Source organism: Denticeps clupeoides, chromosome 19 (assembly GCF_900700375.1).
Source record: "Denticeps clupeoides chromosome 19, fDenClu1.1, whole genome shotgun sequence".
Lineage (NCBI taxonomy): Eukaryota > Metazoa > Chordata > Actinopteri > Clupeiformes > Denticipitidae > Denticeps > Denticeps clupeoides.
This window is the reverse complement of record NC_041725.1, coordinates 13,348,046-13,408,993: the sequence shown is the minus strand read 5'-3', so window position 1 is coordinate 13,408,993 and position 60,948 is coordinate 13,348,046. Positions and strand designations below refer to the sequence as shown.

At 44.7% G+C, this 60,948-nt stretch overlaps 4 protein-coding genes across 7 annotated transcripts; 3 read left to right on the top strand and 1 right to left on the bottom strand.

Moving 5' to 3' along the window:
- Nucleotides 1-838: 838 nt before the first annotated feature.
- On the bottom strand, nucleotides 839-7,081 carry slc13a5b (solute carrier family 13 member 5b). Its single transcript, XM_028961732.1, has 12 exons — nucleotides 6,936-7,081; nucleotides 6,080-6,208; nucleotides 5,627-5,763; nucleotides 5,278-5,489; nucleotides 5,022-5,196; nucleotides 4,634-4,756; nucleotides 4,325-4,537; nucleotides 4,059-4,165; nucleotides 3,777-3,889; nucleotides 3,511-3,672; nucleotides 2,294-2,431; nucleotides 839-2,023 (listed from the first exon to the last, which is right to left on the bottom strand). Exons 1-12 carry the CDS (start codon nucleotides 7,035-7,037, stop codon nucleotides 1,898-1,900), a joined length of 1,737 nt encoding a protein of 578 aa, XP_028817565.1. The 5' UTR covers nucleotides 7,038-7,081; the 3' UTR covers nucleotides 839-1,897.
- A 2,504-nt stretch (nucleotides 7,082-9,585) lies between these two features.
- Nucleotides 9,586-21,687, top strand: wdr81 (WD repeat domain 81). Of its 3 annotated transcripts, none has more exons than XM_028962584.1 (12): nucleotides 9,586-9,763; nucleotides 10,493-10,975; nucleotides 12,220-15,785; nucleotides 15,974-16,081; nucleotides 16,161-16,354; nucleotides 16,438-16,619; nucleotides 16,809-16,974; nucleotides 17,050-17,215; nucleotides 17,318-18,157; nucleotides 18,243-18,388; nucleotides 18,723-18,905; nucleotides 19,730-21,687. In XM_028962584.1, the coding sequence occupies exons 2-12, from the start codon at nucleotides 10,617-10,619 to the stop codon at nucleotides 20,054-20,056; spliced, it is 6,237 nt and encodes a 2,078-aa protein (XP_028818417.1). In that variant the 5' UTR covers nucleotides 9,586-9,763; nucleotides 10,493-10,616; the 3' UTR covers nucleotides 20,057-21,687. The 3 variants fall into 3 exon arrangements, with proteins under 3 accessions (XP_028818417.1, XP_028818418.1, XP_028818419.1); XM_028962585.1 differs by lacking the exon at nucleotides 9,586-9,763 and adding an exon at nucleotides 10,216-10,342; XM_028962586.1 differs by lacking the exons at nucleotides 9,586-9,763; nucleotides 10,493-10,975 and adding an exon at nucleotides 11,400-11,596.
- A 1,172-nt stretch (nucleotides 21,688-22,859) lies between these two features.
- Nucleotides 22,860-25,226, top strand: serpinf2b (serpin peptidase inhibitor, clade F (alpha-2 antiplasmin, pigment epithelium derived factor), member 2b). Its single transcript, XM_028962827.1, has 7 exons — nucleotides 22,860-22,916; nucleotides 23,480-23,732; nucleotides 23,824-23,967; nucleotides 24,061-24,249; nucleotides 24,367-24,509; nucleotides 24,578-24,782; nucleotides 24,874-25,226. The coding sequence occupies exons 1-7, from the start codon at nucleotides 22,860-22,862 to the stop codon at nucleotides 25,224-25,226; spliced, it is 1,344 nt and encodes a 447-aa protein (XP_028818660.1).
- A 583-nt stretch (nucleotides 25,227-25,809) lies between these two features.
- Nucleotides 25,810-45,924, top strand: rpa1 (replication protein A1). 2 transcript variants are annotated; one of them, XM_028963061.1, is made up of 18 exons: nucleotides 25,810-25,968; nucleotides 26,291-26,338; nucleotides 26,444-26,522; nucleotides 26,652-26,760; nucleotides 26,850-26,938; nucleotides 27,613-27,690; nucleotides 27,937-28,051; nucleotides 28,191-28,293; nucleotides 28,388-28,456; nucleotides 28,695-28,887; nucleotides 29,642-29,778; nucleotides 30,233-30,381; nucleotides 36,028-36,160; nucleotides 40,077-40,253; nucleotides 40,759-40,866; nucleotides 41,153-41,239; nucleotides 41,702-41,753; nucleotides 45,170-45,275. In XM_028963061.1, the coding sequence occupies exons 1-17, from the start codon at nucleotides 25,936-25,938 to the stop codon at nucleotides 41,750-41,752; spliced, it is 1,758 nt and encodes a 585-aa protein (XP_028818894.1). In that variant the 5' UTR covers nucleotides 25,810-25,935; the 3' UTR covers nucleotide 41,753; nucleotides 45,170-45,275. The 2 variants fall into 2 exon arrangements, with proteins under 2 accessions (XP_028818894.1, XP_028818893.1); XM_028963060.1 differs by lacking the exon at nucleotides 41,702-41,753 and having other exon boundaries at nucleotides 45,170-45,924.
- Nucleotides 45,925-60,948: the final 15,024 nt, after the last annotated feature.

The following is a 60,948-nucleotide window of genomic DNA, read 5'->3' as shown; positions in this document are numbered from 1 at the left end:
ATAATGCTGCTTCAACAGATGTTGGAGTTAAGGCCTCTTTTTAGTACAAGTGTAGACTTTTTTCCACTGGCAAGGGAGAGCATATAATTTTACAGTTCAAATTATGTAATTCACATATGTAAATTAAATGTAAGTTCAAGGGATGACTGCTGAGCTAAACGGAAAATCCAAAAAATTCCAAATGTAATGTATTATACACAAAAATGATTATGGTTACTGAACAAAGGTTCATAGTGTAAATAATATTTGTAGTAATATGTGATGCAACATTATGTTTAATTCTGTGTTTTTGAGTCTTAGATAGAGCAGTGGTGGTCTAGCAGCTAAGGAAACAGACTCGTAACACAAATGTTGTGGGATCTATTACTGAATTGTTAAGGCGCCACTGAGATCCCCTTGAGCACGGTACGGTCCCCACACACAGCTTCGCGGGCGCCTTTCATGGCTGCTCACTGCTCACTAAGGGTGATGGGTTAAAAGTGCAGGACATGTTTCATTGTGATACACCATGCTGTGTATCACAATGACAAAAACAATTCACGTTCACTTTCTTGATGTACTGGTGTGTGTGTGTGTGTGTATTTGTGTGAGACCTGAGTCTGTTGCAGTTTTTACCCCAGATATCCCATGAAACTGTAGGAAATGGTGGCGACATACTGTCACCTAAAACATTAAATCAGGAAACAAAAATTCAGGTAATCGATGTGTGGACAGACTATATATCAACAGCATGTTTGTGATGAAAGGCGTGAAAACAGGCCATGCTGGAGATGTATGATGAAATTCTTTATTAGTTTGTTAAGGTCTTGGAAATGTCAGCATTTGCAGACGAGCACCTTCAAATATGTCAGTTTCAGTATTGTAGGCTTTGTCACACTGAAAAAAAAGCCAAATCTACATACAAAACTTAAGAACTATAATTATACAAAGAACAAAAAAAGACATTTGGTTTAATAATTCACTAAGAAAATATGAATGCTGGCCTGTTTCAAGTGCAGATCATTAACAATATTATCATTGAATGACAGTACATGAATGTTACAGTACAAAATACACTTTCATCATTAGCAATCTATTCTAATGCAGTGCAAATATGTAATGACACACCATTAAATCTGTAGTGAGAGGGCATACATTGTAATTTTATTATGGAAAAGGGCTATCCTGAGTCAGTGCTATAACTACAATTGTTAACAGTTTATGATTGGGAAAAGTGTCAAGTTGCCCAATAGTGCAGGTGTAGCTAGGGAATACAAATCCCAGCCGTGGCTATATCTGCCATCACTGGCCAGGCACTCATGGCTGTTGGGCTCATGATGATTGAGTAAAGTTCCTATCATCAATACAGTGATTTATGGATTCACTGAGACACTTCTGGAGTCCTGAGATAACATAAATAGCGCTGCCATCCTCAACAATGCTCATGATTGTAGGGGAGAAGAAGCGGCCATAAAAATTCTCATCAAAGGATGAAAATGCTAGGTAACTGAAAGAGGGAATGTATCTTATATTTTCATACTTGCTTATAATACTTAATTCTCAAAATATGACAACCGTCCCCTGGAGTTAGTAAAATAATGACGTTTTGGTAAATGTGAATGGCTTTGTATTTGTCTAAGTGATCACCTCTGAACCTCTCAAAATCATCAACATGTATGGGATACAACATAAAGGGGAAAGTAAGATCAATTGAAACAAAACCTTACAAAAAAAATTTAAACGCACACATTTATATATTATTCCCTTGCATCTAAATGCATTGCAGCAGTAACATGGAGGCCATTGCACCAATAGACAGCATGCCGTGGTTCAGTTCCGCATCACTCCCCCCGAGGTCTGGGCCACTGGGAAGGGCAGCAGCTCATCCTTGCTTTTCCCATGGGCCTTCAGTGGCTCCTCACACTCCAGTTGCATTGGCCCAGGCTGGAAACGAGTCCAGGTCGAACATGCCTCTTCCCCAGCTGTTGATAGCCAGCGTGATGCTCAATATACCTATGATATTCATAACTATACCGGTTTTGGCCTGTGACATAAGGAAAAGTATATTAGAAATGGTTGATGTGTTCCTGTCAAGGCGATGTTTTTGCAAATGTGAAAATACTGTAAATACTGTGAATTAGACAGTGAAAAAAGACAACAACCAACAACACTCTACCAAATGAAACTAAAGCAAAGAATTGTTTATGCATTCTTCGGACTGAAACCCGCTTGTTTCCACTTGCTTTGACAATTAAAAATGTGGCCACACTGTGCAGACAGTGCAAAGCAATGAAATATCTCAGTAATAGCTCACCATGTCTGAAACCTTGAGGTAGCCATGGGAGAAGACAATTGCGTTGGGAGGCGTGGCAACGGGCAGCATGAACGCGAACGAGGCGCTGAGAGTACATGGCACCATGACATACAGTGGGTTCATTCCAATGGACTGGGACTGTGATTAAAAGACACACATTAAACAAACACTGGGCTTTTGAATGCTTTTTTCATTTTTGTGCTCCTTTTCTCCTCGGAATAATGACCAACTTGTAATTCAAACGTAGGTGCTTATTTTCTGGGCCGAACACCTTCATTACGTGGCTGCAGATAACATGTACTTCGTAATGCGACCGAACTTGACTCATGTCTTTAGAAATGGTTTGGTTCCCTAGATGTGACCCCCACACAGCTGCGAAACCGAATGCCCGACAGAAAGCGCTGAATCATTATAATACATTTCCCTTAAGGTCCTGCTTGAGATGAAGCGTAATGACTGCAGTTAAGAATCACTCGTCTGTTATAATCATACTCATTACAGCCTGGGCTATTTCCTTCTGTTGTTGACGTGCCAGTGCAATAAAGCAGCACTCTTGCACCACAAGGAGTCCCACAATAGCATGAATTAACTTGTGACACAAAGGTTTTACATGTAAAAAGCACTTAATTATGTCAGAAATTAAAAACTTTGACATTTGTGAAAACACAAAGTAATACAATAGAGCAACATTCCCATTGAATGCCTCACATTTTATGTAAGGGTATCCAAATAAATCCTACTCTGGAGTCCACTCTCTCTCGGCCATTTTCCAGACTTAGTGGTTCTTATTGAATTCCCAAACGGCGAGTGCAGTGACGAAACCGGTGGAAAGGAGGGACTTTGGTGCAGATTCACACACCACAAGGGAGCTCCTGTGGTGTGTTTGCAAGTGTGTTTGATGGCTGGAGAGGCTCGCTGAAAGGAGCTGGCAGGCCAGAACGGGCAATCGAGCATTTCAATCCAGGTCAGTTGTCTCCTGGGCATCGTGTCAGCGCTGGCCAGCTATTGGCAAGTATCCTCACAGCGCACACAAGTTCGTAGACACTCACATAACTGAGCTACCATTGTCAGTCCACAAAAGTGAACTGAATGTGTTTACTGGGCCACTATCTGTGAGTTAGCATTTGAAAGGTGTTGCTGCTTGGTGCCATGTACTACAAATGTAACCATGGGGTAAAATGTTGTGCCTGGAGCACACTTTGGTTCAGAATAGTTACCATGGAGGCTAGGACAGGTAGGAACAGCGTGGCTGTGGCCACGTTACTGGTGCACTCTGTGAACAAGGCGATCAGGAGACACAGGATGACGGCAATGGCCCATGGAGGGACGGAGTGCAGTGGAGTCAGCTGGTTTCCCAGCCATCTAGACAGCCCAGATTCCTGGAAAAATTGGACATACATAACAGACAAATCTTGACAAATCTTGATTGTGTTGGAGAATCTGGCTAGTAAGGCGTAACATGTATTGATCTCTTCACACTCACCTCGCTGCCTCTTGCCAAAGCAAAGCCTCCACCCAAGAGCAGCACAATGTTCCAAGGGAGTTTCTTCTGGGCAACCTTCCAGGTGAGTAGAGATGTTCCAGCGGCCGGGGTACCTGAAACGTGGGCCATCAGAGCTTACTTTTTGGCATCAAATGGACATCTTCGGATGCTAGTGTTTTGTAGATATATTGAATGTTCTCTGGTCAAGGATAATGGGCAAAGGCACCCCATTAAGTCAAAGCCTGAGGAGTAATGTGTTCTGTGTAATGCTGGTTTTAATACCTGAATCTGGGTAACAAGGCGACCAGAACCTCAGCCGTGGGGCATTTGATGGTAAGATGAACAAGAGCACAGCAATGAAGACAGCCACAGTCGCATCAGTTACATACCTAAATGAATGAAAAGTTCATGCAAATAAGCCTGCGTACCAGCACTCGCATCGTTGCGGCTGGATGTTCATACTTTCTCAGCACATTGCAGCTATGCCAGGTTCTGTGTAAGTCACACCCACACAACGACACCCACACAAAATCCATGTCAGGTCTTACTCTGCGTCTGAGTTGAAAAGGTGTGTGGCCCAGCCGTCCACAAATCCTGGGTCCCGGGTGAACCACAACACCACAAGCAGAGTGAAGAGGGCCAGGACGCTAATCTCCCCGAAGGACATTGGCCCCAGCAGGCTGTGCTCCTCACGGATCACGTTGTACGCCGCGATCTCCTTCTCCGACTTTGCTGCTCCACAGCCCCACGTTTTCTTGAAACTAACAAAAGGGAAGGCCCCGTAAAAATTATATCTTTTCAGTATGTAGTCTAGCGTGGCATATAATTTGAACTCATGAAAGGCTTATCATACTCACTTGAATCCCATGAAGACAATCTGGAGCCAGAGCCAAGCGAAGGTCAACATGAGGATCATGTTGGGAAATGCAAAGCCGAACCAGGAGGCAAAATTGATGACATCGCCATTTCGGGGAAACAGCCTGTGGAGACAGTCAGACCCCTAAGATGTGTATCCTTGGGCCAGCTACACTTACGCCCTTAACCAAAGCGACTTACAATCAGTAGTGAGAGGGACAACTCAGGGTTATGTGTCTTGCTTAGGGACACAATGGTTATAAGTGGGGGTTAAACCTGTGACTTTGTGGTTGAGAAGCAAGTGTGCAACCCAGTAAGCTGCCATCACCCTGCTATTGTATATTCCTGGTTCTGGACAGCTTACATTGTGTGAGGGGTGGGGGGACTTACTGGTTCATCTGTCCTTTAAGCACCAGGTTGGGACCGGTTCCCGTGAGAGTGGCCGTACCCCCAATGCTGGCGGCATAGCACACACACAGGGTCATGCCTTTACACATCTTTCTCCTCTCCAAAGCCTCCTTCTCTCTGACTGCTTCCGTGCACACGCCCAGTCCATTCACCGCCACTGCAGAAAAAAAGATGCCAAGAGTTACCCTGAAGTTTTTCACAGAGCAGTCAGTGAGGTGTCTGGTCACCTTCTGATCACCTTGTCCGTCCAAGGGCTTCCCAGACTGCCTATATTCGGCCTCTTCTGAGTGGGCCTGCTCTTCAGAGGAAAGGATCTGGGCCATTTCAGCATCACGGTTGTTGAGCTGATCCAGTACGGCCTGCACGATGGGCACCATCATGGCTGTAGTAGCCGTGTTACTTATCCACATGGACAGGAAGGCTGTCACTCCCATGAAGCCCAGCATTAGCCTGCAGGAAGATCGAAGAGAGATTTCAGCTCGGGCACAATTCCAGCCTGAGGACAACACACCAGCATAATATTATTTTAGAGTCTGGCTGTTTAGTTTTATTTAAAACCTCCAGACATTTGTGCTGCTGATACTCACAGTGCTGGTCGAACGCCAACCATCAGAAGAACACGGAGAGCAATGCGCTTGTGAAGGTTCCAGTGCTCCACGGCCACTGCTACCAGCAGCCCACCCACAAAAAGCATGTTGGTATCCTTCAGGTACTGCATGCACACCTGTCAGACATGCCAAAGGGGGTCGACCAAGTCAAATCTTAAACTATACGGTGTTGGAGCATTATCTGGCAACACAAACTCACACTCAGCAGCACAGAGAGATTAAACAACAGCAATAGATCTCCAGGAGAAATATAGCATAAACCATAGAAAAAAGGGTAGAATAACATTTACATTTAAAGCATAAACCAGACTTATCCAGAGTGACTTACAATCCATTCAGGGTTAAGTGTCTTGCTCACAGCCACTATGGTGGGACTGTGACTTCTGGTGACTTGTTACCCACCAGGCTACTACTAATGTATAAAATACCTACCTCTTTCGACTTCATGATACCAAACGCAGGGAAGAGCACCGCAGGCAGAAGCGCAGTGACAGCCAGTGGCAGAGCCTCGGTGCACCAGTACACTGCCATCAGCACAATCACATAGGCACAGCTGGCCTCCTGTTGTAGCGGCAAGCAACAAACCATCAGAACAGCACACGGCAGCAAATAAAGCTTCATTTACGCAATTGCACTCACACGTCCCATTACAACTCGTAAAATGGTGCCATGATACCTATACTTGACTATATTGAGAAAATATACAAATAAAATGCATTTTCAGTCACTGAATTCACTGGTGACCTTGGTTCAGTGCAGTATTTGCCCTTAAGTGACTCCATATCAAATTCCACAAGTAAATGTCACATGGTGATCAGTTATATGATTGAGTTATGATGTTTACACTCAATGTGTGTGCTGGAGAATCATCCTTTCAGTTGAAATCATCACTTATTTTGTCCAGTGCAATAACTGTAGTAATCCTGTGAAATACCACAGTATACCACAACATTGGTTTAATATATCAGGCATTTTTGTTCCACAATACCCATGTAAACCAATTTCTTTAACCTTTTGGAAATGTAAAGTTTGCTATTTAATTGCTTCTTTTCTTTGTTCATTTGTCCCGTACCTGGTACATATCACACAACATAGTTCAAGACTGGAAAAACATTAATATTACTCTTTTTAACACTTGGATACATACTTCAACTTTTTATTAACTAATATCACAAAATAGCCCTTTAATTGTTTAGTGAACAAAGATTTGCTATACATTGAATGATTAAAATGTACAAATATTTTTGAAGTGAAAGGTCACCATAATAGACAGATATGGCATACATACCCTAGTTCCTACAAGTAAAGGTAAAGGAATGAGTAGAAATGGAGTCAACCAAAGGATTATTCCATTTCTCAGGTCCCACAGGTCTTTCAGTGATGGAGCCATTCTGGAGTTCAGATCTACAGCACGGAGAAGCCGGGTCCTGTGGAAGACCTCTTTTTACTGTGTGTGAAACACACACACACACACACACAATAAGACTGAGAGAGCGAAAGAGATTGTGATCTGTGCCAAGTTTGAGAGAGAGAGGGAGACTGTGTGATTGAGTGTGTGTTTGGGGGTGGTTAGAAGAACAATAATTGCAGGGTAAACGTATGAAACAGTCTAAATGTAGACTTTAATAACCTACAAAGTTACTCAGGTTTGTTGAATTTTTTCTGTCCTGATGAAACTTTGATTGGAAAAGTCTCAACTTCAGTTTCGAGAGAGAGAGAGAGAGAGAGAGACAGAGAGAGAGAGATAATTTACAGTTATATATAGTTTCGATATATATATATATATATATATATTTTTTTTTTTTTTTTTTTTTTTTTAATTTTGTGCGTAAAAATATGTGTGTGTCAATTTTTACACCACAAAATTAAAATTGTGTGCAATTTTTAAATTACAGGTAGAAAATTCTGCTACTATGATGTTCAGAAATTTAATTTCATGTGTTCAGACAGTTATGAGAATTAAAAATACTCAAATCTAGGATGTCCAGAATGCGGTTTTGAGTACCAGAATGCTGACCGCTCTGTGTCTGTCATCGCAAGCACACATGGCAACCACGAAAAATGCTGAGGTTAAATTAATGTCTATCTATATATCTATCTATCTACACCGTGACTTTCAGTATTTTATGGTGCCAACTGTTCATTTTTGGTTTCATAGGAATTTGTGTCACTGCAAATTGAATTCTTGCAAACATTGTGGAAGATATCGCCCTCTTGTGGGCACCATTTGGAACGGCAGTTTTACGGATCTTGTATTCTAGTTTCAGGCAGTGTTGGGAAGAGTACAAGCTACCTTATTTCAAATGTAAAAATAATGTTACTATTTCAAATACTATATGATTACTTTTGTAAATTATGAATAGTTGAACATTTTGAAAGTTTCTTGCGGTCCCAAGTGAAATGACACCCTGATGCTTCTCACAGAGTTACGTCGTGACAAGGTTCTCCTGGGCAGAGTCTCTCTCTCTCTCTCTCTCTCTCTCTCTCTATGTGTGTGTGTGTGTTGTTCTCCGTCCAGTCGGTGCTGATTCAACGGGGGAGTGGTGGCCTAGTGGTTAAGAAAGCGGCCCTGTAATCAGAAGGTTGCTGGTTCGAATCCCGATCTGCCAAGGTACCACTGAGGTGCCACTGAGCAAAGCACCGTCCCCACACACTGCTCCCCGGGCACCTGCCATGGCTGCCCACTGCTCACTCAGGGTGATGGGTTAAATGCAGAGGACAAATTTCACTGTGTGCACCGTGTGCTGTGCTGCTGTGTATCACATGTGACAATCACTTCACTTTCACTTACCTGGCAGTGTTTACCTTTACAGCCTTACTAAATAGTGCCTCATTGCACTGTAAGATCATACAGTATAAACCACTGCTAAAAAAATATTTAACATTCAAGATCATTGAATAATTGAGCATTGGGGTAGTTTGTGGTTGGTCATCACCTCCGTTCCAATTTACCAGCAGCCGTTCACTGTCAAAACTCATCCGGCAGGCCTGTAGCATCCGACATTTTTCTCCAGCAGACCACCTTCCTTGCTACTGTATAGTGATTATAAATCACTATAATCAACTTATAATCATTGCTCTTCTCTTCAGAACTGCCAATGCAATGTCAATAGATTTTCTTTTTCTTTTCTTTTCATCTCTTTACGTTCTAATGGCAGTTGCTGACTTTAGTGATGTCAGGGCTCGTCCACTTCGGGGATTTTTTATAAGCACTGAGCACTAATTTCACTCCCATGATTCCCACCACACCACCACTATTAAACGTGTCATCAAGGTTTTGCGTACAATATTACGATCATGAATCTTTCGACGAGTAACTGTAATTCAATTGCGCCTTTTTCTCCAGTAACTATAATGGATTATATTTACAACTTATTGTTATTAAATTATGCAACTCGTTACTCCCCAACGCTGGTTTCAGCACACCCAAGAAGAAAGAATTGGACTAAATAAAGTCCACGGGGGCGGTTAGTTGCTAGGAACATTCATAGGAAATATTCAGGAAATAACAAACCTGGCGTTTCATTTCCAATCCTAGTAAAGAGCAAAATGCACAATAAACAGAAAAGATACGTGGGGAGTTTGCAAAGTGTACCGTTGGTGTCATTGGTGCTGATTTGGCCTCACAGATGACAGAGAGTCTGATTGTGGACACAAATGCAGTCGTTGCAGAATAATTCACATGCAATTATTCTGTGATGGCTGGTTAGAGAGGGACCCTGCTTTCATTCATTTGGTGCAAAATAGCATTGAGCAGAACTAATGGCCTTGCTGCAGAGCAATAGTGAGGTCATGTCAAACACTCATTAATAAACTAAAAAAAAAAAAAAAAAGAGAGATTTATTTCTTGTCGCTGCAGAGTCCCGGCTGCACGCCGTCCAATGGCTGGCGTTCGCGAACGCGCCCCGGCGTTGTGCCTTTCACGTGACCTCCCGACGCAACAGCATGGCTGCCGTCAGCAACGAAACAGTGTCGGCCGGCTAAGTCGCGGAGAATAAACCCGAACGGAACGAAGAGCGTCCCGGTGCGAGGGATCGCTGCACGCCTCGGGGACGTGATAGGCGGGTCAACGCAGCCGATCGCATATTTGCCGTCACATGACATGCATCGCGGCAGGTAGGCGAGTCTGCGGCGAATGCAAACTCGAGCTGCGTTTCCTTTTCCAAACGGTCACTTATTTCGATGGAAAACGTTGTTCTCGTGGAGGAGAAAGAAAAAGTAAAGGCCGCCGAGGTCGTGTTTTGTCGTATTTATTTAACCGCGTCGATGCGCATCGTGGTGCAGATTCGCTACTTTTGAGCCGGGAAAGTGTTTAATTCTCCTTCTTCGCCGCGGACAGGAAGGCAACACATTTGCTTCACAGTTCCTCGTCCCCCCCCCCTCACACACTCTCTCTCTTTCCCCCCCCCCCTCACACACTCTCTCTCTCTCACACCCTCTCTCACACTTTCTCTCTCTATCTCACCCCTCTCTCTCTCTTACACACCCCCCCATCTCTCACCCTCTCTCTCTCTCACACCCTCTCTCACACTTTCTCTCTCACCCTCTCTCTCTCTCTCTCTCTAACCCTCTCTCTCCCACCCTCTCTCTCTCTCCTCGGTGGGTGACGCCAGTTTCCCTGACAGGCTGCGGTTGGGTGAAATCATGTGAGCAGGGCGTTCGAGTTAAGTTAATTGGCGACTGATGGGTGAGCAGGTATCTCTCGTGGCCAAAAGCAAATAAGAATTCATCAGCCGAATGTAAATTTTTATTGTGCCTTTGTTTTTTTTTTTTATTTTATTTTCTTCAACTGTATGTGTCGTATTTGATTTAGAAAATGGCCAATTTTTGACGTTTGTTTTTCAGGCAAACCGGTCGAGCTGCCACTGTTCCAGCTTCCTGATTCCTGCCTAGGTGGCGGAAGGGTCTGAGAGGGACGCTTCGTAGAAACAGACCATGTGCTAAGCCCGTGGAGCCCCAAGAACCCGACATGGATTGGCTGGTGGCAGCGGTGGAGAGGGACCTCGGGGTGGACCGCCGGCAGATGGGTCCAGGGCCGCGGCCTCACGAGGTGGCCGCCCTCGTTCCGAGCCGCTGGCTGGCCGGCCTGCGAGAGAGACGGGTCACGCGCTGCGCCGAGCTCGACCCCAACTCTGATGGGGAGGCGCACGCGCTGCTTCAGCGCTCCCAGGCCAAATTGCCTCCCGGCTGGACTCGCGTCTGCATCCAGGGCCTTCGGAAGAGCAGGCTGGGCTACCAGTTGTCCAAACACCCGCGCTGTCACGGGGGAGACTTTTCCCAGCAGTCCTTCATGAAGGTGATGCAAGAGGTGTCCCGCAGCAACGTCAGGTATCATTTCTGTCACGTTTCGTTAAGCACGGGGATCAGTAGGTACCGACCTGTGTCGACTCCTAGATGTCTTTCCAGCGACAACACATGCGATTAGGGGCAGTAAAGTTGACCACAATGTGAATAATAACAGCGTTAAAGGTTCCATATGATGAAAATATGACTTTGCGAGAATATTTAAGGTTACTACAAGGTCCCCTGGCCTGTCTATGGTCCTGCAGTGGCTGGAAATGGTGATGGGGGTAAAGAGTGATTTTCCCCGTTCAGAGAGCTAATGTTGTGACCGGATGTCGTCACAGGGGGAATTTTAAAAAAAATTTTATCCTGGAAAATGGCGACATGACTTCCTGTCTGGTTGGCGAATGGTGTTGATGACGTAATTTCCGCAAATGCCTGCGCAGTTAAGCATTTAAAGCTACAGACACCGACACGGCGTGTCCTGGGGAAGTCTCATTGTGGGACTGGCTCAAAGTGGCTGTAACTTTGCACCACGGCTGCATTTCGGAAAGAGACTTCAGGTGCTGTATTAGAGGACTACTGAAACCCTATATAAAAGCAAAAACATCAGATTGAAAAGTCTGTTTTTTAATATGACTGAGAGCGATACTAGAAACGACACTAGTAAGCAGACTTTTTCGTATTCTCAGCCTCTCGGCGATGTCAGATTGTTCTCGGGACCATTAGAGGACAGTTATGGGCGGAGTCTGTTTATGTAATTGCACACGTCGGGTCACGTCGGCTGGTGATGTTTAAAGCCAGAGGTAGCGAGTGGGTGATGGGAGGAAACCATACTTATGCTATGAAGAGTTAACTGGCAGAAAAGGACGACTACTGTTTCAGGATTGAGCACGTGGGGTAGGGCCACTTCCCCAATTCAGCCGCAAGGGGAAAGCAGGCGACTGCATGAGTCGCCCAATGGCCGTTTATTCCTTTTTTTGGGGGGAGGGTTGAGAAATCGAGATTTTGTAAATGTGTTTAGAGGTGTGGAGAAGTGCATGAACAGAAGAACAGGAACCATTCGCGCGGTTCTCCCCAGACGTTGCACGTGTCTGCAATGTAGCGTATTGTCTGCCATCAAATTTGGCTGCCACTATTTTAATTATCGTTTTTGTTGACAATGTTGCCAAATTGCCTAAATCTACAGCACTTTGAAATGGCCCATTATAAAGAAATGACACACAGAATAGATAATGAAAGGCGGAAGATTGCAAATTATGACTCTAACATTTATTTCCTTTTCACAGAAACCTGTGGCATGAGGCTCATGATCAGTGTGTCCAGCCATATGCTGGTGCCATGGTGCAGACGCAAGTGCAGGCCGTTGATGCGGTGCGCCAAGCCTTACAGAAGCTTTTCTCCTGCGCGTTTGTTTCCACAGACCGGGTCTCCCCGTCCCTCTCCCCCGCCAGAGAGAAAGAACGCGAGCATCCCTTCCAGTCTGGTCCCGCCGCGCCCAGACAGAGCTCTGACAACGCGTGCCCGAACGTGCTCCCTGCCGAATGCCTGCTAGAGTCGGCAGAGGTGCTGTACGTGGTTCTGCCGTACACGCAGTACTCTCTCCACGACATTATTACGTATAGCCCCGCAAAGCTCGCCAACAGCCACGCCAAGGTGCTGTTCATTCTGTACCAGCTGCTCACTGCTATGCGTGCGTGTCACGTCTCAGGGTTGTCGAGCGGCGAGCTTTCAATGCTGGATATTGCCATCGACGAACGGCTCTGCAGTCGCCTCAAGGTCACCCTGGCGCATTATGAGGAACTGGCGGAGGACCTGGACAAACTCTGTCCCGGTAGTGGAGGTCAAATGCCAAAAATGATTCAAATGAGAGAGAATGCACTTGTTCTTAGTGACGCCCACAAGAAACTTTGCAGGAACTGTTGCGATGAGCTCAAATCCCTAGTCTTAGACTGGGTCCATGGACGAGTAAGCAACTTTCGTTATCTGATGGAGCTAAACAGACTCGCGGGGAGGAGGGAAGGTGACCCAAATTACCACCCCGTCTTGCCCTGGGTTGTGGACTTCACCGTGCCATTTGGCAGGTTCCGTGATCTCAAGAGGTCGAAATTTCGGCTCAACAAGGGGGACAAGCAGCTGGACTTCACTTACGAAATGACCAAAGAAGCTTTGGCAGCAGCATCTGCTAATGGGGGAGGAGGAAGTAGTTTTCTCGGAGACCTTGGTGGTTCTGTTGGCCCAGGAGGCCCTGGGCAGTCTGATCACCTCCACGTGCCCCACCACATCTCTGATGTGTTATCTGACATTACTTATTATGTCTACAAGGCAAGGCAGACCCCTAAATCTGTGCTCTGTAGCCACGTCCGGTCCCAGTGGGAGCCGAATGAATATCCTGCCAGCATGGAACGCATGCAGAGCTGGACCCCAGATGAGTGCATCCCAGAATTCTACAAGGACCCATCCATTTTCCGCTCTATCCACCCTGATATGCCAGACCTGGATGTGCCTCCATGGTGTAACTCATGTGAAGAGTTTGTAGAGGTGCATAGGCAGTTGCTAGAGAGCCGTGAGGTGTCCCAAGATCTACACCACTGGATTGACCTTACTTTTGGTTTCAAATTATCAGGAAAAGAAGCCATCAAGGCTAAGAATGTTTGCCTCCACTTAGTTGATAACCACACATATTTGTCCAGCTATGGAGTGGTTCAGCTCTTTGATCAGCCACATCCACCCCGCCTTGCTCCTAACCAGTATGCCCCACCTGAACCCCCCCATCTGGGTCCCTCAAATGTGCCCTCTTGGCAGGTCCCGACCTCTGCACCCATGATGGATGGTGTTGATGGATCTGTTCCAGAGGCTACAGGGTGTGAGTCCAGTGCCTGGACACTGGTTGACCGTGATGAGGAACTCGAGCAAGGAATGGAAGCCCTTGACTCTCTGGGAGCATCATCTGCTGTTCTCACAACATCAGCCTCCTCTGCTCCTGTGCCGCTGGTCAGCTCAGTTGTAGGAAAGACCAGTGCAGAACATGCTGTGACTTCCTCTCCATCTCCAAGTTCCTTCCCTAATGAGAGCTCTGTAAATGTCTTGGGACCTGGGAATCGAAGTTCCGTTCTGCAGCGAGGAAGCTCAAGTGTTAGAAAGCATGGAGAGACTAGTCTCAGTGCTTCCAACACAGAAGACTTTAAAATTGCATTGCCTGAAGGATTCAGCCCAATACAACCTCTAGAAGAGTTAGAGAAGCTCAGCAACTTTCTTGTGAAAGGCTTACACACCCAAGTTTATGACATCACAAATGCTAAAAAGGATAGAGGTCAGCTAGGGTCCCAACTGGTGTCACTTTCAGAGCTCTTCCAGAGAGACATGCAAGCCCTGGGTGTTCTCATTGCGGAGATTTTTCATTCCCCCAAGTTGCGTGGCATGAAACCAAACTCTTCCCTCAGCGACCGATTTCAGGCTGTGATGAAGCTCTGTTTGGCCAACTTTCGAGATATACCACTTCCCCTGCACCATGCACTGGAGACCCTTCTGTACATCAACAAAGGGTCCACAAACCACAGCCCAGAGACACCAGACTGGCCTTTATTGTTCAGATATGACCCAGTCTGTGGTGGCCTTCCTCCACCAAACCCATGGCAGCTTCTCAGCCCTGTGCTCTCACCACTCCCATTTCCTGGGTACTTCCCTGCATTGCATGACTTCATCTTCTCCTACCACTCCAAGATGGAGGCTGCGAGTGGCATTCAAGGTCGGGACGTTGTGTTCCAGCTGTGGCAGCAGCTAGAATCGTTGCTGCAGGGCAGCATTACGGCCGAGGGCCTGGAGATTCTCTTGCCGTTTGTCCTCACATTGATGATGGAGGAGTCCACTGCTGTGTATGCCGCATGGTATCTCTTTGAACCGATCTCTAGGGTCCTGGGACCCCGCAATGCCACAAAGTATCTGCTGAAGCCGCTGGTCGGTGTGTATGAGCATCCTCGCTGCCTGCGCGGCCGCTTCTATCTGTACACCGACTGCTTCGTGCTCCAGCTAATTGTTCGGCTCGGCCTGCAGGCCTTCCTGTCCTGCTTGCTCCCTCATGTTTTACAGATCATCACAGGCTTCGAGGTGTGCAGCAGTAGTAGCGGCTCTGCCTGGGAGGGCTGCAAAGTCCTTCGAGGCAGTGCTGGCGGTCTGGGTTTGGAGGAGGAGGAGGATTACGTCTGTGGAGATCGCCGCGCGTCTGCAGTAAACTCCGCCGGCAAGGCCAGTGCGGGTGGAGCGGCTGGCAGCGTAGGCGCAAGTGACGCCGGGCTGGTGGACTACTCCTCTGGCATTAGCCTCAATGACCAAGTTTTCTTGACTGAGGGAGAGGACTTCCAAAATGGCTTCTATGTAAACAGCGGGGCTTCTGGAACTCCGGGTGCAGTTAGTCTGGCAGGAAAACCGCAAAATGCCCAGAGTGGCACAGGTAAAGAGGCAGACCAGGAGTCCATCAGTGTGGGCAAACTTAGTGACAAAAGCAGTGCAAGTGAAGGCTCCCCCGGCGATGGAGACTCCAACAGGGACCGGGCAAGTCTGAGGTCTGCTGACAGCAGCCAGGACCTGAAGCAGGCCAGCGATTGTGAGGAGGGTGCAGACCTCGAGGAGGATGACTGCAATGTCGACTGCAAAGACAAAACCATGCAGAGAGCGTCCAGCCTGGAGCTCACGTTGTCAGGCTGCACGGAGGAGTCCGGGGCTACGGTGGCTACCCTAGACGCAGAGTTCCTGAATGGCGTTGAACACTGTGATGCAGATAAGCGTTCGGTGGGTGAGGATGAGGACCAGGACCCTTCAGAGGACTCTGAGGAGAAGGAACATAAAATACTTCTTGGTAAGTTGTTGCGCATTAGAACAATTTTTGTGAGGCTAAAACCCTTTTGCAAAATCCCTTCCATATTCAACATTCTTAATTAACTGCCTATAGCTCTACTTTCTTTATTATCATTGCGAACATGTAAATCTATGCAGATTTAATAAAGATATTCTAATTCTTAAAATTTCCTCTTTTTTTTTTTCCAGATACTGTTTGTAAAACAGTCAGATGGTTGTCTGCCAAGCTCGGACCAACTGTCACATCTCGATACGTCACAAGAAATCTCTTGCGGTTACTTACTACATGTTACATTGGTAAGCACTTTATTCATTTATTTATTCTCACATTTATTTATTCTCACTTATTCTACAAATTGTCTCTTTCTCTTCCCAGGTCCTGACAAACACCAGTTTGTCCCATCTGCTTCAGAAGAAAGCAGTCTGGAGAGTATAGGCAGTGTCTATGAAAAGAAACCTGTGGCTGGAGACCAGACAGCTCTGCCAGTTCTGGAGTGTCTCCTCTACATTGCACACCTCTATGGTGAACCTGTTCTGACATACCAGTATCTGCCCTACATTGGCTACCTGGTAAGATTTTTTTAAAAATCTTTTCAGGAGGTTGGCTACTGGAAGTATTCTGAATATGAGCGTGTTCCTGAACTTTTTTTTAGGTGTCCCCGCCATCATCCTGCCGCCTTAACACAAGGAAAGAGGCCAGTTTGCTTGGAGCTGTGGTGCTCACTCAGAAGATCATCATCTTCCTCTCAGACACGACTCTGATGGACATACTGATGAAGATCAACCAGGATGTTCTCTTGCCACTGTTGGATGTGCTGACCTGCACTAAGATGGGGTGAGGGTTTGGAACTTGTATAAATCTGTTTGATTCGTTTAGTAACTTCTGCTATATTGTGCTATAGATCCATAAAATGTTCTTAAAATAAAAAAAAGAAATGTCACCAGATAACAATATAAATCATAATATCTGGGTGTATGAATGTGATTTATGTAAAATGAATGGAGAAACATTTTATCATTTAAGCTTTCCCAGTGGAGTGCAGACCCGCTCAGTCCTGTGTCTGAAGACCCTAAGCCTCATGGCCTTAATATGCCTGCGCATTGGCAGGGAGATGGTGCAGCAGCACATGGCAGACACTCTCTGCCGCTTCTTCCAAGTCTTCTCTCTGCTGCAGAGCCTGCAGGAGCAGGTACGTTCACCTGCCAAAATCATAAAGCCTGTGCTTATTTTATGGAACTATAACAAAGTGGTTGTTGGCTGGCAGCTGGAGACCGCGCCGCGCACGGAGGCGGGAGAGTCTACGTATGTGGACCTTCATATGCCGGAAGGAACGGAAGTTAGCTGCGAGATCAGCGTGCTGGAGGAACTGCAGGCGGTTTTTGATCCCGAGATGGCCTACACGTCGTACATCCCTTTCTATTGCCTCGTTGGTAAGATGTTTCCCCCATGAACAGTCGCTTTGGTGGGTTGAGCACAAGCATGCCAACGTTGACATTTTTTTGTGGCGCTTATTCCTATGCGTTCTGTGTCAGGTGATGCAGCCATCCGAAAACTTGTCCCCAACCATGAGCTGGTTTGGCGTCTAGGCCAGTCGTTCCATGACAAGGTTAGCCCTGGCAGCCCTGACCCCAGTGCAGGGCAGAGAGTTGAGATGCCCCCTTCCTCTTCCTTGGGTCTGTCTCCCAACATTGGACAGCGGTTCGGTCGTAGTCCCTTTCCAGCCCCTTCTTCCACCTCCACGCCATTAGGCGGAGACACCCTCCCAGAGTCGGGCACATTTGGTAGCCATCTTGTTGGCAACAGGATTCAGGTAGCAAGAGACTCTGAACCAGGAGGAAGCCCAAATTTGTCCTTGATGGACAACTGGCAGAGGACTTACCCGAGTCACGCGCAAACGGCTGCCATGGCATCATCGACGTACATCACGTCATCTGCCATCCCCTCCATTTCCCTCTCTTCCTCATCGTGGGTTTTGGGGCCGACTCCAGAGGACAGCGCGCTGAAGCAGGAGCTGCCCCCCAGCAGCCGCTCCCTTCAGGGCAACTGGCTCGCTTACTGGCAGTACGAGATTGGCCTCAACCAGCAGGACCATTTCCACTTCCACCAGATCCGGCTCCAGAGCTTCCTGGGCCACTCCAGCACAGTGAAGTGCCTGGCGCCGCTGGCCGGGGAGGACTACTTCCTGTCAGGAAGCAAAGACAAGACAGTGAAGCTCTGGCCCCTCTATAACCATGGCGATGGCACACGGGAGATGGAGCCGCGACTCACGTACTCGGAGCACCGGAAGTCGGTGTTCTATGTGGGCCAGCTGGAGGCCTTGCAGGAGGTTGTGAGCTGTGACGGCGCAGTGCACCTCTGGGACCATTTCACAGGTTGGAAGCCAGGCATTTTTCAAATGTACTAGTTTTAATGTAAAACATGGGTTTTTATGTTCATCGATTCCATTTGTGTCTTCAGCTAAGCAGCTCCGCACCTATGATGCCCTGGATGGGAAGAACCCCATCACAGCAGTAACCACCATGCCCGCCCCACACTGCAGCGTGGTGTTCGGCAGCGCAGACTCGGTCCTTCGCTTCATAGACCCTCGGAAACCCGGCCTTCAGGTACAGTCGGTCCTGCCAGGATGCTGATTACATTTACATTTACAGTATTTATCAGACGCCCTTATCCAGAGCGACTTACAATCAGTAGTTACAGGGACAGTCCCCATGGAGCAACTTAGGGTTAAGTGTCTTGCTCAGGGACACAATGGTAGTAAGCGGGACTTGAACCCGGGTCTTCTGGTTCATAGGCGAGTGTGTTACCCCTAGGCTACTACCACCCTAGATGATTAGTCATCATCTCATCTCACTGGTGTTGACCAGTTCATACCAGACGATGGGTTTACTTGGGGTCGCGTTTCTCTAATGGGATTCCTGATGGACCTCTTGCTTCCAGCACGAGTTCCGGCTGTCCTACACCAACATGAGTGCCGGGCTGATCCGCTGTCTGGCAGTGAGCCCTGGGGGCCGCACTGTGGCGGTCGGCTTTTCCTCTGGCTTCATAGTGCTGCTGGACGCTCGTACCGGCCTGGTACTGCGAGGGTGGCCAGCACACGAGGGGGATATTCTGCAGCTGAAGGTCAGTGAGGATATCTGCATAAAATAGCTCTAATTTATTCCCTACTGCTTTTAAAATGCCTTATTGGACAATCTTTAAAGACCAAAAAAAAGTGCAAATGTGCAACCTGTGACGGATCATTAATGAACAGATAATCTCTCAAGTGAATCATTACTGAGTCATTTCTGACATTTCACTTCTCTAACAAAACGTTGACCTGATTTAAACATTGAGTGACTTGACTGATGATTCATGTCTGTGTGAAATGTGTTGTGTGTAGTGTGTTGAATAGAAAGTGCACTTTTAATAATAGCATTGTAACAATAAATGTGCTAGAAATATTTTTTTATCTGATTCTACTGAACTGAAACATTGAAATATTTGTAATGTAATGGAGGGGGGATTATGTGAACTGAGTAGAGCATGGTGTCAATTAGCATGTGATCAGTTCAATTCAGGAAAAATATGCTGCTAATGCAGGCAAGGTTTCCAATGTTTCTGTTCAGTTTAGCCTCAGATTGCACTGTTTGATATTTGTTGTCACTCTTTAAAATTCTGTTTGTTCATTGGTGTCAAATCTTAAGTCTGATTGAGATGTGTCTGTAAGACACGTAAAAGCTAATTTATTATTTTCCATGAGACGAGTGTATATGTGTACCCTGTTGGTTTGTTTAAAAAGCTGTAAACTTGATTTAACCCCGCATGACAGGGTCAAGGTTTTGGCTCAGGTTCAGCCAAACATGGATATGAGTTAGTTATTAGGGGCATTTCATGTCCTTAATTAATCCAATTAATGTCTGAAGGTAATCGTGTGTCTTCTGCTGTGTATGTGTACTTATTTGCAGGCAGCGGAGGGGAACCTTGTCATCAGTTCTTCCTCTGATCACACTCTGACCGTCTGGAAGGATCTGGAGCCAAAGCCCCTCCACCAGTATAAGTCTCCATCCGAACCGGTGCACGCTTTTGACCTTTACTCCTCCGAGATCGTGACTGGCACTATGTCCAACAAGATCGGGGTCTACTCCATGACTGACATCTCAGCGGGCCCTGCCAGCATGACCAAACTGAGCTCTGAGAACTTCCGCGGCACCCTCACCAGTTTAGCCGTGTTGCCCACCAAGAGGCTTCTTCTGCTGGGCTCAGAAAACGGAGCCATCCGCCTGCTGGCTTAACCAGTCCCAAAGCTTTGGGCTCCCGAATCCACCGAGCCAGGCTCTCTCGTACTGAACAAGCAATGTAGTCATACAAGCCTCATGCAAAAAGGACTTTAGTCATTCTGTTGACACTGACCAAAATACAATGTTGCAAGACACAACACACGATCAAAGCTCTGCAGGCAACATTTAGCTTATATTAAAACGATTTGTTTCTTTTTTCCCTTCTCTGTTCTTAATGACTGCAATTTGCTGCCATTGATTAAGATAAAGATAGAAATATCACAAAAGGTGTAGATAAGATGGCAGAACAGAAGAATGTTTGTAGCATTTACACCTTCCAAATAGACAAACAACACCAATTATATATATATATATATATGTGTGTGTGTGTGTGTGTGTGTGTGTGTGTATTTACACACACACACACACACACACACACCAGTAACAACACAGGAAAGATTGACGTGGACACTGTGAGTGACAGACCTTATCGTAAACTCACCGATGCTACGTGTTGAGATGCACTGAGTAACTATGCAGTATTCCCTTTTTATTGTTCACCCATCCAGCACATTTTTAAAGAATTTCTGATGTCCCCATGTGAGTGATTATTTCTGTCAGTAGGTGGCGGTCATGGTAACTGTGCCCTTCAGTCCAGGACCTACTTTGTCTTTGCTGCAGACTTTGAAATGTGGTGCCAAGGTCCCTTGTGTAGAGTTACGATTTAAACTCTAGTCTGCCATTATCTATGTCGTCTAAAAATCTGACTTTGGCCAATGGCTGGGTTCTGGGCATTGTTGGGTTTTAAGCTCAGTATGGACATCTTCGCCTGGAAAAAATCTACTTTTAATATTGATTTTATATGTTTCCCATGACTTATCTGATGCAGAATCTGTGGTTTAAGTGTGCTAACACCACACTGCTTACTGCTGTTCAAAACACTTTTTTTATACAATGACAAGCATCTGAAATCATGTTATGTTAGCACAAATTAATCATTAAATGTGTTAAGATAGTTTAGTTTACCTTGCCTTCCATTTTTCCCCTCTTTCTTGGTTGTATAAGACATGATTCTTAAAAATAAAGGGAACCTAGACTTAGGCTCCTGTAGTAACACACATGTAGTAAGGAGCTGTTACAAGGGTAGGAAAGATTTTTTTTCTTGCTGTTCCCATCCACTAATGCACTGCAGTCATGCATTAAGATGTTCTTGCCTATAGTTGGTGGTGACCCCAAAAGTTGCACTTGCAGTGTCTGGCCCTTATATTAAACAAAATTGTCAAAACAAAGTGAAAACACACATACAGGAGAATAACCCACATTTATTCACATGAATAAAAAGTGACATTTCAATTTTTGTTTCATTTTTGGTAACACGTATCAGCCTTAAAAATTGTTAATTGTAATGTTTCACTCCCAGCTTTTTACTTTGAACCTCTGTGATTTTTATTCCCTTTTTTGTAAGACAATGCCAATATCAGATGAACTTGAACTTTTATTAACTTACAGTTAAAAAAAATCTGATTATCAAAAATGTGTTTTACATGTCTAAATATTCCTTTTTGGAAGTACCTATAAAATGAAAATAAATGCTTATTTTATTTATTAACACTGTTTAATAAAGTGTTGCTGCTGCAATAACCGAGCACCATTGAGTTTGTCCATGTTTGCGTCTATATTAATAATGATAATAATAATCACCATAATATTGTGACCAACAGTCTAATGTGACAATTTCCTCTAAAATACAATTAAATCAGCTAATACTGACCAAATGGAAAATGGTTCCCATTTAGTCCCCGGGCACTTTAGTAACATATCTCTTAATGAAGGATCATTACGTTGATGGCATTCTGCTCAATTGCTAAAGAGTGTTACAAGACACAAGTCCTGGAACTGCACTGACGTAGTTTCCAGTAAATCAACTAAATCAACAATAAGAATATTTCACCCTCATTTAAAATCCTCATCTGCCCACATTCTGTACATTCAGACAATCGTTCAGGTTTGGGGTTTGAACCCACAGTCTCAATATTTGCACTTTCAAATCAGTAGTGACTTGTATATTAAGCACGGATCAATTCAGGTTGAACTTTAACTGCTTACTGAGCACCTGCCAAACCCGAGCTTTTCCCAACTTACCACTTTGGTGGATCTCCCTCTCAATTTGGGACCGGATTACAAACTCAAATTGACGAGGTAAGCGCATGCTTTGGCCCTTGCCTGTGGTCTCTGAAATTACAACCGTTGTGGCAGTGCTAATCTTGCTTAATGCCTAAATGTATTGAATTTAGAACTTGCCGAACATTTGGTCCAGCCTCAATGTGAGGAGTACTAGACTGAGGTGGATTGTCCACGCTATAATATATCATGTGTGCATTTTAAAAAGTATAGGGATTTTATTCAAAAAACACGTATCGCTACCTAAAGCCGACCTCTGGAGGACACGAATTCGTATGAAGTCAATTTTGCACCAAAAAACACATTTATTTTAGCAAAAATCTAACAGCAAAATTCTTTAGGCAGCAAAGGTGCATTGATCACACTGCTGCCGACTTGTGATTCAAGCGATTCATAAACCTTTGAATGTAGGGTTCCTGATTATTGTGAAATAATACTTTTCCTTCCTCACAACTGGTCGTTCGTGTTACTAAAAACCTTTAGCATTTAGATTTTCGTCATTGACTTTGTATCATGTTCAAAGTTCAGTAGCTTTTTTTTTGTGTGTGTTCTTGCCCTGGATCAATGGCAGACTGATGATCGGAAAGCCATTTGTGTTGTTTCTCTTTTTTTTCTGCCTTAGCCTGGCCGCTACAACATGGACCTTCGACTAGTTGCACTCCTACTATTCTGTCACTGCAGACATGGATGGACGGTAAAAACGTTGTGCTCGTGCAAGTGTCTCCCTTTTGAGTTTATTGGTGTGGGCCCTAAAGGTTTGTCTTGCCTTCTTCTTCACAGGATGATGTGTTATCTGTAACAGAGATTCCATTCGAACCCACTGAGGTCAGATCTGCCAACAAACTCTATTGTTTGTCATTTCTTGTCTAAAAGAAGTTGACCGAAGGTCTGGACCTTTGGTGGTGCAACTAACACATCTGCCAGTGCATTATTCAACTCAAAAGATTTCATGAGGTTTCATATCGTACGAGTCCATCATCTTCTTTAAAAGTTATGAGTTTGCATTCCTTTGCATTCCATATCAAAATTTGCCACATGGGGCTTTGAATCTAAAGGAGAAGGGTGTGGCCTCCCTGTTGGAAATTGTACATTTAAGTTTGTTCGCAGCAGGCATCAACATTTGGAACTATTTTCTAAGTTATGGTTTTGACACATTATATTGATAATTTAGTCATTTACCCTTGTGTTTAATAGACTTACGTTTTTGTGGTTGGAATGCTAAGAAGTCTCTAGACTAAATAAAATTGTAATGTTCAGAGTTTGGGGGACTCGGAATTCCTGTCGGCGACCACATCACCACCCTCACTGACTATGGAGTCTGAAAAGGCATCATCGGAGGAGGAGCCAGATGGGATCTGTGCTTCCAGTTTGAAATCGAAGAAGGCCACAGGGCATGGCATCTTGAAGCTTGGTCTGGAGCTCATGGAGAAGCTGAAGACAGGTCCTGAGCAGCCAAATATTATTATATCACCCTTGAGTATTTCCCTGGCCCTCTCCCAGCTGGCCCTGGGTAAGATTATATTCAGGATTTTTAAGTTTTAAGGTTCCGTTCACATTGTGACCATACTTGAAACATGCTTCAACATCTGTCTGGTCCTCAGGAGCGGAAAATCAGACGAAAGACCTGCTCTTGCATCATCTGCATGCAGAAGTTCCGGTCTGCTACCACAAGGCCTTCCGCAGCCTCCTGCTCCAGCTCCAGCAAAGCACCCCTCAGATTGCCACCCGAATGTACACTGCCCCGGGTAAAGGCACCGGGAGAACTATTATTTTGTGATGCCGCTGATCTAGTATTCAGTTGTGCTTAGCCAAAGCAAACAATCTGTCTCTCTTTAAAGGATTTGAGCCAAAACTGGAATTTGTTCAAGACTCCCAACAAATGTACAACTCAAAGCCCGAGGTGTTTCCTGGAGTTGAAGAGGTTAATGAGTGGGTAAAGAAAGCTACAAATGGCCATGTGACAGACCTCCTAACCAATGTGCCACCGGAGCTCGTACTAATGCTTATTAACGCTGTTCACTATAAAGGTATGCCGTATGTGAAACAAATGGATTACTTGAATAACCGGACTTTTTAAGATGTATTGTTGGGACATATCCTTGGTAAGAGTTACGTTGATGTCTCCAAATGTGTTTCTTCCACAGGAGAGTGGCAGACAAGTTTTGACCCCCGACACACTGCATCGGATCTTTTCTATGTTGATAACAAGCATATTGTGAATGTTGAAATGATGGTCGAACCCAAATATCCACTGAGGCTCTTCATTCACAACGAGCTCGATGCTCAGGTAATGCCCGAGTAGAAAAGAAACGGCCACATTTAATGATCAGGTACATTAAACGTGTCTCTTTATAGGTTGCTCGTCTGCCATTTAAAGACCAGATGAGTCTTTTGATTGTACTGCCCATGGCTGGACAGGTGAATGTGTCGGACATTGCAGAAAAATTTAATATGTCAGATGTGTACAGTCAGTTACAAAGGGAGAGAAGCATGCAGGTCAGGCTCCCCAAGTTTAAGATGGAGTACAGCCAGGAGCTCCAGGAGGTTCTTACCAGCATTGGTGAGGTTGCCACTAAGACTGATGCTACTAGTACAACAACTACTGTTTCAAATGGAGCAGCCGCTTCTCATCTACTGTTCTTTAACTGCAGGCTTAGGAGAGCTGTTCACGGCTCCAAATCTGTCAGGCATCTCTGACAGCCCCCTGCAGGTGACCAGCGTCCAGCACAAAACCAGCATGGAGATCAACGAGAAGGGAGCCGAGGCCGCGGCGGCCACAAGCGTGTCAGTCTCTCGCTCCAATCCCATCTTCAGCGTCAACCAACCCTTCTTCTTCGCCCTGATGGATGATGAGACGCTAGCACCCATCTTCCTCGGGGTGATCAACAATCCGAATCCGGACGGTGCCACGAGGTCAAAGGGTTCTGGGAAATCGGATAAACTAGGATTGCCCAGAGCGCTTGACAAGCCCCATGTCCGCACCTTTGAACACCCACCCAAATAAAGGCGACGTTCCATTTCCTCCTGAGTTGAGTCCTTGACAGACAGACAAATTCAGGCAATTTATAAAATCGGACTAATTGATTTGTATTGAAAAAAATGGATTGTATTTGTCTGGTTTATTTTTTTGAATAATGTTTTGTTTTCAGGTGCAAGAAGTAGATGTGTCTTTCTGAGATAAATTTGAAATGATCTGTTGTATTTAATTCAAGCAACAAATTAAAACAATTATACATTTCCACAATGAACTGTTCGTAGTAATTCCTTCATAAAACCTTCCTCACACTACAGACGATTTAGTGCATAAGACTCTATAGCTTTGACAGTTTTGCAATGCAAAACAAGATGACAGATCGGAGACCTTCGAACAATACATTATCTTGTTATTAACTATTAACTGTTATATCAATCTTTTCATAGAATAAGTCTCAAACAAACAAAAACAGAAATGCTTTTGTGACTCCGTGTCTGCGCGGCATGCTGCGTCCTAAAAATCCCCGTAGTGCCCTATGTAGTTTCTCGGCTGTAGCGTTCCAAAAAACGCGCTGACACTCCGCGGTTGCCGCCTCCGTGGCCGGAAGTGAAAGGGCGGACGTGATGACGTCACGGAAGTTCGGCGCGTTGGCGCGTTTGGAGCAAGTTGGCGCGCCAGATAGAGAAAGACCGAGACGCAGAACTGACCCGTGCTCGGTTACATACGTCGTCTGCGCAACATGTCTGCCACGCTGTCAGACGGAGCGATTGAGGTAGCGCACGGCCGTCACCGGATGACATTTCTCGTGTTACGTATTTAAAAATGAACCTGGAGCCGCTTCAGGTGCCGCGGTAGGCGTGATGAGACTTGGCAGCATGCTAGCTCAGCTAATCGCATTTCCACCGGCGTTGCTAATAAAAGCCGCGGCGGTCTCTTTGGCCCCGAAGCCGCTGGCTGAAGCGGGTCGCTTTTAACGCTTACCGTGTGGCTCCGTGTGCACACGGCGGATACGTTTGTTCTTGGGCGGATCAGAGTTCGTGATGAGACGTTGACATGGATGATGTGGTCTAATGTGATCTCTCTCTGTCTCTAAGGCTCTAAACAAAGGGAATGAAGTCACGAATCCAGTTCTACAGTTGGTTGTAAGTACTTTTTTGTCATAATTGTATATATTTCAAATCCTTTGCTGCCGTTGGGCAGGTTTCTGGGTTTTGTTTATCTTCATATTCTCATTCTGTTTCGTTCAGAACATCCGAAAAATAGATGGGGGGAATGGAACCGCCCGCTTTCGTCTCATGATGAGTGATGGACTTCACACCATGTCCTGTGAGTGTCCAGGGTTTCCTTGATCCGTAAGGCTGAACCGAAGACAGCTTGTCATTTCCCGTTGATGCTTGTTAAGTGGCGCGCCATACCATCTTGCTCACTCGATTTCTGTCATGCTCTCTACTGCAGCCTTCATGCTTGCCACACAACTGAACCCCATGGTGGACTCCAACCAGCTGTCTCCCAACTGCGTCTGCATGCTGAAGAAGAGTGTGACCAATGTTCTCAAAGATGGACGGTATTGCCCCCGTTGTGCTGTCAGAATAAGAATATATAAAACGTGTACGTTTGCATCACCCAGGCTCAGCGTGTCCTCACTGTGCCTAGGCGCGTTGTGGTGGTCCTGGACATGGAGGTGTTGAAAACTGCGGAGGAGATTGGCGGGAAAATTGGAGAACCGACGCCCTATGTTGAAGGTGATTCCAGGCTCGTGGGTTTGGTTAAGTGGGCCTTGTGTGCTTTTCTAGATATACATTGACTGCATTTATTCAGTCCCCCTGGAGACACCCAGGTTTAAGTGCAGGCTCACTCTACCCTGGAAGTTAGTCTGTATCACCCCTTCCCAAGTTTTCTTCCTTTCTTTTTTCTCTCTCCTAGAGTTGTTTTTTTTTTTTTTGTGTACAGAAGGGTCAAGTGTGGAGGGTGTCAACTGTAGGGCCTGTCAAAGCCCATTGAGACATACTGTATGTGGTGGTAGTAGCCTAGTGGGTAAGACACTCGCCTATGAACCAGAAGACCCAGGTTCAAATCCCACTTACTACCATTGTGTCCCTGAGCAAGACACTTAACCCTAAGTTGCTCCAGGGGGGAAATGTCCCTGTTACTACTGATTGTAAGTCGCTCTGGATAAGGGCGTCTGATAAATGCTGTAAATGTAAAATTTTGAGCTATATAAGAAATAAATGTTGTTGTGTTCTGTTCAGCACCACAGTGGTAGTAAGTGGGGTTTGATCTTTGACTTTGTTGTCTTCTGGTTCATCGGTGAGTGTCTTACCCACTTAAATTCTTTCCCACACATATTTCACCCCACATTGGCTCTGTTTGCATCTGGTCGCCCTAGTTTTACCTGCTGCTGTGTGTTTATGTTTAGGTCAAACGAAGGCTCCTGCACAGTCCTCAATGCCTGCTCCCACTGTCCGACCACTGCAGCCCCAAAACGCAAGCGATGGTAAAGCACTATGAATTACGCATTACAGATAAATATGATCAAAATTAAAGTCTGATTTTATTGGGTATTCTGTAATGTTTTGGACCTGAGTATTTAATCTGTGTCACCGTGTGCATGATTTTTTTGCTTTCCAGCAGGTGGCAGTATTACCAACCAAAGTCTCTTGTTTTTATTTGGGAGCATATTCATTTTTTTATAGTATAATCTGTCATGGTGTATAATAATGGTTTGTTGTTATCTTTATAGCCTACAACAGGGGCCCAAACAAGGAATTTGGTAAGAAGCCTCTGGTCGCTCCTGGCACACCAGGGGGGTCTTCCAAAATTGTGCCTATCGCCAGCCTCAACCCGTATCAGTCCAAGTAAGTAAAACCCACTACAGGTGCCCATCAGGATGCCTGTTTAATATTCAGGAATTACATGATGGGATCAAATGCTTGACATCAGTTTGATCTGCTTTAATTAGTGTGGTTTGAAAATGCAACATTTTTTGTTCTTCAGGTGGACAATTCGAGCCCGTGTCACCAACAAGAGCGGCATCCGCACTTGGAGCAACTCGCGCGGTGACGGCAAGCTGTTCTCCATGGAGATTGTGGATGAAAGTGTGAGGGAATTGTGGAGGCTGCTCATGTTCTCTGCCTTGTCATACGGTTGGTTCTCAGCTTCTGTTGCCAAGTTAACGGCCCGTGTTCTTTCAGGGAGAGATCAGAGTGACGGGGTTTAACCAGGAGGTGGATAAATTCTATTCCCTGATTGAGCAGGGCAAGGTAAGACTCTCTTACTTCCCCCGAGACTCATCTTTCCTTTGATGGGGAAGTGAGCTTTTGCTGCGATAAGTTTTTTTTCATCGCAATGAACTCAGCAAATACGTAATGGGTGTATAAGATTCAAAATGATCATCAGCGGGGTACACACACTTGTGTTACCCCATAATTATTGACTGGAAGTCATTCTAGATTAGAGCATCCATGCTATGAAGAACTGTGCCTTCTTCGCTCCCTTTAGGTATTCTACATATCCAAAGGATCGCTCAAGATCGCCAACAAGCAGTTTTCTTCCCTGAAGAACGACTACGAGATGACCCTTAATGGGGAGTCCACCATCATCCCCTGTGATGACTGCCAGGACGTACCCATGCTGCAGTGCGACTTTGTCCCAATCGCCGAGCTCGAGTCCCGTGAGAAGGACTCCATATTGGGTGAGTGAAGGGGTCGACCCGTGCCACGTGCTGCACCCCGTGAGCCAACGAACAACTTGCCATCGTCGATTACCGTTCCTCCCGGATGCACAGATGGGATGCGGTTGTGGTGATTGTAACAGCCGCCGTAAAAGTAATATTCAAAACGCCGGTGACGGTAATGGCCTGTGACACAGCTTGACATTGCCCCCTCCCTCCAGCCCTTTTTTTTTTCGTGGTCTGTGTATAGTTCAGAGGAGGAAAAAAAAAAAATTAAGAGTTAATAAGCATGGTGGTAATTATGATAATGGCGGCTGAAGCATGTAATGCTGTTGAAACCATTTCTCATTGGGATCAGCGAGGTGCCACTGGTGATTTGTGGAGTGTTCTTAATCATGGCTTAATGAGTCCCAACAAAGGCAGGATAAGAGGATTAAGATACGGAGAGCGGGATTGATGCAGGCCGAGCTGTGGTCACCGTACGTCTGCTTTGGATTCGTGCTCGGACTATGTGGCTACTACATTTAAATAATATTTTTCAAAAATGTGATTGTCATATCGACATTTTAAATTAATTTGTGCTGTTAATGGGCTTCATGTTCTTTTATTTACCTCCATGGTATGGTGGGATCAAAACTCCTGCTAAAGTATTATTGGGAAATCTGTTCTCTGTCACTGAGCTTAGTTTAGTTTTATAATAGGGCAAAAATAGGATTCTGCGGTAGCCGGGGTATTTGTGTCTGTGTGACTCTTCCTGCTCCTTGCTGTCTTCCAGATGTGATTGGCATCTGTAAGTCCGTGGAGGACGTGACGCGCATCACCACCAAGAACAGCCGCGAGGTGTCCAAGAGGAACATCCACCTAATGGACAGTTCGGGAAAAATTATCACAGTCACCATGTGGGGAGCTGAGGTGTGACCAAGATTTCATACTGTGTGTGAAGTTTGTCCTGTTGACTATTAAATACAATATACGTAAGATGAGAATTGCATGGCACATCAGTAGGATTGTTATACGCTTCCGCGTGTTTGTGAATCTTGGTGAATGTGAAGATGGCAGTTTTTGGTTTTGCGTGTGACTGTATAAATGCAGTCACTCTGGCCCCCACACATCATCTATTCTGTCCAAGCCACATGGGGACAGCGCTCAGGATGCCACCAGCCCAACCGCTCCAACCACGCAGCAGAGCTGTTCCTTTCGAGCTTGTTTGGCAGACGTTCCCTTATCTTGAGGGATTTGCTGGAGACCATAAACAGTGATTAGAAATGGAGCCTCTGATCTACTGACCGGTTCTGAGATGGAGTGAAATTGTGGGGAAATTGTGCTCTTTTTCCTAATAGTTCGGTTTCCCCTCTCTCGTGTGCAGGCTGAGACTTTTGACGGAGCGGGACAGCCAATCCTCGCAATCAAAGGTGCACGACTGTCAGACTTTGGTGGCCGCTCCCTCTCCACACTGTTCAGCAGCACGGTCATGATCAACCCCGACATTCCTGAGGCCTTCAAGCTGAGGGGCTGGTGAGTAATTTTCTCCTGTCGGGAGATGTCCACTGATCAGTCCCCACCTGTCCCCTGAGCACCTCTGACCTGTCCGGGCATTAAAGTTCTCCTGCGGTATCCAGACATGCAGCAGTTGCAGAATCGGGCCTCTGTTCATTTTTCCGGCACATTCCACAGATCTGTGCTCCCCTGGAGAAGGTGCGTGGTCAGCAGCAGTTTATAGTTTGTAAAAGTGCATGCTAGGCTTACTGGCCACATCCCGCAAGATCATTTTAGAAAGATGTACTATTATGGCCTGGCGATATGAAGCGCTCACAAACTACAGATCCCGTAATGCAGGCTGCACTTTACTGACAAACTGAGAAACACTTTGGGGACTTTAAAGCATGATTTTGAGCTGGTTCGTGACCCATTTGCCTTCGACGTGGAAACCGTTCCTGTACAGATTGAGCTGCAGTGTAAAGATCGTGTTCGGCCCTCGACCCTGCATTGTGGGATCTGTAGTTTGTGTGTTATCAGCACTTCAATACTTCATATGAACTAGCATAACACAATGACTCATGATACTGATACTGATAACGTCCATCTTGTATTGAAGATATAGATTTTTAGATATAGAATTTCTATAGATATAGAATTTTTCAGACCTTGAAAAGTTTTGGAATACAAAATAAACATATAAAGTTAGTGAAAAGTCATTGAAATCTGATTGACAAGTGAGGGTTGTCCCGCTCATGTAGATTCCTTCTCTACAATATCTAGACGAATCCGCCCTTATCTGTCAACCCCGGCCACCCAGATACTGGTTCAGTCCTTATTAATCTCACGACTGGACTACTGCAACTCCCTTCTAGCTGGTCTACCTCTAGACACCACCCCTCTGCTACGTTCCCTCCACTGGCTCCCAGTAGCTGCACGCATCAGGTTCAAAATACTGATGCTGACCTACAACGCCAAACATGGAGTAGCACCATCCTACCTCACAGCCCTTATTACACCTCGCACTGCACCTCGTATACTCCGAGCCTCCAGTACTGCTCGTCTCGTCCCTCCATCTCTGAAGGTAAAAGGAAGACACTCATCTAGACTCTTCTCTGTCTTGGCCCCTCGGTGGTGGAAAGAACTTCCCCTCGAGGTCAGAACAGCTCAGTCACTGAGTATTTTCAAACGGCAGCTCAAGACCTTCCTCTTTAAAGAATATTTAGATTAACTTGTAACCTTCTTATTGTCTGACTTCTGTACAGAATCTACAACAGAGTGAGTAAAAAGGTTGTATTCATAGTTGGGTGTCCTAATGAACCAGAACTGGTCACTTCATCGATGGTAACTTGGAAAGCAACTGTGGGGTGGTAGTAGCCTAGTGGGTAACACACTCGCCTATGAACCAGAAGACCCGGGTTCGAATCCCACTTACTACCATTGTGTCCCTGAGCAAGACACTTAACCCTAAGTTGCTCCAGGGGGACTGTCCCTGTAACTACTGATTGTAAGTCGCTCTGGATAAGGGCGTCTGCCAAATGCCTTAAATGTAAATGAGTGTATAACGAAGTACATAGTTCCCATATGACTATTTTTACACCGACAGCGTTTAAAACTAGCGCGGGTCTGTAGCATTTTTGCTGGTTTTACGTAGTGAACCTGGTCACGTGGTGCTGCGTGCGTTGCCTCCATATTCCAGCACCTTCGCAGCCATGGAGTCGTGTAAATTACAGCATTTTTGGTCAACCTCGGATTAAGACGCTGAAATGCCAATGCAAACAATGTCTGCCGTATTCTGTAACTGTACCGCGTTCGCTGCGTTCCATACTGCCTGGAGTTTTTTTTTTTTTTTTTTAACCCCCTCTAAAAATAAGACGGGACGTCTAAAACGCCGCCACTCCATTACATGCTCAGGCTTTAATGCAAAAGATGTCTTCATTAGCAAAACAGGGTGGTGGCCCTCAGTGGCAGCTTATGCATAAATGCAAATGGAAGCGAATCCTCTGCAGGAAAGATTATTTATTTATTCTTTTTTTTGTAAGCACATGCTGCGCAGCAAGAAATAAATTCCTCTTTAGCGATTGGGTTGGTTTTTCTGTGAATATTTAAAAAGGAAAAAAAAAAAAACTAGAATAAAATAAATTCCTTGGATGGGAGGCTGGCTGAAGGTGTTCTTTCAGCGCAAGCTTGAGTAAGCACTGTGTGCCGTAACGTAAAATGGCAGCCACTATCGTGGGAGAACAGGGTCCCACTCAGTCCTTGAAGACACTATTATATGTTGGCTGCCCTGGCAGAGGAATTGGAGAATGAAAGAAAGAAAGAAAAAAAAATCCACTTATGACTCATGCTTTCATCTTTTCTGCGCTTTCTCCTGCCAATTCAGTTGTTCATTTCCCAAATCGTGCCTCGCACGCGGCTGTTTACAATTCCTAAAAATAATCACGCCGCCTTCGCGTCTCTCACAGAGGGCTTGCTGTTTGGTGCGCTTTCAGTCCGTAGCCGTGGTGTTTAGCGGGTGGGAGCCGCTTAACCCTCTCAATCACCCATTCACTGGCACGCTGATGGAGAACGTGCACCGGGGCCTAGCGGGTAAGACCCTCGCCTATTAACCAGAAGACACAGGTTCAAACCCCACTTACTACCACTTAAGCCTGAGTGTCTAGGTGTCTAGTGGGTGGTAGTGGCCTCCTATGAACCGGAAGACCCAGGTTCAAATCCCACTTACTACAATTGTGTCCCTGAGCAAGACACTTAACCTTAAGTTTCTGTAGGGGGGACTGTCCCTGTATCTACTGATTGTAAGGGCATCTAATAAATTCTGTAAATGCATCCACACAGCTGGCCAGAGTAACACCACTAGCCCTTGGTCAGTTGTCCTGTTCAATATATCTTACGAAACTGATTTTAAGATGTTTAAAAGGTTTTTCAGTAACATAGAACATAACATTTGGTCATAATAATCCCCCCCAACCTTACAATTAAAATTATTGCTCTATGCGAGCTTCATCGTACGATGTCAGGAAGGTTAAATTATTGGATTGTGGAATGTCTTTATTAAAGGACTTGTCATTGATATTTGGATCCTACGACGTGCTCTCAACACTTTTTGGCACACGTTACGTATTTTGACGTGATTGAGCTGGTGGAGGGCGGTATAGTTGTGGGTAATTACGGAGATACGGGATCTGAAGTCTTGATCTGCATATCGAGGGCAGCGGATTGTGACGCCACTCGGCAGGGGAGGCTGGAATGTCGTTTTTCTCCCCCTTCCCGCCTCACAGACTTCTTGTTTTCCTGCTCGAGCTTTAAATGGCTGAAAACACACACACCATAATCGTATGTACACAGCCGTCTCTTTGGATTTTAATGACTGATTCCTGAAACTCCCCGGCACCAGTGGAGCGAGCGCAGGCTGCCGTGGGAGCGCATGGAGGGCGGCGGTGGCGGCGCGGCGTTCTCCTCACACGAAGAGCCAGGGATAACGAGCTATTAAACGTTCGGTGGGTTTTCCTGCGCGTGTCGGGGTAACCCCGCACCCTTAAGGGCCAGTGGTCCTTGGCAAAGTCCGCGAGATCCAGTCAATTAACCAACACTCTGGCACTTTCTATAGCACATCTTCCCAAACGTCGCAGTGCGCGTTTTCTGGGGGAAATTACTAGAAAAAATGTCCTTTTAATTTACATACCCCCTTTTTTTTGTTTTTTTTTGTTCAATTTGTTTACAACCTCTTTGTACTTTTGACAACCTATAAAGCAAGTTTGCATGTGCAAGTGGCGTCGTTGTCGCTGCAGTAATATGTCTGATTCCTGTTGCATAATTCAGTTGCATAATGATTAATTTTGCAAGTTTAATTACATTTTGCTCTATTTGCTCAATCATTTATGGCTGCTGCCATACGAGTCTTATTTCCCCGTCATTAACTCATTTATTTAGTTTTCAGGCTGGGGAAGCATCATCATCATCTGGGGCTAAATGAAACATTGCTTTTTCTGCTGCTGTATTTGTACAGTTTTAATTCTAGACCAGGCTTTAGAATATATTTCCCGTTTTGGCTTTTCTTGTATGTGAGAAAGGAGACCCACACAGACCCACAGCAAGGAGACCCACACAGACCCACGTGTCCTGTGGGTGGGGCTGTGTGTGTGTGTTCTCATATGACCATTAGGTGGCATTATGGGATTGTCCTGAATCTCGCTCGCTTTGCTGATCGCAGACAGACCGAGGCTGTCAGTTCGTCCTCGCTCCACTATGGGGCTGTTTTTTTGTGTTTCTCAGTCACTTTTATGACATTTCTGCTTTTTGTCTGAGAAGTTTCATTAATTAGTGTGATTTTTGTCTGACATTCAGGGCAATTTATATGGCCTCATCCCATAACCCCACAGGTTAGACTCTACCACCTTCCTCCAGACTCTGGCCGGGACTGGGATTAGATCCACCAGGGCCGTCCTAGAGTTGCCTCCTTTACCCCATCCTGATATTTCCAGGCCGTTATCCAACACTCTGTCCTGTCAGTGCCTCTGTCAGTCCAAAAGGGGCGTGTCTCCTTCCTGATGTCGCACACGGCAGACCAGCCTGTTGTCATTTTCTTTTTAGTTTCTGTCTCGTTAGTCCTCTGTCTTCAAGGTTTTCTGCCGTTTTCCTATTTGGCTCCCCTGCGTCTACCTCTCATAACCGTGCTCAGCTGTATTACGGGGCTGTCAAGCCTTTTCTCTGCTCTTCAGGGAGGGGCACAAGTTCACTTTTTAGCTTCTAGTGTGGAAGTTAATCTCCAAAAACCTTCTTTCTCGCCACGTAAGAAACTCTTTTCCTCTATTAGTGAGTGAATGAGTGTTATCTGAAAGGCTTACATAAACTCTCGAACCTTCCATTTCTAATATTTCAGGCTTTTTCTTTTTTTTTTTTTAATGCGGTGAGATGAGCCTGGGGGAGCATTAAAGTTTTTCTTTTCTAATCACAAAATAGTCGGTTGGTTCATTTTTCAGTGCATTACCTGTTCTATTTATAGTGCTGGAATTGTGCAGAAAAACACAGAAGCGTGCAACAAAAAAGCGAGGTGGCAAGGGATGAGGGAATAGGTGCCACACGAGAGAATTAAACACATTTTTCAGCGGAAGGGTGAAATCGGCAGCAACCAGGCAACCCAGGCCGCCCCGCTGTCTGTTAATGGGGGATGTTTTCAATTAGTCATGGCTCCCAGAACAAACCACCCGTGTCTGTGTTGGTTCAAGCCCCGCCCCGTTCGCCACTCAGCACCCTATCGACTAGTGAGTGCTATTGATCTTTTCTGTGTGTGTGTGTGTGTGTGTGTGTGTGTGTGTGTGTCGTCTCTTCCCTCCTTTCCTCTCGGGGTGGGTTCTAGAGAACAGCAGAAAACTTTCACCGTTATAACCCTTCCAATCTTGAGGAGGTGACCTTTTGCTCGTAGTGAGCAACGCACATAACAGGGTTCTGCGTGTGTTGCTTCCATACTCCAGCGCCTCCTCAGCAGCACGTCTCCTTTTAAAAGTCGTGTAAATTAGAGATGATCTGTGCCCGAACATGATGGGCTATGTTTTACTCAGGTTCGGTTTGCACAAACATGGAGGAAGAAAAAATTGGACACTGGGATTGTTCGATATTTAGCTAATTTTAATAATTTGGTGTTTCTTTGGCTTGCTTAGTGTATGTATGTTTGCCCGGCTGCAGGTTTGATAAGGAAGGCCATGCCATGGAAGGCCAGTCGGTGACAGAAGTCAGGGGAGGAGGCGGGCTTGGAAGTAATTCCAACTGGAAGACTCTAGCAGATGTGAAGAATGAGCATCTGGGACATGGAGAGAAGGTGGGACGGACACACACACACACACACACACACACACACACACAGATGCGTATAATCGTTCTGCTCATTAGCCTTGTTAGTTTGCACCATTATGTTCTTATTGCTGCCATGGTGGAATATCTTAATTTATATTCCTTTTCGTGTTCTAACGGAACATTAAAAAGTCTCTGAATAAGGGTTTTTTGGTTTCCCCTACAAGGTAACGGCAGTTACCTAATGTGTTCTGCTAAGATCGAGTTATTCATGAATAGGCAGGGTGTTAACTTTTTTTTTTTTCAGTAAAGTAGCTGGAATTATGAGGGGCATATTGGCATATGTGACTTTTTAAATATTCATGGTGTGTAAATATTGCAATGCTATTTCTTTCAGGGCATTTTACCCAACCCGGTTACTGTGTGTGTGCGTGTGGCCTGTTTAATGTATAAAAATGAAAATCCTTGAAGCTACATTATATATGCACATCACTGAAGAATGATGCATAGTGAGGCGTTTCAAGGTCACCCGCTGTTCACCGACGGCAGAATCCTTGAGTCGGGATAGACCAACCTGGCAGACTGTATCTTATTTTGAGTGTATTATAACATGCAAACTTTATTAGCCTGTCACCTTGTCTCTCCATCTGTGCTCACCGGAGTTTCTAGATGACTGCCCTGATGGGTTGGCACTGCCAGTCGGCCTCTGCACAACTTTTGCTTTTGACATGATCTGTTTTAAACTCATTAATCATTAACAGTGCTGCCCTCCCAACTTCGTCTTCCCCAGGTATGTGCATGACTAAGTCACGCTTATCGCTGCGAGATTGAGCCCGCCGATTAGAGGGACCCAATTTATTGCGCCTGATTATTAAGTGATTGGGCTCCGATAAGTCCTGGAATAAGCCTCTGTTCTTTGCAAGTAATTTCAGACCTTTTTTACACCGTGCAAGCTGGAACTGGCTTGAACGTTTTCAATATCTGGATAATCAATTGTAATATTTGGTATCGCTTTAACATCTCTCTTCCTTACTGTGCTTCTTTAGTTAATTACATGCATTTCTAATTTTGAAAAATCATTATTCTGGGCAAAAGTAAAACAGTCAAGCCTGTGGGAGAGGCAGTAAAATAGTGCCGCGTGAGCAGAGCCAGTGAGGCTTGTGATGACTGGCTGTGGAAATATAATAAGAAAGCGTCGTTCAATGAAGTGTGACTATTTCAAGGGATCAAAGAGCCATTTTTTTTTTGTCAATATAAAAATGTACACAGTAAACAGTGTATTGAAATACCATTTCCATAGATGAACGTTTTCTGTCGCTACAACTGATTTCCAGTAGCTGATAGCAATAAAGGCGTTCTCGGACCGAACGAGTCCAGCCTCAACGTGCAACCAACCAAAGTGGAGGAGAGGTTGATGAATAGGTAGATTATAGCTGTGTCTGTGACGGGAAGGCAGAATGCTGGATGCTGTAGGTCTGCCAGGTGTGTTCAGCCAGGATTTGAGGCTTGTTGCCCGTATATATGAAATATAAATAGCATGAGATGACTATAGATATACTTTTCAGTGCATGAACTGAATTAATGAGGTTACTCACCTATATACATATATTTTATATAAATTTCTTTTGAGCCCTTAATTATGGGGGTCATTGTACACTATTGTACTGAAAAAACGCTCTAGAATCTTGAATGTACAGGGTACATAAAGGATTGGCTGGTGAAATATCGTAGGACCCTTTGAAGGATCACAGTCTACACGTAAAATAAAAAAACTCTAAAATTCTTTCTGAATTTCCTGGCGTGGTTTAGGGCTGGTTTGCAGGCTGTGGTTCGGTGCCTGTGCCCGGCAACCCGTCTCCTGCTGCTCTTCAGTCTGCACGCTTGACTGCGCCGGGCTCCGCTCCTCCCGGTGTCACCAGACACACCGCCGCACTCTTGACATGAGGAGTAAAGAGTCGAACTGTTTGCTCAGGTGTTTTAATGGCCGCTTTGCTTGTTCCTCTGTGTTCTGGCTCCCACTCTTCTTCTCCTGTTGGTTAGGCAGTATGCGTGAGAGGAAATAATCACAGTCAGTAGTTTAAAGCAGCTGGGACCTAGTTCTCTCAGATGGCGGTGTATACACACACACACACACACACACACACACACACACACACACACACACACTCACTTTCTGCAAACACCAGACCCTTTGTGAATCTGCAGCAATTTTTGTGTCTGATCCAACGACACAGAGCCCAAAACAAACCAAACCCCCTGCCAGTGTCTTCTGACTGGTGTGAAGCAAGAAAAATCATCCATGTTCAGTTTTTCTTAGGATTAGTCATTACCTGTTTGAGTGACACTTTAATTGCATTGGTGCTTACATGATTAAAAACTGGTTTTAATTAAATAGAATTATCTGGTTGAAGATATCGCATTGGGGTTTCTGTCATTTCCAGAGCCAGTGTTTTATTCCAAGTTTATTTGTCCTATTTAAATAACATAATTGGGCTCTGTGTTGATTTTTGCCATTTTCTAGGAGGTTCAGACTGTGCTTGGGGTACCAGACTAGATTGTGGGATAATTATGTCAAGCTGTAGGCCATTGAACATTTTTAAGTCTAATTAGCTTCTGTTCCAGTGAGAAACTTAAACAGGGCCTTGATTTAACTTATTTTTTTTATTCCTGGGATGCGTTGTTGATATATCATTTCATGTGCCCTTTACAGTTTCATATGCAAGCCAAGTGCTGGTTCTTTCTGTCTCAATCCCATCACCAGGTTTGAAAGTGTGAGAGAGGGCGAGTGCATCGATTTGCACTCGTCTGCCTGGTCAGCATGTACTGAACCCATTAAACCAGCTCTGCAGAGTCTTGTTTTAGTAAATCCATGAAAAATGGACACATGAGCATATACAAAAAATAAAACCATCTAATAGCTATTTTAGCTTATCACATGACTTGCTTAACAATTACAGCATTGGGTTTGGTAATTAATTCTAAGAAATAGTCTGTATTGTTTATTTGGTATTTTAAATTAGGGCGGTGCATTAAGAGATTTTGTTTTAATTCATTTGTTATTTGCAAAGGAGGCACATGATTAATGTGCTCAAATGTGTGATATTTACATTTATGGTATTTTATCAGACACCCTTATCCAGAGAGCCTTGCAATTAGTAGTTACAGGGACAGTCGACCTGGAGACACTCAAGGACAAGTATCTTGCTCAGGGACACAATAATAGTAAGTTGGGTTTGAACCTGTGACTTTGTTCTCTTCTGGTTCATAGGCAAGTGTGTTACCTGCAAGGCTACTACTACCCGAAATGTGCATTATTAATTATTTTCAACTCATTGCACATATGCTTTTGTTAGATTGTAGTGCTTCAAGTCTGTATTATTTATGATGTAATGGTAATTCCCCCACTGGTCAGTTGATCACTGTTGATAAGGGGGCTCTCAGGACCCCATGTGAGGGGCCGGCGAGGGAGCGTCGAAAAGAAGCCATTTCCCTCCCCTGATGTTCCTCTCTCCTCCCATGCATTCATTTATTTCCCCAGAACTCTGTAATTCCCACCAGGTGCCTGCCATTTCCCACCCAGCTCAGAATCAGATGCAAAAAAAAGCCGATACGGTACACTTTGCATATTCCGGGTTGCTGCCGTACTGTTTAGCATTTGTTAAGATTTTAAGGCTTGTTAAGATTTCAGCAAGATGCAAATTCTGCCTCCACTGAAAGGACCTTGAATGCAATTAATGAGGGAAATCAGGCCTCTGCCTTAACCACCAATTGTTACAGTTGATTCTCTGTGGAATTTGTTGCACATTTTTCAAGTAACCTATTTTTGTGGCATTTCATGCCATTTAATTTTTTCTTTTTTAATAGATTCCCTTTTTGCATTTTCAGACTTCAGAAGGGAGAGGTCTCTGTTTACATGTTTATCGTCTCTGTCTGCCCCCTCCCAGGCTGACTACTTCAGCTGCATCGCCACTGTCGTGTACCTGAAGAAGGAGAACTGCTTATACCAGGCCTGCCCCAGCAAGGACTGCAACAAGAAGGTGCTGGACCAGCACAACGGCATGTACCGCTGCGAGAAATGCGACAAGGAGTTCCCCGACTTCAAGTACCGCCTTATGCTGTCTGTGAGTGTCCCAGAGTCCCCGACCTCTGTCCTCGCCACCCAGCTGTCCGCTTGCATACTTCAGCACAGCGTTTAGCTACAGCTTGAAACAAACACGCACACATTCCAGAGCTTTGTTTTTTTTTTTGTTTTTTTTTTCAGGTAAGACACACGCACGGTCCTCCGGTCCTCCACACCTAATTTGTTCTTTAAACGTGTAATAAGCCCTCTGCTGCTGGGGTCATGACCTCTGTGTTCATTAATGGCTGGTCATCCTCCATCCAGAATGCAGAATTTGTTCTTCCCCTGTTTTTAAAATGGTCTTTTGTGTCTGATATTTCATTTGTCCAGCAATTCGTCATAAAGTAATATTCTGGAGTGCTCATGCTAATTTTCTGCAGTTTACCTCTGGTAAATAAAATGGTTCTCCGCATTCAGAGCATGTAAAACTGCACCTGAAAATATTATTTTATTATTTGAATTCTTTGTTATCTCACCCTCTCTCAACCTGTAATTCTATTTGCCAGGCCAACATCGCTGACTTTGGGGATAACCAGTGGGTGACATGTTTCCAGGACACTGCAGAGTCCATTCTGGGCCAGAACACCGCATACATTGGGCAGCTGAAGGACTCGGTGCGTCTCTCTGTTTCTCACACACATGAAAGTCTGGCCTGAGGGTCCGGTCAGTGACTTGGTTTCCTTACTGGGGGGGACACTGAAGCATGTAGACGCTCCTCAAATGTCCCCAGAAACATCACTAGAACATTTATTCCCCTCCCTGCCCACATCTCTCTGGTCTAATAACTCCCATGTGAGAGAAAATATCTCTTCATTAAGACAGTCTTTCCTTAATCTTTCCAATATTTTTTCTCTAACAATATATATATTTTTTCTTTTATAAATGGCTTTCATGGCACAGAACGAGGCTGCCTTTGATGAGATCTTCCAGCAGGCCAACTTCAACACTTTTGTCTTCCGCAACCGAGTGAAATTGGAAACCTACAACGTGAGTAGAAGATAATTGGAGATGATTTTGATACCTGCTTGTAGCCAGGAAGTTTCGCTTGCCTTTTATTCTCCCCCCATTGTTTTATGGAGCTTTGTGCTCGGTGTGGTAAGTCCTGAATTGTGGTGAAGTGGCTTGTTTATGCCTCTGCATACACGCTATAGTACCGAGAAGAAAAAAAGATAGGGAAAAATGGAGGAAAAAACTATATAACACTGACAACCTGTCTCCCGGATGAACAAAGGAACTGTATTTTTCACTGAGCGGCATTGTGCATCTTTGATTTGGTCTGAGCGATATCAAAATTGCCTCATCATTTTTCTCTTTGCAAACCCAGCTTCAATGGCTTGCTTCACATCTGTGCTCAAGATAAATCCATAAAATAAGTTTTTTTTTTTTTTTTCTCCTCCCCCTCCCCCTTCCACCCTGGTCCTGGCACTGCACTGCACTGGTGGTGTATAGTCACATCGGCACTGGTGGAGTGACTCTTCTGAACTGAACTCTGATGCCTGAAGTACGAGGTCCACTGTGTTCTCCCAAACCTCCCTTCGGAGAAAACCTCTGCCAAAATGCTTCAACTTGTCATATTCGTTGTTAGCAGGCCTCTGCGGCTGCACTTCATGGCTAGTTTTAGTTTCTATCCTTGCACTGCCATTATACTGCAGTGGTGGCCTAGCCGGTAAGGAAATGGACCCAAAAAACTCTATCACATCGACCCCAAGGTTCAGTGCAGGGGCTTGCTTAATTCCTAAAACCTTGGTGGGGCCAGAGCCCTGCTCCCAATATGAAGGATCCACTGTTCCTTCCAAACTAAAACGGGGTGGTAGTAGCTTAGGGGATAACACACTCGCCTATGAACCAGGAGACCCAGGTTCAAACCCCACTTACTACCATTGTGTCCCTGAGCAAGACACTTAACCTTAAGTTGCTTCAGGGGGGGACTGTCCCTGTAACTACTGATTGTAAGTCGCTCTGGATAAGGGCGTCTGATAAATGCTTCAAATGTAAATATGTTCTCTGGGAAACTGGACCGTAAACTCCGCGTCAGGATCCAACTCCACCATCAGGCATCCCACCCAGTCCCTGCCGGCATTTACAGCAGTGTACTGCGTATAAGCCTGCTGGGATGGGCTCTCGGGGTTTAAATCACTTGCCGCATCAATCTCGTAGCTTCTGAAGCAGCAGCGTCGTCATTTTTACTCGATGCGATCCGGCTAATGACTGGCCTGCGCTATACGTTCTCTCTGACTAATAAGGTTCAAATTACCCTCAGGGAAATAAGCGCACCTCTATAACACAATGAAGTTATCTTAACAGCAGGCGGGGCGTAGCAGGTTTCATTTAAGGCTCTGTAATCATCTCGCGCAAACAGAAGGCAAAGGTCTGGCTCAGCAGATCTGGAAACGAAGCCACCGACTTCGTCTCCAATTAGGTACCATTTTAAATAAGAATGAGATCTAGTTTGTGTTTCGGTTACCTACCCCGAGCTGGAGTGAGCGTCAGCTGGTCGACAAAAGGAGAAAAGAGACCACGTTGGACCATAAAACCATTTCAGGCTTTCAAGTGCAAGCCTCCCCACTCCAGCCCAGCTCTGGCATGGAGAACGCGGGTGCTGTTGTGGATTTGCATAGCAAACGGCGCTGCGATTCTCCTCGCTTTGCCTCCATAAATCCTGGCTTTCTGGCGAGATATGACCAACACTAATCGCTTGACAAACTCTGTCACAGTTGTTTTTGGGAGCTGTGCTGTGCGAGAGCGAGTGAGATGGTAGAGCAGGAACACTGGCCATAAGGCAATGTTGGATCAGAGGCTTAAGACAGGAGGGCGACTTTTCTTCTAGACACACACACCTATACCTAGAGCTGAGCAATATCCTCTGAAAATATCAGGATATCACATTGGCATTACTGTTCAGCAAGTAATTTAGCTTTTTTACCAGTATGATTCTCATGCACAAAATTTTTTGTGAATTCTGGGAAATGGAACTGTTTTTGCAAAAAGTATTTGGCAACATTTGTTGGCCAGTGGTGTCCGAGCAGGTGTTTGGGGGCTCAAATTCCAAACCACCAAGGTGCCACTGAGCAACCAGTTTAAACTTTTACTACATTACTGTATTCAAATCGCTGCTCAGCCTAAACTACACTCCCATTTCAAAGTATGTAAATGCACCTATTAACCAGACAACCACAAGGTCACAGGTACGGATCCCATTTACTACCAGGACTTCATTGGCTTTTTTGGTCAATTGAGGTTTAGGGATAGATTTCTGTTGCGTAGTTCATAGTATGTTATACAGGTATTAGGGTATGTCCTCATGTACGTATACCTGTGCGGGGGTATAGTTGAAAGGTTATTCAGAATTTGGATGTTATCCGGGCTCCGGGTTGTGGTGCGAACAAGAACTTGCAGCGTTGTGCTCACACTGCGGGTGGATCACGCACCCAAATCCCTGTAACACAAACCCAAATGGTTGCCCAAGCAGAGCGATCTCCAAGAAACACACACACACACACACACACACACACACACACACACACAGCCGGTCTGCAGTCCCTATCTACGCCAAGATGATGTGGCCGTTTCCTGTTCCAGCGTTTATTTCTGCCAGTCAGTGACCCAGAGTTCCTCCTCACTCGCCTCCCTCTTTCACCCAGGAGCTTATTATGAATGCTGGTCTGGTGGTGTTCTGCACGTTTATACTTTTTAATACCTCATTTAGCCTCCAGGATTCGGGCAGATTGTATTCTTGCACACAACCCGGCCACCATTATCTAATCTAATCAAAAGGCCTTGTATTTTTCTTATTATGAGCTGCTCAGGGGTGCAACACTCATCTCTGTCCCACGTCCGGGTAGATGATCTTGTCAGCACCTCTGGGTCAGGCCGTGGAAATAAGCCCCCTCGCTTCTGTTGGCACATGTCTCGCTTGTTCTGAGAGCTTTCGGAACATCTGCGCGTTGCCCGCCCCCCGCTCCGCTCTGGCAAATCTAATTGTTCATCGAGGGCAAACCGAAGAGATTAAGAGATTTGATTACGCACCGATCCGTCTTCAGATTATATCAAAAGCCTGCTCGTCTTTTATTGCCGTTCGTGCGGCGTGGTGCAGGGCAATAAAACGCCCCTTTATGCTTAATGTGAGGACAAGGTTTGTGTGTGTGTGTGTGTGGTTCAGATAATGTAGACCACATCACACCAGAGGAACTGTCTTACGTTCCTAGAACTCATGGTGGAACCGCAGGAACTGTGGAAACGTTGTTGTGAACCACCTATTGTGGGGCACTAAGTGAAAGTGAAGTGATTGTCATTGTGATACACTGCAGAACAGCACATGGTGACACAACAAATTGTGTCCTCTGTATTTAACAATCACCCTTGGTGAGCAGCTATGACACGTGTTTTACGCCCGTGGAACTTGTTATACGCCCGTTGGAACTTTTCTCAGTGGCGCCTTGGCGGATCGGGATTCGAACCGGCAACCTTTTGATTATGGGGCCGCTTCCTTAACCGCTAGGCCATCACTGTCCAAACGACTAGTTACTTTAATGAACATTGTCCATACAACACGCACTCAGCAAAATCTACCATTCTTCTACCATTGTGTTGAAGCAGCTTCTTGTATCATGATGTCATGATAACCGGATAAAGTTTGCCCATCAAGATGATACAAAAACATACATTTGCCTGGCAGTGATGCACGTGGTTATTCATTAAATTTCTTTTCTCTCACCATGAGAGAAAAGCCAAAAAGCATTAGGGCAGGGGTCACAACCTCTTCACTGTTCACACTACATGCCTGGTTTCCTGGGTCTGTGTCTGTTTGGATATAAACACTCCCTTTTTTGTGAGTTATGATTGCTGCTCTGTTTGTAAGGAACTATTATTATGTTTAAAAAAAGGTACATAAAAATAAAATATGCCCTTGTTTTTCAGGATGAGTCACGGATCAAGGTGACTGTGATGGATGCCAAACCTGTGGACCACAAAGAGTACAGCAAGAGGCTGATAATGAACATCAAGAAGATTGCTGCCCATTAGGGGTCCTGGCAGTCTCACCAGCACTTCAGCACCAGGACAGCGCCGTATAGCTTAAACATTTTTTTTAAAGCTATTTCATTTTGTCTGTTGCACTTGTAATTGGATAAATGGGTCCGTATTGATGTTTTTTTTTTTGTTGTTGTTTTTTTCCCATTCTTTTTCCCCCTTTACTGCTGGAATAATTTAACATGTTCTCATGCCCCTCGGCTCCGCTGGTTGGTGGCAGAATAAATGGTTTTGGAGTCTTTAGAGAATCGGGGGTAGCTGTTTTTTTTTCTGCCTCCTGATACCACCGTCTGTTTTAAGCTGGCCGGCCCTTGCCGCTCATGTGAGGACAGTGAGCGGAGTTGGCAGGGTTTTTATGCGGGAGAACAGGCCTCCATCATGGGCTGTCCCTGCTCAGGCCCGATAAGCCCATTTTCTTCAGTTTTCTCCCTCCACGTTACCCCCACGTGCTGATATACGTGTCGTACGCGTGACCGACCACGCGGCCACACCACTCTCATGCCTTCTGCTTAACGCAGATGGCTTGCTTTTTTTTTTTTTTAAATTCCTTTTCTCAAATGTAATTTTCTTTCCTGTATTGCTTTGAGTGATGTTGATAACATCTTGTCCTTGAAACGACAATAATAAAGTTCCTCAGAAAATTATTATTATTAATTCTTTTCCTCTTTCCATGCTGTTATAAGTGCTGCATAAAAACATTCTATAAAAAAACAACTGGCCAGAACCTTATTACTGGGTTTCATGCAGATTTACTTCCCTCAGAGATTTTTTTTCTGATGGCGACCATGTGTTTGGTTTTCAACTGAAACTAATTTATGCCAACTAATTCGTTATTGGCAAGTAGTTGTCGTGGGAACAACAATCACAATTTTCTAAGTAAATTATCTGATGTAGAGAAGCAGCACTATTGATCTCATCTTTCACAACGATCTCTAAGCAATCAATATCAGAATAAAAAATCTCAACTGAAGAGCAAACATGAGGTAACCAGTGAACTGGTCCGTATGAGCATACGTGAGACATGGTGAACTGGTGAGACATGGATTCCACTAGACCTCTGAAGATCTGCTTTCTGCAACCACGGAAAGTGGTACATTTCTAAATAATGTGAAATGAATGTAGAGGCAGGTCGTAATAAGACTGTCATCTTTACTCATTGTAGCCCTCGGCCTTTTTCCCCCTCGTTTGGGGGTGCTGATTGAACGAGGCTGTGGTTGGTCTATAAAGCCGCGCATCTCTGATGGAAACGCAGGCAGAGCGCCGAGCGCCACCGCCGTGTTGTATTAAAGCAGGGCGCTGGGGAACTCCGGGCCATTTTTCTACTGATAACCATCTTGTTCCCACAGAGTGCTGGATCCCTTAGCTGTTGTCAGTGAGCACATGAAAGGATTTTTATTCGTTTAAAGGGACCGTTTTTTGTCATTGGGGGAAAACAAACTTAACAGCACTCAAACCAAATAATTTGGTGTCATTGCACCATGCAGTGTCGGGCAACTTTGCTTTTTTTTTTTCCCTTTATAATAAATGTTTTCCACCCGTTTGCTCATGTCAAAACATGCCTCCGTTTCTCAGGCAGAGTGATGTGGCTTGCAGGTTTTTTGTCTTCCCTGTCTGTGCTGCTTTTTTTTTTTATAACCGTGGTGACACTTCAGCAGCTGTTTTTGAATTCCATTGCCTTCTCTGCTCTCTGACTCAGGGTCTGTCAATCACTCGCCGCCATGGCAACGGCCTTTATACCCTGCGAGGGACCATGGCGGCAAGCTCGCTCACCCTGTATGGTCTTTATTTCTCTTATTATCATCCTTAACATGGGTATCAGAATCTTCACTTACCCAGCTGCCTTACGCTGACATGAGGCCGACTCGGTTGCAGAATTGACTGATGAAATATAAAGGCCTACATTTGTGAAAATGCTTATTTTACTGCCGTATGGACATACCTTTTTTTTTCTGGCCCCTGTAAGCAGCGCACAGTGGGGCAAAAATGTATCGGTCCCACTTAAATTGATGAGAGAAGTCTTTTATTTTCATCACAGGTGAGAGACAGAATGTAAAGAGTAAATAAATCTAAGAAACCACATTGTGTGTGTTTTTTTTTTTTTATTTGTATAATGGTGCAGTTTTTGGTCAATAGCAAAAAAATCACCTCAGTATTCTGAATTATAACCTTCACCAGGTTTGCAGACACTATAGCTCATATTTCGGCTTATTCCTCCATGCAGATCTTCTCAAGAGCTGTGCAGTTTTAATGCTGTCGCTGGGTACAGATTCTCTATTGGATAGAGGTCTGGAGACTGGCTAGGCCACTCCAGAACCTTGTAATGCTTTTATAATCCTTTATGTGTTTGGGATCATTGTCAGGCTGGACAATCCAGCCACATTTCATCTTTAATGATGGAAGGAGGTTTTTGCCCAAAATCTCACGATAAATGGCCCCATTCATCCTTTCATTAATACAGATCAGTTGTCCTGTCTTCTTTGCAGAAAAGCAACCGAAAGCATAATTTTTCCACCCTCATGCTTCACAGTGAGTATGGCGTTCTTGCGATGCAATTCAGCATTCTTCTCCCTCCAAACACAACTTCTATTTTGGTCTCATCTGACCACATGACTTTCTCCCTCTGGTCTCTGGCAAACTCTAGATGGGCCTGGACATGTGCTGTTAAGCAGGGGGACATTTCGAGCACTACAGGATTTTAATCCATGATGATGTAGTGTGGTACTAATAGTAACCTTTGTTATTGTGGTCCCAGCTCTCCCCAGGTAATTGGCCAGTTCCAATCTCAGGGAGATTGTCAGGGATTCAATTGTCTCATAATGGCTCCAACAGTTGATCTCTTCCCTATTGTAACAGCTATTATTGTAGATTGGCTCGTCCCAGTCTTGTGCAAGTGTACAGTCTTGTCCTTGGTGTCTTTGGTGTCCTCAGACAGCTCTCTGGTCTTGGTCTGGCCATGGTGGAGGTTGGAGTTTGACTGTTTGAAGGTGTATTTTATACATATAACGAGTGAAGAAAAGAAGAGCTTCTTAAGAAGTAACAGGTCTGTGAGGGTCACAATGTTGAAGTGTACCTATGATGAAAATTACAGACCTCCCTCATCTTTTTAAGTGGGACAGCTTGCACAATTGGTGGCTGCCAAAAATTTTTTGCCCCAATGTAGATGGTGTACCAATACCCCGAACATTCCAAAACATTTGATATTGTGCCAGAACAGCTCTAATGCACTGAACTATGACCTCCACAAGACTTTTGAATGTGTATCCTGGCATCCTGAGATGCAGATCAGTCAGTGGTCATAATATTATTTCTTGTTGGCTTGTGATCTCCTTTCAATAAACAATATATATATTTTTAGGTCTTTGGATATTTAAACTCTTGTCGTTGTTACTTTGATTTACCATTTTATCAATGTTTTTATCAACTCTTTGAGCTGTAAAGATTGTATCAAAGGTACTATATAAACACAGCTATTATTATTGTTATTATTAATAAATGATTTATGTTCTGTGACATTTGTCATTTATTTGAATAATATTCATGTCAAATTATTTATTTAATTGTAGACTATTCCTTTAATGGAACTACAATCTGAAGGTAGACCCAGTGGCTGGTAGGAGGATTTTGAAGGGCAGCAAGCTTGGGCACGTCACCACAAAACCAGCTGCGCTCCCTTCTGAGCCACAAAGATAATGGTTGACACATTTATCTTCTGAGCCCTGCTGAGAGGCAAGGCTGACAGAAGCCTTCTCCACCCCAGCGTTTGGCAGGTCTCAATGGTGCCGATAAAGGGAAGAAAATCCTCACGCCGCACTAATGAAGCTCCATGGAGCTCGTCCTTGCAGGGAGTCGCGCAGTGCTCTGTACAGGGGGGGCTTCTGAGACCCTCCGTGAGACCGCAGATACTTGTGTGGTTTCACAGGCTTTTATGGTACTGGCATAGTTCTTCATTCTTCAAACCAACCACATCTTTAGGCTCTAATTTCTTCAAATGGCATTAAGGAGTTCCAGTAGTAAGAATGCGAACCCTTGCTCTAAACCTCATTGTCCATTTTTTTATATCATGCTGGTTTTCCTCTGTTTTTTTCATGTTTCCTTTGCAATTGCATCAGCCAGACACATTTCACATTTTCAGTGTTGCCTCTTGTCATTTACAGATTGCATGATTTGCTGATTTTTCTTTTCAGGTTAAAGGTGTTGTGGCTGCACCACTCCACTGAAACAACTCCAACCCTGTGATATTGTACTGTCGCTCGGGCGTAAAGAAGTTACCTTGTTGATCTGTCGTCTACCCCCCTCAATATCCCTCTCTTGTCTCATCATGGAAATTTTTTATAAAATTGGAATAAAACAACATTAATCTTCCAAGAACCATTCAGTGTGCACTGATTCACTGCAATCCAGAGTGCAATTAAAACGAAAAAAAAAAAAAGTCTGGATCTATAAAAAGGTTTGTAAGTGTTGTGTGTGATGGGAGTGGCCAAGTTGGCTGTTCCACCTTTGGGGAGACCTCCTTCATCTGCCCCTCCCCCCTTTGGTCTCCTCGTTCTCAGATGCCCCGCCTCCTCCACTGCCACCTTATCACCCGGGTGTCTAGGCGAGCAAAATGGCGCGTGCCCGGCCCGGTGGCCATGTTCCTGTATATTGAATCTGAGTGGCCTTCCTCCTTCAAATTAGATTTGCAAAATTGCATCGACAGTCAAATGTCTTGCAGGTGTGTGGACGGCGCAGGTAATAATTCACAAGCGACTTCTATTATTTTGTCCCCCTCTCCACCTAAAGTGCTTTTGATTTGAATGCGTAAAATAGAACGACTTTCTGACTTCTACCCTGTTTCCACTTTAATTGGATTTGTTCATAGAGTTTTTGTTTACCGTTGTCTGCGAATGGATTACACAGATGCATTTTTTCCATGTCAATAAATAATGCATCTCGCCAGCAGTGCTGTTTTCTGTGGTGTTTTTATATCTTTTATACCGCTCCCAAGCAAACTCATTTCAGATGCTTCAGCTGAATGTGCCAACCTCTAACCAGTGGAGAATGACCAATTAAAGCAATGGTTGAAAACCATTCATGCCACCAAGAAGGCTTATCTGCAAAGCACTGTCTTCCACTGGATGTTCTTGCATTTGTGTAGGTTCTGTTTCGAAGAACTCTGTTGTTATTATGTGGATATACAGGTGATCTCTTGCTGTATTGGCCATGACCTTTTATTAAGAACATATCAAGCATGTTCTTAGGGCACCAACATACTTAATATGCCAATTAGCAATTTCTGAAATGTTGCACCAGTGAAGATCATAAATTCACTTAAATCCAAATCTTGCTGGCAGACAAAACATTCATTTCCATCTTTCGTGCCTCCAGCCAGCCGGCTGCATGATTTGGTTGTTAATGATCATCTGATCCTGATTAAACAGGAGTTGGAATGTGAACATTCTGTCAGGTGGACCTCCAGGAACAGGACTGGCACCCCCTGGGCTGCTGGGCGCACGTTTCTGCTGTTGTAACAGCTGCTTGAGCTGATGAGCGGCTGTGGCATCGCATGAAAAACACTAAACTGAAAAGGATCTGCTCAGCCCTGGCTTTCAAGATGACACTGCAGAGCTCATCCATTTACCGGGAGATTCTTGTCTGAGGAATGGCCTCCAAAGCTGAAGCTTTTACCGCGACATGGAGGAAGCAATTTTACATCCACACAAGGTCAGAAACTTCATAGCCTATAAAATATTTGTTGTTTTTGGGTCAATTGGCTTTTCTGAAGCTACAAATGACCGCAGATCAGGCCTAAGTCGGGAACTTCATTCATTAATTAGTTAATTAATGCCTTAATAAACGTTTGTATACCCATTTGCGGATTTTGTGTTAAGCTCCTGTTTATTGAGTTCAGAGAGAGATTTTTTCTGGGGTCTTGTTCCATACAAAACATTTTGTCTGGTATAAAGGCTGAGCCTTCTGTTTAGACGGTAATATCCGGCCCCCTCTGAGTTTCTCACCTTTAACGTACTCTTGATGGTTTTTTTTATTTTTACCTGTCAACAGCCGTTAGGTAGAACATTAGATGGGAGCAGATCACTTTGGCTTGGTTCTGGAAGGCTTTGGTGGTGGGGAATCATAAAAGAAATCCTAAACAAAGGAGGAACATCAAAGGTCTGACACTTCCCTGGAATTACGTGCCTGGTAACGCTTTACTTTTTTAAAGTCTTTGAAGTTGAATGTTCTCCGTTTTTGGATGCATTTGCGCAAAAAAATCTGGTGGCTTTTTCTGTGTAAATGACCTTAATTGTGATTTAAGAAAATAGAAAACCGGATTGAGGAGAGGAATGGATAAATTGAATCCTGACTTCATGGAAGTGTCAAGATTACGACTGACTAAACTGTGGAAAGGATTCAGCTGGATTGTCACAAGCCTGTGACACGTTTAAAACTGGGAGACACACACCCACTGCTTGTCGGTTTGTTCTCGCCGGTTTCCGGATCCCATCGCTGTGAGGGGAACGCAGTGGCACACACAATGCCGGCGATGCTGCCTCATAAGTATTCATGACCACCACCCCACATGGAGGTGATGCAAATTAAAGCAGTGGTGCAGCACCACTGATGTGTCTATTTTTGGTACTCTCTTCAAACCTCTGCACACCCTAGCACTTCAGTACACACAGACACACACACACACACACACACACACCATTCTGTAGCAGAGCTTGCAACATCTTTCAGCTGCTCTGCTATAAACAGACCCTCACCCTCTTTAACAGGTCCCAGTGGGAGGGGGTGGTGGCTTTTTTGGGGGGTGGCTGTACGATTACGCAACATCCACACATACATCCTCCTCCCCTCAGCCATCTCCATCCATGGATGTTGGTGACATTTAATCCACTTCAACCTGGATCATGTCCTGGGGGAGCAGGACACCACTGTCTCCATCACTGCTGCTTTTGTTCTTCAGTGTTCTTCAGTGTTATCAATCTTTCTGACTCAAGCAAATGTAAATTGTGAATTGTAAAATGTGTGCCTTAAAATGTCATTTTGAAAAGTCAATATGCCTATCCTCTTACTTCCTCTTCCGGAAATTAGACTGGAGCTTATGAATGAGGCTTATTCATGTTAGAGTGAATTTCATACAAATGAATCATATATGCATCTTTCCAGCAAACTAAATGACAGAGGAGACATTCCCTGTCATCTGGAAGGGGAAAATGTATTTTTATTTCAAAGATTTCTATTTCTATTCAGCTTTATTTACCTGTCGTCTTGGGTATCAAGAGTGTCAGCAAGGTTCCAAAAATCAAGATCAAAGATGTTTAGATGGTCATATTGATATCACAAATTGTTACATATTGTCTTTCAAAACCCTGAAACCATCACCCTAGGGGAGTGAGCAGATGGCGATGGTCTGGGTTTTTTTTCTCAAGAAAGCATGATCTCCCTACATTACACATGCTGAGATTAAATCTCTTTTTTAGATCAGATTTGCATAGGCTTGGTGCATGTTTCTGTCTCTGTGTGCTGTTGAATCACACAGATTTGATTGATGCTCATATTGTAATTTTTTTTTTTTTGCAGGACTCCAATTAAAAATGCATGCAGCTCAACCGCGAAAGACCCAGAAAACGGACGGCTGCACCCAGGGCCCATGGAGAGTCGACAGCCAGCGGCCAGGCAGCCAATAGAGGCTGGAAGCAAAGTTAACGGCTACTTTCCCTGGCAACTACAGAGACACTTTGAGGCCCAGTCTTGGCAAGAAGCTCTAATCTGGGTCTTGAGGTGCACCTTCAAAAGATTTCTCAGTCCACCCCCATTCTCACCAAAATACTCGGCCCCTCGTGCGTTGCGGTTCCAGCCACCTTATTTACTGTCTGTCAGTGCACCTACTGAAAAAAAATGTCCGTTTTCAGTCAGTTTCTGTGATAGAGAGCCAGTAGCAGCAACTTTATGCTGGGTCTGCTCTAGACATTTTGACATATGTTTTAGAAGCAAGGCTGTATTTGGAGACATCTGCTGCTCATCTGTGAAATGTTGGATAGCTGATGGAGCCAAAGCATGCGGGGAAGACTGAAGGAGAGGTTTAGTCAAGTCAAACCCGGTTAAGGTCCAACATGTACAGTTTTGCCATGTGAGAATTTAATACACAAAAATACAAGTCGGTACATTTACATTTATGGCATTTGGCAGATGCCCTTACAATGTGTTTTCTTGTTACCATCAATGAAGTAATCAAGTTAGCCTAAGTATTCTTTAAAGAGTAAAGTCCTAAGATTCTGTTTGAAAGTATTCAGTGACTGTGCTGTTCTGACCTTGAAGGGAAGTTCATTCCACCACCTAGTGGCCAAGACAGAGAAGAGTCTAGAAGAGTGTCTTCCTTGTACCTTCTGCCAAGGAGGGGCAGGAAAGCAGTACTGGAGGGTCGGATGGTGCTACACCATGTTTGGCTTTGTAGGCCAGCATCAGTATTTTAAATCTTATGCGGGCAGCTACTGGAAGCCAGTGGAGGGAGCGTAGCAGTAAGGTAATGTGGGATAATTTGGGAATGTTGAAAACCTGCTGTATTCTGTATTAGTTGTAGAGGCCAGAGGCCATTCAGAGTTAGACCTGCTAGATGGGATTTACAGTAATCCAGTGGTGAGATTACTAGTGACTGAACAAGTATCTGGGTGGCCTGCGCTGATATATAAGGTCTATTGTATTGTAAGATGGGACATCTTGGAGACATGACATTCCTGTGCCTTTGTAGAGATTCAACACCTCCGTTTTTGCATCCCTTTGTCAAACTGCATTCCAACATCCCCGAGCCAAACGTATGAGCTGTCGGCCGTCAGGACCGCCTACCCTCTTTGTCTTCCCCAGACGGGAGGCCCCCGAGCCAAACGCGTGAGGTGTTGGCTGTTGGGACCGCCCACTCTCTTTGTCTTCCCCAGATGGGAGGCACTGGGGGCGTGACATCAGAAACAACAGGTTCTGATTGGTCTGTGACAACTTCCTGTAGGCCAGGGGTATAAAGGTCTGTTCACATGTGAAAAAGGGACTTTTTCTTTCTCAGCTGTCTTTCCATCGAAACCGGATCTTCTGGTTTTTGAGTCTGCCCTATCCTCTCATTTTTTCTCATGGCTTCTCTCTCTCTCTTTACTCTCTCTTCTCATTTTTGTTTTCTCTGTAACATTGGTACCTTTTACATTTTACAATATGCATTATTATTCAATAATAGTTTACCCGTGTTAATAAATTAGAAACTGTTCATTAACCTCTATTGTGCCATGCCTCTTTCAGCCAGGTAACATCAAGTTGGAGTGGGTTGAATACAGTGCTTTTGTGTGGAGGGAGAAAGAGTTTTCTACACTCTGTTCTCTCACCCCACCACACGTTTTACAGTATATAAGGAATCTACATGAGCAGGAAAGATTCGTGATGTGAGTCAAGAAAGAGAGTTGGTTGTTTAGAGTTACTCCACGGTTGTGTGCAGTTGTAGAAGGAGAGATATGAGACTTGTTCAGGTAGATACCAGGATACTGATGAGGTGAAGAAGCTGCTGGAATGATGATTAGTTCTGTTTTGGTAGGATTGAGTTTTAGGTGATGGGCTGCCATCCAAGATGAAATGTCAGTTAGACATGCAGAGATTTGGAAGAGGCATGTACATCTGAGGGAGGAAAAAAGAAGATGAGTTTTGTGTTGTCGACATGTGAGGAAATGACCTCACCAAGTGATCTCGTGTAGAGGAAGAAAAAGAGAGGACCAAGTTCAGAGTCCTGAAGTACCAGTTGGGAGTCTATGTGAAGCAGATGTGGATCCTTTCCAAGTCACTTGATAAGACTGCTTATCAAGGTAGGAAGCAAAGCATTTCAATACTGAGACCCAAATTCCAAGTAACTTCAAGATGGACAGGAGAGTCTTATGATTTACTGTATCAAATGCTGCAGAGAGAATAAGAACCGATTAGAGTTTTGCTGATATGGCACATGTAGCTTCTTAGAAACAGCCAGAAGGGCTGTCTTTGTAGAATGACCTGCACTGAAGTCAGACTGGTTGGGTTTTAGGAGGTTGTGATGAAGTGATAGCTGATTGTAGACACAGAGCTCAAAGACTTTAGAAAGACATGAGAGAAGAGACACTGGTCTGTGGCTGTTCATGTCCGCAGGATCAGCGGTGGGTTTCTTGAGGATTGGAAGAACCCTGGCTGTTATAAAGATGGATGGTACATGACCAGGTGTAATTGACCCATTTATGATGTAAGAAATGAAGGGGTCATCCAATGATAATCCAAATGATACAGGTAATCCAACCAGATCCCACATTGTGACTAGTGCCCAGTCTCCCAAAGTGGTACTCAGTTAACCCAAATGGTTGTAAGAACTTTTTACTGGGTTGTGAACTGTACTTTGTTGATGTTACAGGACTGACAGACCAGCAGAAGAAAAGCACTGATTTGTCTGGAGCAACCCCAGACTTGGGCAGGGTGCTATGGAAGTGGGGAGGCGAGGAGGTATGACTGCTTCCTGCAGCACTTCGAGGCATTGTTCGACCTCCCAGAGCACGGGCGATCGGTCGGACATTGACTCCACACCATCGAGCAGGACAGGACCTCGGCAAGCAACTTCGCCCTTCATTCGGGGTCTTGGCCCTCCTCATTGTGTTTCGGGTTGGGCCGCAGATGACTTGTCGCGGTGCTGGACGATGAATAGACGAGGACAACCATCTCCGGGACACATGCTTGAGGGCACTCTCCCCAAGCTCTCTCCAGCAGCAAGTTCCGCCTTTTTATTCTGAAATGCTTTCAATTATGGTTTGCCCCAGTCCCCCCCCATCAGCTCATTTTAGGTTTACCCTGGTTACACCCAAACAAACCACACATAAAATGGAACACACACATCATGGTCCCCCTTGTGTACGTCCCGGTGTTATGTTCCTGGATTTGCATGAGGGCTTCTTGGTTGACAAGGTGACTCGTCTTCCGCTACAGTGTCCTTGGGATTGCGCAATCAACCTCCTGCCAGGGAAAACGTACAGGGAGTGCAGAATTATTAGGCCTCTTACTCCAAGCTGTATAGGCTCGAAAGCCTACTACCAATTAAGCATATTAGGTGATGTGCATCTCTGTAATGAGAAGGGGTGTGGTCTAATGACATCAACACCCTATATCAGGTGTGCATAATTATTAGGCAACTTCCTTTCCTTTGGCAAAATGGGTCAAAAGAAGGACTTGACAGGCTCAGAAAAGTCAAAAATAGTGAGATATCTTGCAGAGGGATGCAGCACTCTTAAAATTGCAAAGCTTCTGAAGCGTGATCATCGAACAATCAAGCGTTTCATTCAAAATAGTCAACAGGGTCGCAAGAAGCGTGTGGAAAAACCAAGGCGCAAAATAACTGTCCATGAACTGAGAAGAGTCAAGCGTGCAGCTGCCAAGATGCCACTTGCCACCAGTTTGGCCATATTTCAGAGCTGCAACATCACTGGAGTGCCCAAAAGCACAAGGTGTGCAATACTCAGAGATATGGCCAAGGTAAGGAAGGCTGAAAGACGACCAACATCTGAACAAGACACACAAGCTGAAACGTCAAGACTGGGCCAAGAAATATCTCAAGACTGATTTTTCTAAGGTTTTATGGACTGATGAAATGAGAGTGAGTCTTGATGGGCCAGATGGATGGGCCCGTGGCTGGATTGGTAAAGGTCAGAGAGCTTCTGTCCGACTCAGACGCCAGCAAGTTGGAGGTGGAGTAGTGGTTTGGGCTGGTATCATCAAAGATGAGCTTGTGGGGCCTTTTCGGGTTGAGGATGGAGTCAAGCTCAACTCCCAGTCCTACTGCCAGTTTCTGGAAGACTCCTTCTTCAAGCAGTGGTCTGCATCCTTCAAGAAAATCATGATTGTCATGCAGGACAATGCTCCATCACTCACGTCCAAGTACTCCACAGCGTGGCTGGCAAGAAAGGGTATAAAAGAAGAAAAACTAATGACATGGCCTCCTTGTTCACCTGATCTGAACCCCATTGAGAACCTGTGGTCCATCATCAAATGTGAGATTTACAAGGAGGGAAAACAGTACACCTCTCTGAACAGTGTCTGGGAGGCTGTGGTTGCTGCTTCACGCAATGTTGATGGTGAACAGATCAAAACACTGACAGAATCCATGGATGGCAGGCTTTTGAGTGTCCTTGCAAAGAAAGGTGGCTATATTGGTCGCTGAATTGTTTTTATTTTGTTTATAATTGTTATATTTGTGAATGTGGAGATGTTATATTGGTTTCACTGGTAAAAATAAATAATTGAAATGGGTATATATTTCTTTTTTGTTAAGTTGCCTAATAATTATGCACAGTAATAGTCACCTGCACACACAGATATCCCCCTAAAATAGCTAAAAATAAAAACAAACTAAAAACTACTTCCACAAACATTCATCTTTGATTTTAATGAGTTTTTGGGTTCATTGAGAACATGGTTGTTGTTCAATAATAAAATTATTCCTCAAAAATACAACTAATAATTCTTCACTCCCTGTATTTATTCATTGTCCGAACCAGAGAATCGGGTCATGGAGGAATACGTGGCCGGGGCCCTGCGTACATTTGGCATTCTCCCGCCACTGCCAGTTTCTTTTTCTTGAATAACAAGGACAGGGGTCTGTGCCCCTGCATTGATTACATAGATACACGATGCATCAACGGCTGTCAAAAACTGAAACAAAGCGATTGCACGGGCTGTGTGGTCGACCTGACTCCTATAATGAATCTGACGTAGCCTTTAATGAAAAACATTCTAATTGTAAATTTGCTTACACATTCACAGCCTTAATAATGGGGGTTGTAACAGTTTTGATTGAAGCACTCAGCTTTCTAATTACTTCCACAGGGGCACTTTTCTTTCAGCTGAAATCATCATAACTCTGATTAATCCTAAATAAGAGGTATTTGAAAGACAGTCAGATTAATAATGGCATTTATTTATACTTTTTTAGTGAAACAAGGTGTAACGGGAAGCATGTCGAACTGATGGCGGAGACCTGGAGAACAATGCATCTATTGAGCCGCTGTTACTCTTTTACTAAAATCAGTTGTACTGATGACCAGGCAAAGAGTGTAATGCTCTGCAGAGAACAATATGCTAGAGCTGGAGGAGATTCCCAACATGACTCATGACCCAAAGATCACAGGACAGGGACAATATTGGATATTAGCAGGAATTATTCAGTCATTCCTGTGGACTAAGCTACAAAGGGTTGTTATATCATTCAAAAACTATGATCACTGAAATGCTCATTTGAATTACGTCTACAAAAGCCACTCACTCACTATCCATAGCTTAAGATGGGCATAAATTGTCTATTTTTCACTCTTGCAATAATTCCTTGCAATAATTCTTGCAATAAATAATCGCTTCTGATGCAGGTTGTTCTTTACATTTACTTTTACGGCATTTACCAGAAGCCCTTATCCAGAGCGATTTACAATTAGTAGTTAATTGGACAGTCCGCCCCCTGGAGACACTTAGGGTTAAGTGTCTTGCTCAGGGACACAATGGTAGTAAGTGGGATTTGAACCTGGGTCTTCTGGTTCACAGACGAGTGTGTTACCCACTTGGCTACTACCACCCTAAAAACCCTTCTTCTGCTCCGATGTGTTCATATTGCTTGTGGTGTGTGTGCAGTCAGGTCAACTGACTTCAAATGTCAATTTAGACTTTTACTGCCATTCAACTGACAAGTCAATGTATCCTAACAGAGCCTTTGATGTTTCTGTATTCATAACATTCATGTTCATTCTTGTACGAATTACAGTTTTTTTTTTTTCCGAAGAACAACCTTACCGTGTAAACACACAAGCATTTCCGTACCTCTAACTTTGTTGTCTATTGACTGCTTTCTCCAGGGTGCCATTACTCAGAGTGCGGAGTGGGCAACGTTAACTAAGCGAGCCACACAGAAAATGAGGAAAGAGCAAGAAGAGGCTTTTGTGACAAGCATGAAAGGAGGAGAAATGAACCGGCACCAGTAATGTACTATGCATCCATGAGGACGATATAATTACAGGGAAGCGGCCGATGCCAGAATTCTCCTTGAGTGGGGTTCCAGGACTATGGTAGCAAGCCTGTAAACTGGGAGATAACGTACAGTGTGGGTGGGGCCTAACTGGCACATAATTACCAACTTTGCCCTCAGTCCTGGTTTAAGGGTCTGAGGCGGCTCGTTGGTCAATGGTGGGTTGACGTAGTCGGCCCAGGACCTTTCGTTCATGCCTCTCGGGTGAATGACAGGGCTGCTAGGACACCGCAAGAGCGAGAAATGTCACACTTTTTTCTGATCCCGAGAATGTGGCTTTGTCAAGCGGAGGCGTGCAGTGTGAAGCTGAGCCTGACTTGAGGCTTCAAAGCCACGTTAAAAACCGACCAGCGACCTCCTTCACCATACAAAATCCCTGTTCAAACTGTTCGCACAGCTTCCTGTTTCACCCCCCCCCAACTCCTTCTTCTCCTGGACGTGGGCAGCAAGGCTGCAGGGCCATTGAACATGGCCACCACTGTGTACTGCACCCTGAGCTGCTCTGATAAAACCAAGGAAGCAACTGCAGGAAGCTGCAACCAGATATTTATATGACTGGGGGCAGTACTCAAAGCTCCTGGGATTATTCCTCATTTTTAGCTTGAGAAGTGAAAATACAGTATATTTACATTTGCATATGCATATATGTAGGAAATCATATCAGAAATTATAAGAATAATGTTGTCATAATTATGGCAATGTGACTGGAAGTACAAAGAATGACATATGCAAATGCACATGACAGATTTCAAAGTGCTTTGCTGCATCTCTCCCCATCCACTCTCATGTGGATGATGCTTTTCATCAAGAGTGCATCTTGGGACTCTCGGACAGATCAATGGCTTTTCTCAATAGCCATACTATCCCATCAATGCCTGGACTCAAGGGCATAGAAGTGGGTATGTGTCACCACCAATATCCAGCAGTTATTCATCAACCAGTGCTGACCAGAGGAGGATGGGTTTCCTACAACCGAGTTTTGCACTTTGGCTTGCTCACTTAACTTCATGTTAAGTGCTTTGTGAGTGAACATTGTCAAAAGTGCATCACAAATACAGACTAATTGATTTGTAATTAACTAATTGAAGTGAGTTTGGACCAAATTATACTTTATCATTTTAATATGTTAAAAACATATTAAGTGTTACATGTAAAATTCTCAATTGCCATGTGTCCTCCATCACTGTCATGTAGCAAGCAACATTATTTTTCATAAATTTACACAAGTGCTGAATGTATGACTGATGTTGCCACATTAGGACTCTTGGAACATAAACAGCTCACAGGGTTGTGTATTATGTAAAACAGTGACATTGCAACTGGCATTTCATTGCAATCGTCAAAAACAGGATCAGCAACTCTTGGAAATCTGCACAGGGGGCATGCCAGAAAAAAAATCTTTTTTTGACAGCTGGAGCTGAGGTAGACCTTTCCTCAGTTTAATGATGCTAAGCAAATCCACCAAGGCATGACTCAAAAAGATGAATGGAGGGTTATGGAATGATGGACTTGATTTGATTTCAAACTGACTGCAAATAGCAAAAACACTTAAGCCTTTGCAAATGATGGAATTTTGAATGTACTTATTGTGATGCAACGGTGACCTTGGCTCACCAGGTGGCATCACTTCACTGAC

Excerpts from the sequence above, each read along its gene's own strand:
- slc13a5b (XM_028961732.1), bottom strand. The coding sequence starts at position 7,037 with ATGGCTCCATCACTGAAAGACCTGTGGGACCTGAGAAATGGAATAATC. Across the intron at positions 5,490-5,626 it reads GTTGGCGTTCGACCAGCACT|GCTAATGCTGGGCTTCATGG; the intron begins GTGAGTATCAGC and ends ATCTTCCTGCAG. Across the intron at positions 3,673-3,776 it reads CTTTGGCAAGAGGCAGCGAG|GAATCTGGGCTGTCTAGATG; the intron begins GTGAGTGTGAAG and ends CAATTTTTCCAG.
- wdr81 (XM_028962584.1), top strand. The coding sequence starts at position 10,617 with ATGGATTGGCTGGTGGCAGCGGTGGAGAGGGACCTCGGGGTGGACCGC. Across the intron at positions 16,082-16,160 it reads ACTTACTACATGTTACATTG|GTCCTGACAAACACCAGTTT; the intron begins GTAAGCACTTTA and ends TTCTCTTCCCAG. Across the intron at positions 18,158-18,242 it reads CCTCTGGGACCATTTCACAG|CTAAGCAGCTCCGCACCTAT; the intron begins GTTGGAAGCCAG and ends TTGTGTCTTCAG.
- serpinf2b (XM_028962827.1), top strand. The coding sequence starts at position 22,860 with ATGGACCTTCGACTAGTTGCACTCCTACTATTCTGTCACTGCAGACAT. Across the intron at positions 23,968-24,060 it reads CCGAATGTACACTGCCCCGG|GATTTGAGCCAAAACTGGAA; the intron begins GTAAAGGCACCG and ends CTCTCTTTAAAG. Across the intron at positions 24,783-24,873 it reads GGAGGTTCTTACCAGCATTG|GCTTAGGAGAGCTGTTCACG; the intron begins GTGAGGTTGCCA and ends CTTTAACTGCAG.
- rpa1 (XM_028963060.1), top strand. The coding sequence starts at position 25,936 with ATGTCTGCCACGCTGTCAGACGGAGCGATTGAG. Across the intron at positions 26,761-26,849 it reads AATGTTCTCAAAGATGGACG|GCGCGTTGTGGTGGTCCTGG; the intron begins GTATTGCCCCCG and ends CACTGTGCCTAG. Across the intron at positions 28,294-28,387 it reads TGGAGATTGTGGATGAAAGT|GGAGAGATCAGAGTGACGGG; the intron begins GTGAGGGAATTG and ends GTGTTCTTTCAG.